Source organism: Hyperolius riggenbachi, chromosome 9 (assembly GCF_040937935.1).
Source record: "Hyperolius riggenbachi isolate aHypRig1 chromosome 9, aHypRig1.pri, whole genome shotgun sequence".
In the NCBI taxonomy this organism is placed as follows: domain Eukaryota; kingdom Metazoa; phylum Chordata; class Amphibia; order Anura; family Hyperoliidae; genus Hyperolius; species Hyperolius riggenbachi.
Genome location: NC_090654.1, coordinates 21,844,872 through 21,916,960, shown reverse-complemented (window position 1 = coordinate 21,916,960; position 72,089 = coordinate 21,844,872). Strand labels below are relative to the sequence as shown.

At 44.1% G+C, this 72,089-nt stretch overlaps 1 protein-coding gene across 1 annotated transcript; it reads left to right on the top strand.

The window, feature by feature from the left end:
* Positions 1–34,092: 34,092 nt before the first annotated feature.
* CBX7 (chromobox 7) lies at positions 34,093–59,306 on the top strand. The gene is made up of 6 exons (XM_068252110.1): positions 34,093–34,974; positions 36,539–36,582; positions 50,136–50,201; positions 51,275–51,341; positions 53,194–53,566; positions 55,804–59,306. The coding sequence occupies exons 1-6, from the start codon at positions 34,906–34,908 to the stop codon at positions 55,959–55,961; spliced, it is 777 nt and encodes a 258-aa protein (XP_068108211.1). The 5' UTR covers positions 34,093–34,905; the 3' UTR covers positions 55,962–59,306.
* The last annotated feature ends 12,783 nt before the right edge of the window (positions 59,307–72,089 follow it).

Genomic DNA, 72,089 nt, shown 5'->3' with positions numbered 1-72,089 from the left:
TCTGTCTTGTCCTGTGTTTGCGCCTGCTGCTGCCTGGTGTGAGGCAACTGATTAGCAAGCATCTTCGCAACCTGTTTGTCTGTGTTGATCGCTTGCTTTCACAAGCGTTCATTCTGTTTGTCTCAGTCTATTTGTGTTCATTTATATTACTTGTGGTTAGTTAGAGTGGCACGCTTATCACTGGGTGCTTAACGCGCGGTGATCGTGCCGAAAACACGTTCGCTGTTGCGAATGAGTGCAGTGTTCGCGTTTAGCTAGCGTTTGTTATTTTCCTTATCTTCTCATTTGTTGTTTGCTGTGCCTTTGCTACTCTCGTGCTCTGTCCTGCTCAGTCTTCTGTCACTTCTGGCAATCGCCTCTCTCGCGATTGCGTTTCTACTTTGTTTCTGCTGTTGTGTGTGCACGGTCGCAGGTTGGCGACTAGATTGGTGCACACACATACATTCTGTCCCTGTGCTCATTCTCATTGGCAATCGCATCTCTTGCGATTGCGTTCTCACTTGGTTTTCACTGTTGTGTGTTCACCGTCGCTGGTTGGCGACTAGATTGGTGGACATACATACAATCCTTCTCTGTGCTTATTCAGTCTTGTGTCGCTGGTAGCAATTGCCATCTCTTGCGATTGCTTTCCCACCTGGTCTTCACGGTTGTGTGTTCATCGTCGCTGGATGGCGACTAGATTGGTGAACACACATACACCCTGTCTCTGTGCTCTCTCTCTTTAAGGGCTATCTTGCCCTGCATTGCTTCCCCTCGTACAATTCCTATCTGGCATCTGTGGCTGTGCAGAGGATCTGTTCCTCTGCACTCCACGGCTCCATCTGCCGGCATGAATTCCCCTCTACAGGTGCATAGCACCTTTGCTGGGTTCCCTCAGATTACACGCTTGTGGAGGATTTACGCAGTGTCAGCGCGCGTCCTGTGCGCTGACCACGGAAGTAATTACACAATCGTTACAGGCCATCTCAGTTTCCAGACCTGAATATAATTGAAAATCTGTGGTGTGAGTGAAAGAGAGCTGTCCATGCTTGGAAGCCATCAGGCCTGAATGAACTAGAGATGTTTTGTAAAGAGGAATGGCCCAAAATATCTTCAACCAGAATCCAGACTCTCATTGGAACCTACAGGAAGTGTTTAGAGGCTGTAATTTCTGCAATAGCAGGATTTACTAAATATTTCATTTCTTTTTGTGGTGCCCAAATTTATGCACCTGCCTAATTTGTTTAAACAATTATTGCGCACTTTCTGTAAATCCAATAAACTTCATTTCACTTCTCAAATATCACTGTGTGTGTCTCCTATATGATACATTTAACTGTCAATTTTGTACTGTAACAACCAACGATTTATACAGGAAAATTATGAAAATTAACAAGGTTGCCCAAACTTTCCCATCCCACTGTAAATCAATAAATAACTAAGCAGGGAGCTACACACCAGTGTCTACCCTGAAAAGCAGAGAAAAAAACATGTTTGCGTAGTTTAACAAAAAGTCAACAAATTATAATACATTTCTTACAACAACGAGTCAAAAGACTACATATCTCATTAAGTCTTATCACACTATCTAAAAAGTATTTTTATAAGTCTTTTGATCTCATTGTTGTAAGAAATGTATTATAATACATTGACTTTTTGTTTAACTACACACACCTGTTTTTTCCTCTGTCTTTCAGGGTAGACACTGATGTGTAGTTCCCTGATTAGTTATGTATTGATGTATACAGCATATGTCACTTCCTGGGGGTGGGTATAAATAACCTGGACAGACTGAGGGTGGTACACCTGAGGAAGGGCTCCGTCCAAAACATGTGTGTGTAGCCTATACTCCAATACAGCTTGTTGCTGTTCGCAGCCCTCTGAGTAACGTGTCTTTGTTCAAATTGTGATCTTTAAGATCTTGTTGTTTCTCGTGCAGGATGCAGCGATAGTTTGAACTCTCGTTTGCTCCTGTCATGTGCTATCGCATGTTCCTGTGGTAGAAAGCTGGATCAGGGAACGCTCATTCACTCATGTCACCGTGGGGTCCCCGATCCATCTTCTGGTGAGAATGTAGGTTTATTTTTCTATTGTACAGCTTTACGGGACGTCCTTCCAGCCTTAAAGGACAACTGAAGTGAGAGGGATATGGAGGGCGGAGGCTGCCATATTTATTTCCTTTTAAGCAATACCAGTTGCCTGGTAGTCCTCCTGATCCTGTGTCTCTAATGCTTTTAGCCACAGACCCTGAACAAGCATGCAGCAGATCAGGTGTCTCTGACATTATTGACAAGATTAGCTGCGTGCTTGTTACTGATTACTGCTTGTTTCTGGTGTGATTCAGATACCGCTGCAGCCAACTACTATTGTTTAACCACTTCAGCTTTCAGTGTCGCTTTACCTTATGCATCTGAGCAACTTTCACCTGCCATTCATTCGCCAATAACTTTATCACTACTTATCAAAATGAAATGATCTATATCTTGTTTAGGCTTTCTTTGGGTGGTACATCTTGCTAAGAATTATTTTTATTATAAATCTATTTTAGCAGGAACATTAAGAAAAAAAAATGAAAAAAATCATTATTTCTCAGTTTTCAGCCATTATAGTTTTAAAATAATACACGCTACCATAATTAAAACCCATGTATTTTATTTTCCCATTTGTCCCGGTTATTACACCATTTAAATGATGTCCCTATTAGAGATGTAGCGAACGGTTCCCGAACCGTTCGCTGGCGAACATCTCTGAAAGCATGGGGCTTTTACTACTTCCGGGTCGCTCTGACCCGGAGTAGTACGCCTGCGCTGCCCGGCAAAGCGCGTCCTAGATCGCGCTCCTGTTGCCGGGCACTCTCTGCGCATGTGCGTGACGTCATGAACGACGTCACGCACATGCGCAGAGAGTGCCCGGCAGCAGGAGCGCGATCTAGGAGGCGCTTTGCCGGGCAGCGCAGGCGTACTACTCCGGGTCAGAGCGACCCGGAAGTAGTAAAAGCCCCAGAGATGTTCGCCGAGCGAACAGTTCGCAACATCTCTAGTCCCTATCACAATGTATGGCGCCAATATTTTATTTGGAAATAAAGGTGCATTTTACCAGTTTTGCGTCCATCACTTATTACAAGCCCATCATTTAAAAAATAACAGTAATATACTTTACTACATATATATTAAAAAAGTTCAGTCCCTAAGGTAACTATTTATGTAATTTTTTTATTGTATATTTTTGTTCATTTATTTAAAAAAAAATATATATATGTGTACCTATTGAGGAGTGTGGGAGGTAACAGGCTAATTTTAAAGTAAAATAAGTAATTATCTGGAAATTTTTATTTACAGATGTAATTTTACTATTTGGCCACAAGATGCCCTTGCAGCTCACTTCTGCATGCGGAAAGTTCCTCCGCAAAGCGTAAGTAATGTGTGGATGGGGCAGAAGGGGTTTTGTGAGAGACGGAGCCGTCTCATTGCTAGTGTCGGTCTTTCATACGGATACTTAGATATTCATTGATCTCTGGGATAACGGAAGGCGGCGGGAGCACGTGCGATCATGATCACCAGGCAGCGGCAGCACTGTAGCCTATCTGGACGGATATATCCGTCCAGATAGGATTAAGTAATTAAAAGGAAATAAATATGGCAGCCTCCATATTATTCTCACTTCAGGTATCCTTTAAATTTTACCATATATATCAGTGGGAACATTAGAGAAAACACCTACCCTGCTCTCTGTTTCATCCTCACTGCTAAAAGTGTCTGTTATAAGAATCCCGGACTGAGCATTCAGTCTGGCTTTGCCGGGAATGATTATAGCTGAGTCATTATAGCAGAGCCACAAGGGGGCAGGCTTGGGCTCGAAAAGACACCAGAGAACACAGACTCAGCTATAATCATTCCATAGCAAAGCCAGACTGAATGGCAGTCGGGGATTCTTATCAGAGGTGATAACAGTTCGATTAAACAGAGAACAATGAAACAAAGAGCAGATTAGGTGTTTACTGTCATATTCCCACTGATTTATAAGGTAAAATACATGAGGGTGCTTCGTCTCTGGTTCTCTTTAAGCCAGGAAGAAACATAAAATAAATATGCATTTATTAAATGTATATCTTACTTGGCAGTCTCTGTAAAATCCTAATACCAATGCAGGAAAATACAGCGCACAGAAGCGGTCTAGCCTTTTCTGCAGCTGACAAGACAATTTTGCCAAGAGTACCCATTAGCAAAAGGGCAGGGTTCACTCAAATGCTGCAGAAACTGAGACTGTTGTTGTTGCCTGCAATACTCCAATTTTGCCACTAGATGTCACCTGCAACGTCAGTGCTCCTGGGCAATCTTTTCATACTAGAGATAGTCAAGGGGAGGTTGCAAGTTCAGGCTTCCATGCAAATATAAAGCAAACTGTATGCAGTTTGGCATTGAGCCAAATATAAAATGACATGTGCATGTGATGGCTTCAGTTCCAAGCTGCATTAAATATGCATGCAAGACAGTATTATTACCGTTTCACTGACCATACACAATCGATGTTATGTTTATGTGAGAGGACTGCAAAGTCTACCATCATTCTGGTGAGTGCACATCCCTGTAGAAAATACAAAAATAGCAATACAATCAATGACCATACCTCCCACATTTTTCAGATAAGAAAGAAGGACACTAAGTCACGCCCCTGTCCCACCTCTAACCATGCCCCCACTACACCCCTCATCATGTATATCACAAAGAATTCAGAATCAAATGTTGTAGTTTTATCCTGCGAACCACACTGGTCGTATTGGTCCTCTCTATCGTTTGCTTCGTTTGAAAATAAGAAATGTATCAATTTAATTGATGGGAATAAAGTTTAGAGTCAATTAAACACATTTTTTCCAGGAGAAAAGTACATCTATTTACACAGATCTGGACATCTTTAAAGGAAACCAGAGATGAACAATAGTCAAAGTTTTATACATACTTGGGGCTTCCTCCAGCCACATCTGTGAAGATCACTTTCCCACGCGGCCATCCTCAGCTTTCTCCAGCTCCGGTACCAGGTCCCGTAACTTCAGCCAGTCTGAGCATGTGCAGTGCGCTCTCTCCGGCGGAGAATAGTACTGCAGGCGGAGAATAGTACTGCAGGCAGAGAATAGTACTATTCTCCGCCGGAGACAGAGGGAGCGCACTGAGCAGGCTGAGACTGGCCGAAGTTATGGGACCCGATACCGGAGCTGCAGGCAGCGGAGGACAGCAGCATGAGAACGATCCGCATGGATGGGGCTGGGGAAGCCCCAGGTATGTATAAATCTTTGACTATAGTTTGTCTCTGGTACACTTTAACTACTCTACGAATGCTCCACGCCACGCGTCAGGTCCTGGAGCCGGCTACTGAAGGATATCGCGCGCAGGGTGCACGCACATCTCCTTCTCGGGGGGCGGAGCTCCGCCCCCTCTTCAGTCTCCGAGCGGCTATTGTGGCTCGGGAGACTTTTAGACGGCGTGATCGCCGTCTATTTACATAGTACAGCGCTGCGATCAGCAGCAGCACTGTACTGGGGACAGCCATGTGACACGGCTGTCCCCCTGGGGGACAAGAGAGCGATTGGCTCTCATAGGCAGAAGCCTATGACAGCTTATCGCGTGATTGGTCGGCTGGGGGGGAGGGAGGGGATTTTAAAAAAAAACCAGAAATAGTAAAAAAAATAACAAAAACACGAACATAAATATTTATTTAAAAAAATAAATAAATACAAGGGGGACGATCAGACCCCACCAACAGAGAGCTCTGTTGGTGGGGAGAAAAGGGGGTAGGGAATCACTTGTGTGCTGTGTTGTGCGGCCCTGCAGCTTGTCCTTAAAGCTGCAGTGGCCAATTATGACAAAAACAGCCTGGTCTTTAGGGGGGTTTGCCACTGTGGTCTTCAAGTAGTAGTGGGGGATATAGATGGGGGATATAAAAAGTTATATTTACCTGGGGCTTTCTCCACCTCCTTGATTGATCCCTCACAGTCCTCCTGCACCATCAGGATCCTCCGCAATTCGCCCCAGAAAGTCCTTCAGTCGGGGCCAATCCAACGCTTCCCTGTTGTGCTCCCATGGCTTGGTATGCTTCTGGCGATGAGAGCACAGTGGGATGTGCGATGCGGCCAGGCCACGCAGTACGCCTCAGACCGGAGGACTGTCCACGGCAAATTGCGGAGGATCCAGACAGCGCAGGAGGACACGAGGGAGCGATTAGCCTGAAGGGGGCTGAAGGAAGCCCCAGGTATGTATAATTTTTTTCTATCCAGCCCATCTCAGGATTCCTTTAACACCCTCCCAACCGACTAACGCTGAAAGGCGTCAAGTTCTGAGGGCGGGGCTTTGCGAGATCACATGCGCCGATGCGGGGATTGCTTAAATGACGGAGCTCCGCTTCGCCATCAGTCTCTCAGTGGCGATCACCGCTAGGAGACTGTTAGACGGCGAAATCGCCATCTATTTACATTGTACAGCGCTGCGATCTATGTGTCACTCGGCTGTCCCCTGGGGAGGCAAAACAGCGATTGGCTCTTATAGGCTGATGCCTATGATAGCCGATCGCTGTCATTAGCTGGCGGGTAAAGAAATTAAAGAAAAAATACACCATTTTATAAAAAAACTAAAGTTTGCTTTCTTAAAACAGAAAGAATTTGCGATAATTCAGGTTGGAGTGAGCTTGAGATGTCTCCCAGAGCAACACTGCTGAATATATGCAAATTAACCATTGTACCCTTAGAAGGTAAACACACCTCCAGAACCGCTGGAATGCAATGATGTGTCAGCTTGTTAATTTGTACAGAGCCATAATAATCCAACATGCATACAGACTGTTTTATAAAAAAATAAAAATACACTATTAAATTAATTTAAAAAAAAAAACACTGCCTGCAGCAGCAATCAGAACCCACCAACAGAAATCTCTCAGATCAGTGGGCAGAAAAGGGGGGGGGGGGGGGGGGGTTCATTTGGCTAATTTGTATGGCCCTGAATTGCAAAAAAATAACCTAGGGGGTGTAAGCCTACGATTCTCAAGTGGTTAAAGAGAACCCGAGGTGTGTTTACAGAATGTTATCTGCATACAGAGGCTGGATCTGCCTATACAGCCCAGCCTCTGTTGCTAACCCAAACCCCCCTAAGGTCCCCCTGCACTCTGCAATCCCTCATAAATCACAGCCATGCTGTGAGGCTGTGTTTACATCTGTAGTGTCAGTCTCAGCTGCTCCCCCGCCTCCTGCATAGCTCAGGTCCCTGCCCCCGTCCCTTCCCTCCAATCAGCAGGGAGGGAAGGGATGCAGGCGGGGACTGGAGTTCTGCAGGAGGCGGGGAGAGCAGCAGACTGACACTATAGAGATAAACACAGCCAGCTCTGACAAGCTGTTTGTCAGCAGCGTGGCTGTGATTTATGAGGGATTGCAGAGTGCAGGGGGACCTTAGGGGGGTTTGGGATAGCAACAGAGGCTGGGCTGTATAGGCAGATCCAGCCTCTGTATGCAGATAATATTCTTCAAACCCACCTCGGGTTCTCTTTAAAGAGGGACAGATGGAGTAGAAAGAGGGACAGGGGGATTTGGCTCCCAAAGAAGGACAGTTGGGTATGTCAATGCCTATAAAGAAACTCCTCATTAAATACAGGTTGAATAAAAGTAGAATAACATCAAAAACACACATAAATCACCATGCATATAAATCATTGCAGCAGGAACGGCCGAGCCCAAGGACGTTAGCAGGCAAGAGGATGTGACTTGTTCATCAGAGAATGCGTAAAGATTGACAGAAGTTCATTATAGAAATAGCTATAACAATGATTATTAAAAAAAGATTGAATGTAATAAATGCGCCTGGATTTCACTTCATTGAAATCTGACAGATTTAAAGCTTTAAGTCTGAACATCAAATCGAGAAGTACTGAGATTTCCCCAAGGCCATCCAGATGAATTCTATTAAAAAACGAAAAACTGAGGGACACGAGTCGTTGTTATTATTGATTTAGGCGATGTCTGCTAGGGCGGCTCCAGCGATCGCAAAAACATCATGCTAATGAAAGTGTATGCAGGTGAACCCACTGGAGCGATTGCGATTGGGCCAAATCGTAATCGCGGGTCCTGCAGCTTTTTTATTTTCCAGTAGCACTAAAATAAAATTGCTTTTAAAAGGCCAGAAATCGATCTGGAAATCACTGTAAAAAACATTAGCAAAAACGATACGCGATTGCGAAAGCGATTAGTGATCTGTAGTGGGCCCCTTATAGAGTGCCGTGATATTCCTTGATCCGGTACAATATCATATGCGCATTTCTTAAAGAGGAACTCCAGTGAAAATAATGTAGTAAAAAAAGTGCTTCATTTTTTACCATAATTATGTATAAGTGATTTAGTCAGTGTTTGCTCATTGTAAAATCTTTCCTCTCCTCGATTTACATTTTGACATTTATTACATGGTGACATTGTTACTGTGGGCAGGTTATGTAGCTGCTCCTAGCTGTTTTGGCTGTTAGAGACAGCTGTAAACAGCTAATTCCTGTCTGTGAATCATTGTTACATTGTGGCAGTTTGCCCATAGTACCGCGGTACTCAGAGCTTCTTGTGGGAGGGGTTTCAGCACAAAATCAGTCATACAGCGCCCCCTGATGGTCTGTTTGTGAAAAGCATTATATTTCTCATGTAAAGGGGGGTATCAGCTACTGATTGGGATAAAGTTCAATTCTAGGTTGGAGTTTCTCTTTAAAGCACGAAGGTCGGCCATACTATCCCAGGAAAAACATACACATATAAGTAGATAAATACTTATTCTACTTACATAACATATGCGTTGTACTGTTCACGTTTTGATTTCAGGGAATTTTATACAGCAAATAAAGAGAAAACTGTTCCAGGCATTTTCCATCTTTACTGCCACTGACTGAAGCCAATCCTGACGTCATTTCCTCCCTTACTCTTTCTTTCTCCTCTGCCTGAAATGGTGTATGCAGAACTGCACTGTCATAAGGATTTCAGCAGTTTCTGCAGAAGGGTGATGTGATTATCTTCTATTTTCCTTCTCAGCCTCCTGTCACACTGAACTGCCCTCAGCCAATCAGTGAGAAGCAGGAATGTGGAGGAGAGATAACAAGCTTCCCTCTCCCCAGCAATGTACGAGAAAAGGGTCAGGCTGACTGAGATAAAGACTCATTACAGCAGGCACATTTCTGATTATATTGGAATGCTTGCAATGCAGGTTCATGATGTAGACTACATAACAAACACAGAGCAGTGGGTAATAAGAATTTGATTTTGTGGCTCTCAATCCCTCTTTAAAGTATAACTGACCTGAGGCAAAGCAACCTAAGGTAAGCACAAAGGTGTGTTCATGCTGGATACACCTACCTCTCTGCATTGTCCGTTCCTCTCCTTCTTACCCCCGATTCGAATAATCACTGCTTTTGGCAAAAGTCCTTTTTACATACAGGAAGAGGCAGGCTTGCTGCAATGTTCCCTCCTATCACTTTCTCGGTCCCTTCTCTTAAGGGGCGGGGAAGGGGAGGGTTGACTTTAGGCCAAAGTCATATTTTTCAAGGAGAGATTACGGAGAGAGGAGGGATGAGGAGAGGAATGAACAATGCACAGAGGTATGTGGATCCAGCATGAACATACCTCTATGCTTATCCTAGGTAGCTTTGCTTTAGGTCAGGTGTCCTTTAAGTTGTTTGTGAGGTACTTTTACTGGTAAGGAGAGACGCGTAGCAGCACACGAGTTGACTGCATATACAGTACACTTCGCAAATGCTTGTTGTAGGTCAGACACTTTAGGAAGGATGCCATTGGCACTCTTTCACACACTATTTTTATCCAAGTATCTTTCCTGTCTTTTTTTCCGTGGAGGAGGCCAATAGATTTATTGTATGCCAGAGATGATTTTTGTCAGGGCCTGGGCACACTGTCCGGTTGCTGAGCTGATTTCAGTTACACCAGGGCACGTTCCAGACTTTTTACTGCCTGATGCAAACATTGTAAGGATATGCACCCCCGCCCCCCCCCCCTCCCCCCCTCAGTATGGGTAGCCTTAAGAGTTATCCCGGTAGCCTGAGGTGCCTCCCCCAGTATAGGTGGTATGGTGTTATCTTTTAAGTATAGGCAGCTGGTGGTGTCCCCCCAGTATAGGCAGCCTCAGGTGTCCCCCCTGTATAGGCAGCTGGAGGTGTCCCCCCAGTATAGGCAGCCTCAGGTGTCCCCCCTGTATAGGCAGCCTGAGGTGTCCCCCCAGTATAGGTAGCCTCGGGTTTCCCCCCAGAATAGGTAGCCTGAGATACCCCCCCCCCCAGTACAGGTAGCCTCAGATGTCCCCCCAGTATAGGTAGCTTCAGGTGTTCCCCAGTATAGGTAGCCTCAGGTGTCCCCCAGTATAGGTAGCCTCAGGTGTCACCCCAGTATAGGTAGCCTCAGGTGTCACCCCATAATAGGTAGTCTCAGGTGTCCCCCCAGTATAGGTAGCCTGAGGTATCCCCCCAGTATAGGTAGCCTCAGGTGTCCCCCAATATAGGTAGCCTGAGGTATCCCCCCAGTATAGGCAGCCTCAGGTGTCCCCCCAGTATAGGTAGCCTCAGGTGTCCCCCCAGTATAGGTAGCCTGAGGTATCCCCCCAGTATAGGTAGCCTCAGGTGTCCCCCCAGTATAGGTACCCTCAGGCATCTCCCCAGTATAGGTAGCCTCAGGTGTCCCCCCAGTATAGGCAGACTCAGGTGTTATCCAGTACAGGTAGCCTGAGGTGCCTCTTGGCAGTACAGGTAGCGTCAGGTGTTACCCTTCCAATTTAGGTAGCCTCAGCTTCCCCGCCCCACTATAGGTAGCAAAAAGTGTTTCTCCAGTATCCTCATGTGCTGCGCCCCACAGTATCAGTAGGCTTATGTGTCTGCCCTAGTTAAGGCAGCCTCAGGTGTCCCCAGTATAGTTAGTCTGAGGGGCCCCCAGTATAGGTAGCCTCAGGTGTCCCCCAGTATAGGTAGCCTCAGGTGTCCCCCTAGAATAGGTAGCCTGAGGTGTTCTACCAGTATAGGTAGCCTGAGGTGTCCTACCAGTATAGGTAGCCTCAGGCATCCCCCCAGTATAGGTAGCCTGAGGTGTCCTACCAGTATAGGTAGCCTCAGGTGTTACCACCCCAGTAAGGTGGCTCCCTCCCCCTGTGTAGGGTGCTTCAGTTGTCCCCACCCCCCCCTTATAGGTAGCCTGTAGAGCTCCCCCCCCCCCATCCCTGTATAGGTGCTTCCATCTATACCCCCACTGGCGCCTCTTCCCTGCATTTAGGTACTTACCATACGTAACATGCCAGCTGGTCCCAGGGACAGAGACACCGCAGGGACAGAGATGGTAGGACCCTAAAGGAAGCTGCGTGAGCGCTGCAACAAATCGGGACCCAGGCACCACCATTATCTACAGTGACCCCCTTTCCCTATGGAAGCCCCGGCCCTAGTTATGACTGTGTACTGGTTCCCAACCATTTTTCAGTATATGGGAAGGATCACAAGTAGGCTCAGCAACAGGGTTGCCATGTAGGTGTACAATGTCGGGAGAAGTTTTATTTGTGTCCGGCACGTAATTGTAACCCTCAACCTACTGCAGTTTAGCAGTGTAAGAAGATTGGTTCCAAGTTGGAGAGGATGAAATACGGTAAACTCAGGGCAGTACTGCAGTTAGAAACATGATTGATTAAGAGGCATAAAGTTCAGGTACCAAGGAGACCGAATGATGAAGTCAACACAAAATTCTTCATAGCAGATGATTAGGTATTAATGGTCGATATGGTTACCTGTTCTGTACCCATCTGCGTGTGAACACGTAATATTATTCCATGCTGATATTTGCCATTTTATTATGCTATTTATAAATGTATTCAACTGAAGAGAACATTAGCATTTTAATTTAAAGTGCACCTGTAGCGGAAAAAAGTGCGCCAAATAGGTACTTAACTCAATAGAGGGAACCCTCTGGATAATCGACCTGGCGGAGGAGCGCAGGGGAAGCCTCTGAGGGAGTTAATTATCTCCCCTCAATACTTACAGATTTTCTTTAAAAAGGATCTGTACTCTAAAATTTTTAAAGCAAAAAGCATACCATTCTATTCATTATGTTCTCCTGGGCCCCTCTGTGCTGTTTCTGACACTCCCTGCTGCAATCCTGGCTTGTCATTAACAGTTTTAGGCAGTGTTTACAAACAAACTAACCAGCTCCTGATAGGCTCACATAAGCAGAGTGTGTGAGTCATACAGAGCCTGCTGGGGGCCTGCAGAGGGTGTGCATCGCTTCTATCCAATCACAAGCAGCCCTGCACATTCCACACATTCCAGCCTTTGCCTGACAGAGGCGACAGAAGAAAACAGACTAGATCATATAACAGACATAACACAGCCACTGTGCAACTAGGAAAGGCTGCAGTAAGCCAGAGCACATTAGAACAGGCAAAGGAAATTATAGGATAGAAGAACTAAGGCTGAAAATTTTGTTACAGAGTCTCTTTAAAGGTGTGGATATGAGTTTTTTTTTTATTACAAGTGGTTGGGGCATTATTAAAGTGAACTTAGCAGACTTTTTAGTCCCCAGGGCATCTCAATAGCACATGTGGCTCATTACAAGAAAAAGTCTATTCTACCTCTTCTTTTTACATTAAAATTTTTGTTAGAGGCTTTTATTACCCTAGTTCAGCAGCCTGCAGTTAGCAGGATGATCAGTCACATAAGGACTGCTGTAAATAGCAGTAGCAATGAGCAAGCAAAAGCTTTCATCAGCAGGGGGGGTTGGGAGATAGTACACTGTGCTTCAAACAGTTTAGAGAGTCACACTTGATTACTTTCCCTGGATAAAGAAGGGCAGAGAGAAGGGGATGGGGGGAAATGGTAGCTCCTACAGCAATTAGAATCCAGGACAAACTGGAGAAAAAGAAAGCTGCTTGGATTGTAAAGAATGGCTAGTGTGAGCAGGCTGTGTGACAAGTCGAGCCAGTACAGAAGGGTTAACACATAATAATAATATTACATCACATATGCCTGTGCATGACTGATGAGGAAGAAATGCGTAGGCTGGATCTGGGGTGGGGGGCAACGTCTGATTTCATCATGGAATGTGTACAGAAGAGCTTAAAGAGAATCTGTACTGTCCGATTTGTACAATATTTGGTGTCGTTGAAGTGCCCATGGGCTCAGGCAGACAAACTCCCTCTGGTATTGTTGGGTGAAGGGGACTCTTGCGTATGCTCTCCAGAGTCACCTCTGAACCAGGAAGCGGTTGGCTGGTCCTGAGTCAATCACTAGAGGCAGGCTCGGCGTTCATTGGATGGCCACTGTGGGGAGATCTCCTGATTGGTGCAGTGCAGTATAAAAGTCTAGTTGGTGCACTTGTTAGTTGCTTGTTGTCACGGACGGTTGCGGGGACGCAGGCGCGTCCTGGCACCGCCCGTGAAGTAAAGAACGATCGCACTCGATTCCTGCATCGATTGCGCTTCAGATCAATAGAACCAAGATTTGATAAGAAGTATCCCTCAGCTAAGACAGATTCCCCAGCTGTTCCTAAGCTACAGTGACAGCCTGGGGGGAAGCTGTTAATTAGCTGGGACATATTCCCTGTGGAAGGCACAATTTCCCTTTTGGCTCTGGGAACAAGGTGACACTTAGCTGATCTCATGGAGATGTTAATTAACAAACCAGGAGTCTTTTCAGAGCCAAGGAAGCTAATCCCAGCAGGGGGCAGACTTAGCGGAACCATTCAGCCAGGATAGGGAAACATAGAGTTATGATCTTTATGCATGTTTTAGAAGTACCATACATCGGAGAAATGTGAAAGTAATATCATTCTGCTGGTCCGGAGCTTGTGAGTGTTTTGATATTAAATTTGGGCCCCTAGCCTAACCAGAACGCTGGGAATTCCACCGTTTTGTAACCGGGCATGCAAACATGCCCAAGTTTGATATCATATTAATCGGTAGGTTCTGGGGATCGAGAATATGTAATTATTATCTGTGTGCCGGCCGCGCAGGTCGGCCTAGGGAACCTGTCAGGATTATGAGTTTGCTAAAGCCCCTGCCCAGATGTGATTACCATAGTCCGGCCTAGGGGCCGACTCTGGAAGCCCGCCTCTGAGCTCATCTCCATTAAAAGTGAATGAGCTGCCTGAGAAGATCTTCCTCCCTTTACCATCTTCATGACAATCTGCTGCCAGCCAGAGGACATAGGGCTGGTGGCCATTTTGCTGACCCATCTGAACAAAGAACTCTAAGAACTTGAAACCGTTTTGCTTGAACTTGATTGGAAACCAGAACTCTGATTTTTCCCACAAACAGGACATCTTTCCAGGAACTAAGTATTTTTCTCCCTTCTTTTATTTTTCATACTGGCTATTACTGTTTAATAATTGTCTGTATATATTAATTATTTATATTGCGTGAATAAACGACTTTCTCCAAGTCATTCACTTTCCGCTACCCTGCTTATCAGCACACACACAGAAATGATCCCGGGTCTCTGAAGATACGCTACTGTTTGTTTGTTGTTGGCTAGACAGAATATCGTGTGTTAACCGTTTTATTCGCAGGACTAGTCAGTTAGTGAGTTCCTCTGTCTCAGGAAACAGAGGTGGTGGCAGATCCCATGAACTAGTGTGTGAGTTGTAATCACCCGTGTCTCACAGGCTCCCTTCTGAGTTGTCTGCGGCTAATTCTTAACGGTTCCTGCGCATTGACTGCGACCAGAGTTCGCACGATCTGTGCGCTGGCACCGTTTAGAAGGCTAAGTGCGGTCAGCCACAAGGGCTCCTGTGACAGTGGTGGCAGCGGTGGGATCTGTGTTGTGCTGAAAGTATCTGCGATAGCGCTAGCGCTATCGAGAAACGAACTAATTCGTTGGTGTAGCTGGAAGGCAATATATTTTTTATATATACAGAGAGACTGTGTAGCCAGTACCCCTCCCCAAAAGTTTTATTTTATTTGGCATGGAAATGTCTGGGAACTACCAGAACATGTGCCTAGCAGACCTGGAAAATCTTTGCGAAGAGAGGGGCATTGGCATCCTCCGCAAGACAAAACGGGACCTGATAGCCGACTTGTCCAGATGGGATACCCAGCAACTGCGGGAGCCGGGAGTGTCCGCTGAGGTGGATACCAGCCCATCTGACAATTGAGGGGAACCAGAGACTGAGACTCCTGACCGTACAGAGGTTGTGCATCCTGAGGGCCCTGCATCAACAGTTACGCCGGAGAATGTCAGTGTGAACCCCAATCCCAGAGTTTCTGACAGTACTCGCCTGGAACTGGCCAGTACTGGACTGTCCATGGGTGCTGACCCGGTAATGCAGCAGGCATTACAAAAGCTGATGGAGACTGACCTGGACAAGTACATGCAGTACATGGAAGCACGAGAGGAACGGGAACGCCAATCTGCAGAACGCAAAGCTGCTGCTGCTGAACGCCACGCGGAGAGGGATGCCGCAGAGGCGCGGGAGAGACGACAGCATGAGCTCAACATGGCAAAGGTTCAACAGGCCAGCCGGAGTTCACCGCCCAGCCTCCCTGCTGAAGGAGCTGCAGCACCCGTAAGTGCAAAATTTAAATTTGCTAATATTGAAAAAGACACTGACATTGACTTGTTTTTGCGGTCTTTTAAAAAAGCATGCCGTCAGTATCGTCTGTCCCAAGACCAGTGGGCCAGACATCTGACACCTTTGCTGCGCTACAAAGCGCTTGATGCTTTCGCAGAATTGCCTGCGGAAAAGGATAATGATTATGATGCTATAAAAGACGCTATCATTACTAAGTACCAGCTGACGCCAGAAGCCTATCGCAAAAAGTTCAGGGCTTGGCAGAAAAAGTCTTCTGATTCGTACCGAGATGTGGTCAGCAGCTTGCTCACCACACTCCGCCAGTGGACACTAGGCCTCACCAGAGGGTCTTATGGCGTCCTGGAGGACATGATAGTCCTGGAACAATTTCTGAACATTTGCCCTGCTGATGTACGACAGTTTGTGTTAGAACGCAGGCCGGCTTCAGCCACTGTCGCTGCAGACCTTGCTGAGACTTTTGCAACTACCCAGGTGGCTGATACCCGCAGAACTGTCCCATCCAGCTGGAGAGGAGGTCAGCCCAATACTCTGGCAGACTCTCCTGCCCCTGTGAGCCGTCCGCCACAGAGGCCACCCAGCGCAGCTGCTGCACCCAGGCCTGCAGCGCCTGGAGAGGTCATCTGTCACTACTGCCGCCAGCCCGGACACATGAAGTTCGACTGCCCGGAGCGGAGACAGACACCACCAGCACCTGGATCATCTGCATCACCTGCACCTCACCCACAGCAGAGGCAACCCGCCAGCGAACCACAGCCTGGATCATCAGATTTTGTCCTGTTTGCCCGCGGAAAGGAAATCCGCGACCGAACCGACCAGCAGCAACTTGTTAGAGTGAACGGCAAAGTTGTCACCGGATTCCGAGACACCGGAGCTGACATCACGTTAGTTCACTCACACCTTGTGCCAAAGGAGAGCATCAGCTCCAGCCGATCCCTTGCCCTTACTGGAGTAGAAGGCACCCTTTTTCACATAGCCCACGCCAGAGTGAAGCTGGATTGGGGAGTGGGAGGAGTCCAAGAAAGGGTTGTTGGGGTTATGAAGGATCTCCCAGTCCCTGTGTTGCTAGGGACTGATTTGGGCAAGCTTGTGTCCTACTATGAACCTGCCACGACCGCCTTGTCGCTCACGGAAGGAGACGGACTCTCCACCCACCACCAGGTACTTTATACACTTGGGGGAGCACCAGGGGGAGGTGGGTTGAATGTGCCCAGTTCAAGGGTACCAGGTTCAATAGTGCCTGCTTCAAAGGCACCTGAGTTTGAGGTACAGACTGTCTGTTGTGATGATGCTGTAACTGTACCTGAGTCTCCTGTACAACCTGTCTGTAATGAAAAAATGTCTATACCTGTCAATGTCATTACTGCATGCAATGATGATCTGAGTAATGTCCGTCTGTGCCATTCTGACAGTGTACCTGTGCTAGCAATACCGCGCAGCTGCACTGCTCAGAACCCGAGCTCAGAACAGGTGGAGGGGGTTCCGGCCTCCTCCCCCTCCTCTGACCGCAGGGATGAGACCTTTCAGCCGCTGGCCTCGTGTGACATGAGCCAGTTGGCTGAAACTGACAGCGCCGTATTCTCAGCCGCACTACAAAGTGACCCAAGCCTGGAGGTGCTCATGCAGCAAGCCGCTGAGCCCCTCGCAGACGGGGCCGCTTTCAAGGTGTACTGGGAAGGTGGGAGACTGTACAGTGAGTCTGCACAGCCCCCTACAGGTAGATCCCACGCGAATACCAAATGGCTTGTGGTCCCGAGTGCGTTCAGGGGACATGTGCTGAAATCCGCACATGGTAATCCTCTGACAGGGCACTCAGGGGTCCGCAAGACACTCGCCGGTATTCGGAACCAGTTTTATTGGCCCCGGATGAACAGGGATGTAGCAAACTACTGCAGGGCATGTGCCGTCTGTCAGGAGCTGGGAAGGTCCAGGGATTCCCGCGGGGTTCCCTTAGGTCCACAGCCACTTAGCAGGGGAACCCTGCGTGGGCTGGCTGTTGACCTAACCAACCCACTGCCCGTTGTCAGCAGTCCCGGCAGACACCACGTCCGACTGCAGTGGCGCAAACGCCCTGTCCAGAACGGTCCATGTTGGGTCAACCCTGAGGGTAGCAGACCGCGACCGGTCCAGGGGAACCGAGCCACAGGCTCCAATAGGTTTTCCCGCCGTACCGGCAACTCGAGGCCCGTCAGCCAGGTTAGCGGCGCCGCCACACATCTTGCGGATGAGTGGCTGAGCCGCGGACAAGGGGGAGGGCTGTCACGGACGGTTGCGGGGACGCAGGCGCGTCCTGGCACCGCCCGTGAAGTAAAGAACGATCGCACTCGATTCCTGCATCGATTGCGCTTCAGATCAATAGAACCAAGATTTGATAAGAAGTATCCCTCAGCTAAGACAGATTCCCCAGCTGTTCCTAAGCTACAGTGACAGCCTGGGGGGAAGCTGTTAATTAGCTGGGACATATTCCCTGTGGAAGGCACAATTTCCCTTTTGGCTCTGGGAACAAGGTGACACTTAGCTGATCTCATGGAGATGTTAATTAACAAACCAGGAGTCTTTTCAGAGCCAAGGAAGCTAATCCCAGCAGGGGGCAGACTTAGCGGAACCATTCAGCCAGGATAGGGAAACATAGAGTTATGATCTTTATGCATGTTTTAGAAGTACCATACATCAGAGAAATCTGAAAGTTATATCATTCTGCTGGTCCGGAGCTTGTGAGTGTTTTGATATTAAATTTGGGCCCCTAGCCTAACCAGAACGCTGGGAATTCCACCGCTTTGTAACCGGGCATGCAAACATGCCCAAGTTTGATATCATATTAATCGGTAGGTTCTGGGGATCGAGAATATGTAATTATTATCTGTGTGCCGGCCGCGCAGGTCGGCCTAGGGAACCTGTCAGGATTATGAGTTTGCTAAAGCCCCTGCCCAGATGTGATTACCATAGTCCGGCCTAGGGGCCGACTCTGGAAGCCCGCCTCTGAGCTCATCTCCATTAAAAGTGAATGAGCTGCCTGAGAAGATCTTCCTCCCTTTACCATCTTCATGACAATCTGCTGCCAGCCAGAGGACATAGGGCTGGTGGCCATTTTGCTGACCCATCTGAACAAAGAACTCTAAGAACTTGAAACCGTTTTGCTTGAACTTGATTGGAAACCAGAACTCTGATTTTTCCCACAAACAGGACATCTTTCCAGGAACTAAGTATTTTTCTCCCTTCTTTTATTTTTCATACTGGCTATTACTGTTTAATAATTGTCTGTATATATTAATTATTTATATTGCGTGAATAAACGACTTTCTCCAAGTCATTCACTTTCCGCTACCCTGCTTATCAGCACACACACAGAAATGATCCCGGGTCTCTGAAGATACGCTACTGTTTGTTTGTTGTTGGCTAGACAGAATATCGTGTGTTAACCGTTTTATTCGCAGGACTAGTCAGTTAGTGAGTTCCTCTGTCTCAGGAAACAGAGGTGGTGGCAGATCCCATGAACTAGTGTGTGAGTTGTAATCACCCGTGTCTCACAGGCTCCCTTCTGAGTTGTCTGCGGCTAATTCTTAACGGTTCCTGCGCATTGACTGCGACCAGAGTTCGCACGATCTGTGCGCTGGCACCGTTTAGAAGGCTAAGTGCGGTCAGCCACAAGGGCTCCTGTGACACTTGTGATAGAGTTAAGTTGCTAGAGCTAGCTTCTGGACATTCCTTGCTATTGCTTACTCATTGTATGAATCCTTGCCTGAACATTTGCCTGTTTACTGACCATTCTATTGCTTGCTAACTGGATCAACACTTGCCTGCTTGACCACTCTTCTGTCTCATCCCTGTTCTGTCTGATCGTATGTGTACGACCTTTGGCTTGCTGACTACGAGATTGTTTGCGATTAGGACTGACTGACATCTGATACATGTGTATGACCTGTGGCTTGCTGACAATGGGACTGCATGGTTAGGCAACCACAGTTTAGAGCATGTGGAGAAAACCATCTCCACTCGGATGGAAAGTCCTCTTCCGGACATGGGTCATACTCTAATCAAAAAGGTCCACCGGAACCACTGGATATCGGTTGCAGGGATAACCCCTAAAAGGGGGACTAGACTATACAGGGTGGGAGAAGGCACCCCAGTGTGAGTGTAGACTACCAACTTGGGAGTTAATAAGGTACAGTCTTACCTCAATATTTAGCGCTAACGGCCCTCCTCACTTCCTGGTATTGACCTCCTGTTTGTTTGACTACTCTTAGCCTAATGTATACTTATATCTGATCTCCTGGATTTGACTATTAGCAGGGGTGTAACTAGAAATCACCGGGCCCCCCTGCAAAAATGTAGATGCCCCCCGGCCTGCTCAGGGACGTTTCGGGGGGCAGGAGGGGTTGCAGCATAAGGGGAGAGCTTGGCCACACATCGGCAGGGAGTGGAGACAGTCCCCCCCCCCCCCCCCCCTTACCTTGGGCTCTCCCCTCAGCGCTCCCCTCCAGCTTTAATCAGTGTCTGCAGAGCGGGTAGGTGCACCGTTAATCTTAGGTGTGCAACCGGCCTTATCTTCTGGTCTTCTTCGGCCACAACAGCAATCTGCATGACCAGATCGTTACAAGGTAATATAAAGAGGGAAATATAGTATAGGGCACAATAATACGGATAATAAAAAAGGGTAAATAAAACAATAACAAACAGCGCTGTCATAATACAACAATGACAAGCCACCACATGCCCGACCACTTCGGTATTACCATAACAAATGAAGGCTTACCAGCTGTTGCCAACCCAACTGATAAGATTGCAACAATCACTCAAGTCGCGGCACCCTTTCTCAATTTCAGGTAGCCAATGCCAGGACAGAGGTCACAATCGCTTCTTTATTGTTGCCAAGACTGTCATCAGACCAGGTGTGTTACTCTTGCTCAGCAAATCAACGCCCAGAAGCGGAAGGCTCAGGCCTTCAAAGGTATCAGAGATACTAGCAGCCAGCATTGTTCAAATAAACTCAGTAAAAGATAGAAAGGCGTGGCCCCACAATATAATCTAATGAAGGGCTTTATAATAGGGAACAATTTTCTGGGTGTACTATGATAGGGGTTTTACGCCTGTGTACATATAGTTTCGCTGGTGGTTATTTGGGCACAGGGAGAAGCCGAGAGACGGCTCTGCCTGCGCTAGGCAATGTAGAGGAATATACTGCCCTCCTGATTACCTAATTTGTCCCTTTGGTGTTGTAGTATGAGGTCTGGCTATTGCCGCCACTCGAATTACAGTGATTTGATCACGAAAAAAGAGATATCAGCAGCACCGCTACAGTGAAAAAGTTAGCTCTTTTATAAGTGCAGTAAAATCATGTGGCAAAGATAGAGCTGGAGGCAACTACAGCCCGCTGTTTCGAAGCGACATGCTTCTTCTTCAAGTTGCAAGCTCATAATGACAAACAATGTTCTCATACCTTCTTAAATATGGCCACACATTCAAATGTCAGCCAATCCACAAATGAGACTTGAGAAGTGACCAATCAGAGCAGACCAAGGGAATGGAGGACCTGATGGGGAACTTCAGTACACAGGAAGTACAACCCACAAGTGACCTCACTGCAAGAAAACACTCCCATAAGAAAAACGGCTGCTAAGCCACACCCAAAACGGACCTGATGGGGAACTGCCATGTACGCGTAAAAATCACCTGATGCGTAAAAATGTACGCATAAACCCCGAACGCGAAAACGCATGAAAACAGTATGCTAAGGGCATCCGCAATGAATGCCAACAAGAGAAGACGCGTAAAAAGCGTAAAAATATACGCAAAAGTCTAGGGACGCGTGGAAGAATAACGCGTAAAAACCTCTGAATAAATGCTAACAAAGCGTACGCGTAAAAAGATGGGAGTGGCGTATAAACATACGCAAGTAGTTAAAGTAAACTGTGCATAACACTATATGTAAAAAAATGCAAAAACCAGTAAAATATACATATGCAAAAATGTACAAATATTGATATGCTCTGATTGGTCACTGCTCATGCATAAATATAAAGAACCTTAATCACATAAGATATAGAAAAGTACAGGAACAACCTTAAGAAAAATGTTATCTCAGAATATAAATACTAGATACATCCCATAAATTATTCCAAAAGTTGCCGAAAAAACCCAAACCTATGTTACTGGTCCTGATTGCCACCCAGATCCGAATCTTCTTATATACAAAACGATAAATCGTACTCCCTATTTAAACCTCCTCGACCTACAGTTCCTAAACGTCTAATCCATCCTGCTTAACATTTCAGTAATGCTTTCAATCTATCCCCACCACGTAATGTCCTAGGTACACTATCTATGACCTGTATCCTAAGTTGTGACACTGAATGTCGAGACTCGACAAAATGGGACGACACTGCCTGTTCTCGATTCTGACCACGTATCGCACACTTGTGTGATGAAAGACGTACACGTAAAGATTGTGTCGTCATGCCAACATAAGCTAAGCCACAAGGGCATTTAATAAGATACACTTAGTGTATTTGATCACAAATTCCCCCTGGGCCGCTATAGCCATAATTAGCATTACGGTCTAGGGCGGAGCCCAAATCAGTTGCTACTTAGTGACCACGCCCCCCACTCACCAGGATGTCCGTGCATTTCATTGTGTCAGTAAATAGCTGTATAGTTTGAAAATGAGAGGATGAAAGGGAGGGAACGATCCAGAGAGTTTAGGTCCGTACACACGCCGGACTTTAGGCAACGACGGGTCCGTCGTTGCCTCCCGCTGGGTGGGCGTGCCAGCGACAGTCCGGCGTGTGTACGCTCTGTCGTCAGACTGATACGGCTGTTTCTGAGCGATCCGCCGGGCGGATCGCTCAGAAACAGCCGTATCAGTCTGACGACAGAGCGTACACACGCCGGACTGTCGCTGGCACGCCCACCCAGCGGGAGGCAACGACGGACCCGTCGTTGCCTAAAGTCCGGCGTGTGTACGGACCTTTTGTGTAACTTTTCCCAAAACTTAAAGGGGCACTATTAAAATTTAAAACATGTGCAAACATAAACAAATAAGAAGTACGTTTTTTTCCAAAGTAAAATGAGCCATAAATTACTTTTTTCCTATGTTGCTGTCACTTACAGTAGGTAGTAGAAATCTGACAGAAGTGACAGGTTTGGACTAGTCCATCTCTTCATAGGGGATTCTCAGCATGGCTTTTATTCTTTATAAAGACATTCCCTAAAAAGGATTTAAACAATGATGCTGGTGAGCTTCCCTGCTCGCTTCACAGTTTTTTTTTGACAGTTGGACTAAGCAACTGCCATTCACTAAATGCTTTTGAAAATAAATATATCCCTGAGAATCCCCCTATGAAGAGATGGACTAGTCCAAAACCTGTCACTTCTGTCAGATTTCTACTACCTACTGTAAGTGACAGCAACATAGGAGAAAAGTAATTTATGGCTCATTTTACTCTGGAAAAAATGTACTTCTTATTTATATATGTTTGCACATATTTAAAATTTTACAATTTTTCGCCGTAGTTTTACTTGAAATTAACTTTTGTGGCAGTGGCATGTTTTTTTTTATGTTCCATGGGCGAGGGGAGTATATATAGGGAAAGGAGTCCTAACCCCTTCCCCATTCCTCCCTGTTCTAGGACACCCTCCTGTGCTCCCTCAATAGCTTCTGAATCCTCATCCCTTTTCCAGCACCAGGTCCTCTCAACCCTACTCTGCTGTAGCCATCCACTCCCTGTCTTTTTTATTTCCCCGTCTTTGTACATGTCATGTGACCTCGCCAGATGTACAGAAGATCAAGATGGAGAGTGGGCAGCTACAGTTGTGAAGGACAGGAAACGGGGACAGGGCTGGAAGAGATAAACTTCTAGCATGAGAGGCAGCTACCAGGGCAGCACAGGAGGGGCCCGTAAGTAAAGTTAGTATATCTTCCAGTCATATTTCAATATGAGCCCTATCCCCACCCCCCTTACACATTTTGTTATGTATGCTGCCCTATATTTGACTATGTCCACCTTCTTCTCCCTAGCCATTTTATTAAGAAATTCATTCAGTGGCGGACAAAGCCAATAGCGGGCCCCGTGCGGAATAAATGTAGGGGGCCCTATGTGTCATACATGACTGGGCCACAAGCAATTATCACTTCTCCTCATGCAGCAGTGTCACCCATGTCCCTAAGAAAAAGAACATATCTACCATACTATTATTATTAGTGTGTCTATATAACACTACTACTGTATCTTCCAGTGCTTTTTATTGAGTAGTCATGTCACTGACTGTCCTCAGAGGAGCTCACAATCTAATCCTACCGTAGTCATAGTCTAATGTTCTCCCATATTATTATTATGTATTTATATAGCACTGACATCTTCTGCAGCACTTTACAGAGTACATAGTCATGTCACTGACTGTCCTCAGAGGAGCTCACAATCTAATCCTACCATAGTCATAGTCTAATGTCCTACCATATTATTATTATGTATTTATATAACACTGGCATCTGCTGCAGCACATTACAGAGTACATAGTCATGTCACTGACTGTCCTCAGAGGAGCTCACAGTCTAATCCTACCATAGTCATAGTCTTATGTCCTACCATATTATTATGTACTAGCCGACCCACGTCGTAGCATACGCTGCATCTTCTATATATCTATCTAACAGAGTACGTGCCTCAACCTTGAAGCAAGAAGAATAAAGGTGGGTACACACATCAGATAAAAGTCTTTGGAAAATCAAAGATCACAGACCAATGTTACCCCCTTCCATGTAGTATGAGAGCCATACCTACACAGTCTATTCTATTGAGCTGAACTCCCCATCAGACAGAAATCTTTCCAAGATGCTGCACACACAGATGCTGCACACATGCAACAGATCAGTATCTGCAAAAGATCTGTTCCTGCAAAATACATTCATAGTCTATATCTGCAGATCTCATACACACCTTGTTTAACGGACAATCATCTGCAGATCAGATCAACCAGGATGGATTTTTGGATCTGCAGATGATTGTCTGATCTGCAGATGAATGTCCGTCAAACAAGGTGTGTATTATGCTGGGCATACATGGTAGGTTTTCTACTGTGTAATCAAGCCGCTGGCTCAAATCCCGCTCGTCCCCGCGGGCGCCCGGATCGATTCCCGCTCGTCCCCACGAGTGCTTTCTTATTTTCCACTCGTTCCTTCTTTTGTCCTGCCCGCCGGTATTGAGCGCAGAATCGATCTGGCGGGTATCACGCACGTCGGAAATTATCAATCGAGCCATCAGAGGCTCGATTACATGGTAGAAAACATACCGTGTATGCCCAGCATGAGATCTGCAGATATCATAGACTATGAATGCATTTTGCAGAAACTGATTTTTTGCAGGAACAGATCTTTTGCAGATACTGATCTGTTGCGTGTGTGCAGCATCTTTGTGTGCAGCATCTTGCAAAAAATTTTATCTGATGGGGAGTTCAGCTCAATAGAATAGACTGTGTAGGTATGGCTCTCATACTACATGGAAGGGGGTAACATTGGTCTGTGATTTTTCATTTTCCAAAGACTTTTATCTGATGTGTGTACCCACCTTTAAGGCTCATACACACATCAGACTATAGTCTTTGGAAAATGAAAGATCACAGACCAATCTTACCACCCTTCATGTAGTATGAGAGCCATACCTTCACAGTCTTTTCTATGGAGCTGAACTCCACATCAGAAAAAAATCTTTGCAAGATGCTGCACACACAGATGCTATACAGACACAAAAGATCAGTATCTGCAAAAGATCTGTTCCTGCCAAAAATCCATTCCTGCAAATTGCAATGATAGTCTATGAGATCTGCAGATCATCATACACACATGATTTAACTGACATTCATCTGCAGATCAAGCAATCATCTGCAGATCTGAAAATCCATCCTGGTGGATCTGATCTGCAGATGAATGTCAGTTAAATCATGTGTGTATGATGATCTGCAGATCTCATAGACTATCATTGCAATTTGCAGGAATGGATTTTTGGCAGGAACAGATCTTTTGCAGATACTGATCTTTTGTGTCTGTATAGCATCTGTGTGTGCAGCATCTTGCAAAGATTTTTTTCTGATGTGGAGTTCAGCTCCATAGAAAAGACTGTGAAGGTATGGCTCTCATACTACATGAAGGGTGGTAAGATTGGTCTGTGATCTTTCATTTTCAAAAGACTATGGTCTGATGTGTGTATGGGGCGTTAGGCTTTCCATTAGAAAATGTATGCGTGCTCAAACACCAAGTTTAACTCTAGCAAGTTGGAAAGCACTCTGGCTTTCCAAATCTGGCCTAATTGGCTATTCATGAGGCAATGCTCATGCAAATATGCATTTGCTTTCGCATGCCAAACTATGCAGGGTCAAAAAAACCAATACTGAAAAGCGGTCGCCCTGCGGGAATAATTTCATGCTACATTAGCACTATCCAGGAGCGCCACGGGGAGGATTCCCAATGCCCCCCTTTTTATACAACCGGGGGGACCGCAGGGTCCCAGGCTCTCTCACTGCCTGGGAACCACAGCGGCACCCCGGAGGGGGAGCCTGGGTGGCGCAGCCGCCCCCCCCCCCCCCAAGTGTGGCCAGCGCCAGGGAAAGCCGTCCGCACCCACCGCCCAATATTAAAAACAGGCACTTATCTTAACGTCCATTGCGTTCTGCTACATGCGCATTAATTTTCTCATGGAAAGCATTTTTTGCAGTTTGTATCCTTTGGAGGCAGGTGGTGGATGGCTTGCTCCGGCGGTGTGAGCCCTGGAGTGAGTTGTCTGTGCTTGTCCTTCCCCCCCCGGAGTGTTGTATGCAGGCCCGCCATCAGGGGGGGACATCCGTGACTCCCGTCACGGGCCCGGGCCTGCAGGGGGGCCCCATCCCCGCCGCGGCCCTAGCGGGTGCTGCCGACCGCCGCTCAACCTCCCCTGGCCGCTGCTCCCTCCATCCCTCTAGCCGCCGCCTCCGCCGCCGCGTCAGACCCCGATCAGGCGGCGACAATAGTGCGGGCGCTAGGACCCAGCGCCCGCACTGATATGCGGAAGTGACGTCACTTCCGCATATAGAGCGGGTGCGTCCAGCGCCCGCTCTTACTGGTCGGGTCGCCGCTGATCTTGAGGTCTGATGCTGCTGGCAGCCTGGCAAGGTAGGGGAAGCAGCGGTGGCGGCTGGGGGGGGGGGGGGGGCTCCCTGTCACTCACTCACTAGCTAAAGGGCCTCCCTGTCACTCACTCCCTAGCTAAAGGGCCTCCCTGTCACTCACTCACTGCCTAATGGGGCTCCCTGTCACTCACTCACTAGCTAAAGGGCCTCCCTGTCACTCACTCCCTAGCTAAAGGGCCTCCCTGTCACTCACTCACTGCCTAATGGGGCTCCCTGTCACTCACTCACTAGCTAAAGGGCCTCCCTGTCACTCACTCACTCACTAGCTAAAGGGGCTCCCTGTCACTCACTCACTGCCTAATGGGGCTCCCTGTCACTCACTCACTAGCTAAAGGGCCTCCCTGTCACTCACTCCCTAGCTAAAGGGCCTCCCTGTCACTCACTCACTGCCTAATGGAGCTCCCTGTCACTCACTCACTAGCTAAAGGGCCTCCCTGTCACTCACTCACTAGCTAAAGGGGCTCCCTGTCACTCACTCACTAGCTAAAGGGGCTCCCTGTCACTCACTCACTAGCTAAAGGGGCTCCCTGTCACTCACTCACTAGCTAAAGGGGCTCCCTGTCACTCACTCACTAGCTAAAGGGCACTCCCTGTCACTCACTCACTAGCTAACGGGGCTCCCTGTCACTCACTCACTAGCTAAAAGGGCTCCCTGTCACTCACTCACTAGCTAAAGGGGCTCCCTGTCACTTACTCACTAGCTAAAGGGGCTCCCTGTCACTCACTCACTAGCTAAAGGGCCTCCCTGTCACTCACTCACTAGCTAAAGGGGCTCCCTGTCACTCACTCACTAGCTAAAGGGGCTCCCTGTCACTCACTCACTAGCTAAAAGGGCTCCCTGTCACTCACTCACTAGCTAAAGGGGCTCCATGTCACTCACTACCTAACCTGGGGGTCCCTGTCAGAATCCAGGTGAGAGGTGTCTACCATAATAAGGGGGCATTATGTGCCTCATGTCTGCTGAATTTGTCTTGTTGGGGGCCTAATGATTGAATTTTTACTTGTTGGGGGCCTCATGATTTGTTGGGAGCCTCATTGCCTCAAGATTGCTGAATTTGTCTTGTTGGGGGTCTCACGATTGCTGAATTTATCTTGTGGGGGGCCTCATGATTGCTGAATTTGTCTTGTTGGGGGCCTTATGATTGCTGAATTTGTCTTGTTGGGGGTCACATGATTGCTAACTGCGAGACTATGGGAAAAGCTGAATCATTACCATATGAGACAATAGCATTAAACCTACTTTTTTAGTTTTTTTAAACAGAAAATAAAACTGGGAGGTTCTAAAAAAATGATGGAGCACTTCCTCCTTCCGGCTTGAAGGAGGAAGTGCTCGATATCGAGGCTTGCAACGCGTCCATTCGGAAACTTGCACCTCGTTGAAACGCTGGGCGGAGAGCGGCGGTCTGGGTAATTAACCCCGCCGCATCTAGCCGCTCAGCTGTGGCAATTAGAGCTAACTTGAATCACGAGTATCCACCGTGGTTATTCGTGATTAATTTGTGGACAGCAAGCCTCCAACTAGCTCTGCCAACATGTAATGGCTACGCACATTTCTCAGTTTGGGGGGGGGGGGGGGGCCGGACTGATGATTTGTGAGGGGCCCCAAAAATTCTGATGGCGGCCCTGGTTGTATGTGAGCCAGCCCTGAGATCTAAAGCTCTGGGTGACCCATGCTTCTCTCCTTTCTCATGTGGTGCCCCCAAGTTAATGCGCATGTAGCAGAACGCAATGGACGTTAAGGTAAGTGCCTGTTTCTAATATTGGGAGGTGGGTGCAGACGGCTCTCCCGGCGCTGGCCACGCTTGGGGGGGGGGGGGGTCGCCTGCACTACATAGCCTCCCCCTCCGGGATGCCGCTGTGGTTCCCAGGTAGTGAGAGAGCCTGGGACCCGCGGTCCCCCCCGGTTGTATAAAAAGGGGGCATTGGGAATCCTCCCTGTGGCGCTCCTGGATAGTGCTAATGTAGCATGTAGCAGTTTCGCATCGAAAATCCCATTTTCATTTTTGGCGAATTTTCACGAAAATCTTCAGAAATATTTGCGTTTTCGACCAGCATCGAAAATTCATTGTATGCGGATGCTTATGCCCTTATGCGGAAAAATGTCCACAATAATCCGCATGGAAATTCAGTCTATGTGGACGTTTATACGGAAAAATGTCCGCAATAATGCGCAAGAAACTTCTCTGAATGCGGACGCTAATGCCCTTATGCAGAAAATGTCAGCAATAATACGCAAGTAACGTGAAAATGACTGGCATTAGGCGAAAATTAACGCGAAAAAATTAGATGGAAAATTTGCCTGTCAAAACGAAATTGACGAAAATTCGGTAAAAATTTGTTGGAACAAATGTTTGCATTTTCGCTCATCACTGGCATGTAGCAGGGCGACCGCTTTGCGGTATTGGTTTTTTGACCCCGCATAGTTTGGCATGCAAAAGCAAATTTGCATGAGCATTGCCTCATGAATAGCCAATTAAGCCAGATTTGCAAAGCCAGATTTGCTAGGGTAGGCCTCTTTACCACAGACAGTTGATAGGCAGTAAAATTCCTCTCAAACTCTTACAACTGCTCACTACTGCCCGGTAACAGCTTGCTGCTGCCTGGTAACTGCTTGCTGCTGCCTGGTAACTGCTTGCTGCTGCCTGGTAACTGCTTGCTGCTGCCTGGTAACTGCTTGCTGAGCACACAGCTCAACAGTCCGTGGAAAAGAGGCCTTAAACTTGGTGTTTGAGCACGCATAAATTTTCTCATGCAAAGTACTTCTTCTTCTTGCTCGAAGGTTGAGGCACTTAGTCTATTATATATATAGATTTATATACCACTGACATCTTCTGCAGCACATTACAGAGTACATAGTCATGTCACTGACTGTCCTCAGAGGAGCTCACAATCTAATCCTACCATAGTCATAGTGTAATGGCCTACCATATTATTATTATGTATTTATATAGCACTGACATCTCCTGCAGCACTTTACAGAGTACATAGTCATGTCACTGACTGTCCTCAGAGTTCACAATCTAATCCTACCATAGCCTTAGTCTAATGTCCTACCATATTATTATTATGTATTTATATAGCACTGGCATCTTGTGCAGCACTTTACAGAGTACATAGTCATGTCACTGACTGTTCTCAGAGGAGCTCACAATCTAATCCTACCATAGTCATAGTGTAATGTCCTACCATATTATTATGTATGTATTTATATAGCACTGACATCTCCTGCAGGACATTACAGAGTACATAGTCATGTCACTGACTGTCCTCAGAGGAGCTCACAATCTAATCCTACCATAGTCATAGTCTAATGTCCTACCATATTCTTATTATGTATTTATATAGCACTGACATCTCCTGCAGCACTGTACAGAGTACATAGTCATGTCACTGACTGTCCCCAGAGGAGCTCACAATCTAATCCTACCGTAGTCATAGTCTAATGTCCTACCATATTATTATTATGTATTTATATAGCACTGACATCTTCTGCAGCACATTACAGAGTACATAGTCATGTCACTGACTGTCCTCAGAGGAGCTCACAATCTAATCCTAGCATAGTCATAGTGTAATGTCCTACCATATTATTATTATGTATTTATATAGCACTGACATCTCCTGCAGCACATTACAGAGTACATAGCTTGTCACTGACTGTCCTCAGAGGCGCTCACATGCTAATCCTACCATAGTCATAGTGTAATGTCCTACCATATTATTATTATGTATTTATATAGCACTGACATCTCCTGCAGGACATTACAGAGTACATAGCTTGTCACTGACTGTCCTCAGAGGCGCTCACATGCTAATCCTACCATAGTCATAGTGTAATGTCCTACCATATTATTATTATGTATTTATATAGCACTGACATCTCCTGCAGCACATTACAGAATACATAGTCATGTCACTGACTGTCCTCAGAGGAGCTTACAATCTAATCATACCAGAGTCATAGTCTAATGTCCTACCATATTATTATTATGTATTTATATAGCACTGACATCTTCTGCAGCACTTCACAAAGTAATAATTCTTATAATTAGAAACAGCCACATGGGGAAAATGACAAGGAGGGAAAGATAACTACATGGATGGGGGTGACACAGAGAGGGAGAGACAGCTTCTGAACAGGCTGAGTGTTGATGAAGATAATGTAATCCTGATGTGGTGCAGCTGCATGGGCTCCAGAGGAAATGGGCCCCAATGTGGCTGCATGGGCCTATACCAGGCATGGGCAAACTTGGCCCTCCAGCTGTTAAGGAACTACAAGTCCCACAATGCATTTGCCTTTGTGAGTCATGACGTTGGCTGTAAGACTCCTGCAATGCATTGTGGGACTTGCAGTTCCTTAACAGCTGGAAGGCCAACTTTGTCCATGACTGGCCTATACCCACAATTGCTTTCAATAGTTGTCAACTGAAGATGTCAGGAGTTGAGTTGACTTGAGTTCAGGAGCACTGCACAGATACCTAAGTGTACCACAGGCAGCAGAGCATTGTGTCACTATGGAAAAGGGACAAGGCGGGGTTCATGAGGTGACAGCTTCCGTGGGAGGGGTACAGAGGAGAGGAGCGCGCTCAGGGCTCACTATCGTTAAAAGATCTATCATTCCTGATCTGTAGATAAGCTTTGAGGTTACCTGCACACAAGGCAGCAGTCCATCTAGCAAGTGTATGTAGTGCATGTACCTACATGGCCGGGCCAAGGGAGAGACTCAAGAGGCACCAGCCTCTGGGCGCAAAGCTATGAGGGCACCCAGAGATGCGACACCCCTCGCCAGGCTGTGGTAATTGCAAGCGAAGCAGAGAACTCACCTCTCCAGGTTCCTTTGCAGGCTCAGATTCTCCAAAGCCGCTTCCAGCCAGACTCCATGACTGTGGAGTATCTCATTATGCGACTCACTTGTACGTGCTTGCAAGTCACATGATGAGACGGCAGGAGCATGGAGAGGTGAGAAACGGGAGAAATCTGGCCAACTATACATTGTTGCGAACTGTGGCTACCCATACTTAGGGGTACTCTGGCTACCTATACTGGGTGGTGGTGGGATAACTGGCTACCTATACTGGGGTGAAATTCACTTGGGGGAACATAAGGCTACCTATACCAGTGGGAATCTGGCTACCAATATGGTGGGGGGCACTATACTGGGGGAAATTATTATCTGGCTACCTGTACTGGGCATACATTAGTGTTGGGCGAACATCTAGATGTTCGGGTTCGGGCCGAACAGTCTGAACATGGCCGCGATGTTCGGGTGTTCGAGCCGAACTCCGAACATAATGGAAGTCAATGGGGACCCGAACTTTTGTGCTTTGTAAAGCCTCCTTACATGCTACATACCCCAAATTTACAGGGTATGTGCACCTTGGGAGTGGGTACAAGAGGAAATTTTTTTTAGCAAAAAGAGCTTATAGTTTTTGAGAAAATCGATTTTAAAGTTTCAAAGGGAAAACTGTCTTTTAAATGCGGGAAATGTCTGTTTTCTTTGCACAGGTTAACATGCTTTTTGTCGGCATGCAGTCATAAATGTAATACAGATGAGAGGTTCCAGGAAAAGGGACCGGTAACGCTAACCCAGCAGCAGCACACGTGATGGAACAGGAGGAGGGCGGCGCAGGAGGAGAAGGCCACGCTTTGAGACACAACAACCCAGGCCTTGCATGAGGACAAGAAGCGTGCGGATAGCAATTTGCTTTTTGTCGGCATGCAGTCATAAATGTAATACAGATGAGAGGTTCCAGGAAAAGGGACCGGTAACGCTAACCCAGCAGCAGCACACGTGATGGAACAGGAGGAGGGCGGCGCAGGAGGAGAAGGCCACGCTTTGAGACACAACAACCCAGGCTTATCCTTAAAGTACACGCTGACTGGCAGCAGTACAGTGGCAGTACAGAAATGCTATACAGTGGCGGGTGAGCGGTGTACTACTGTTCCCAGCAGAGACAGAGAGTGGCAGTAAACACAATGCTATATAGTGTGGGTGAGCAGTGTACTACTGTTCCCAGCAGCGACACAGAGCACAATGCTATACAGTGGTGGGTGAGCGGTGTACTACTGTTCCCAGCAGCGACACCGAGCACAATGCTATACAGTGGTGGGTGAGCGGTGTACTACTGTTCCCAGCAGCGACACAGAGCACAATGCTATACAGTGGTGGGTGAGCGGTGTACTACTATTCCCAGCAGCGACACAGAGCACAATACTATACAGTGGTGGGTGGGTGAGCAGTGTACTACTGTTCCCAGCAGCGACACAGAGCAAAATGCTATACAGTGGTGGGTGAGCGGTGTACTACTGTTCCCAGCAGAGACACAGAGTGGCAGTAAACACAATGCTATACAGTGGTGGGTGAGCGGTGTACTACTATTCCCAGCAGCGACACAGAGCACAATGCTATACAGGGTGAGCGGTGTACTACTGTTCCCAGCAGAGACACAGAGTGGCAGTAAACACAATGCTATATAGTGTGGGTGAGCGGTGTACTACTGTTCCCAGCAGCGACACAATGACTGGGGGGACCCTGGCTAGAGAGAGAACTACCCTGCCTGCCTACCCAAAGCTAAACCCACAGACAAATGGCGAAGAAATGACGTGGATCGGGTATTTATTTACCCGAACCACGTGACCCGTTCAGCCAATCAGAGTGCGTTCGGGTCCGAACCACGTGACCCGTTCGGCCAATCACAGCGCTAGCCGAACGTTCGCGGAACGTTCGGCCATGCGCTCTTAGTTCGGCCATATGGCCGAACACCATCAGGTGTTCGGCCGAACTCGAACATCACCCGAACAGGGTGATGTTCTGCAGAACCCGAACAGTGGCGAACACTGTTCGCCCAACACTAGCATACATAAGGGGACGGGGCATAAGGCTACCGATACTGGGAGGACCTGCTTGATACTGGGAGCACATCTGCTACCTGTACTGGGATAGGCACAATTCCCCCTCCCAAGGTAAGTATCTAAATATGTGCATCGCAACACTCCCTTTAAGCGCACGTTAGCGATCGACCATCCTCATCGCGATCATCTATGTTGCGATCACCCCCTCTGCGTAGCCCTGTCCTATGTCACATCACATCTATCAGGGGCCATTTTGTTATACCAGTCCAGAGAGGAGAGACTGTGGCCTTGCTAGAAAACATCCTTCTCCAAAATATTAGGCAGTGCTGCTTTTTTTTTTTTTTTTGCAGAATTGATTTCTGGCGCATCCCCCCTCCCTCTCCTGTACCCGACAGTTCTAGAACTTACATCTTCCCTCTATCTGCATCTCAACACATTTTTTTTTCCTACTAAGCCCCTCCCGCTGAGGGTGTGGTCATGTGACCTGAGGGGTGACGTCATCAAGACTCCTTCTCTCCCATTAGAATCTACTAGTAAGTGTCGCTCCCGAGTCCGATGCTGCTGCTGCTGCGCGCTCCCTGAAAATGTTGCGCAGGTTAGAATGCTAGAGAGAAGAGAGGAGAGCAGAGCTGCTGATGGGAGGACGTCATTCTCCATAGATCTCCTAGCTGAAGAGGATCACTAGTCTGAATAAGCTGATCACCATTGCGCTCAGCACCTGCTGCAGCATTTTTTGGCAAATAATATATTGGGAAAAGAAAGAGAAGAGGGGGAGGAGTCCATAGCTAGAAGAATTTGGGATTTTTTTTTGGAGGGGTAGGGCAGCTGCAGAAGAAGAGGGGATCTGGGTTGCAGAACCGTGCAGGTGTTTATTTATCAACAAAGCGAGAGTTGATAAACAAACAAACATCGGTGTCATTGGCAGAAGGCGCGCGGTCATCTGGAGGAAAAAAGGCAACTTTGTAGCAGTGAGAAGGGGGCGTGCGCCTTGCAGGTGTCTTCCAGACGTTCTAGAACCCCGCTGAAGATACATTGTAGCCAGTCGTGCCCATTAGAGAGCGGCTGGCAGCTGTGAAAGCAGTGCCCCTTACAGCCAGTTCATTGGCACTACGCTGCAATCAATGGTGGCTGGGCAGCAGAGATAAGAGTAATCCTAGCAGCACTCTTAGCATCTTCACATTGCAGAGGGGGGTGTGTCACCTAGCATCTTAGTCTTCCTAGAGAATAACACACTATAATACAGAATACCTCTAGCTGCTGAATAGTAAACCATCAAGACGAAAAAAGGGGTTTTGCCAACGAGCGTGCTGGAGAAGGCTTGGCATAAGAAGACTGGTATAGTAGCTGGCATGGAGCTGTCTGCCATTGGTGAGCAAGTGTTCGCAGTAGAGAACATTCGCAAGAAGAGAATGAGGAAGGTAAGATCCATCTTTATTCTATGCTGGGGATGATTGTCTTACTGCTTGTCCAGTTGGAAATTGCACTTATGTCGTTTAGCCAGTCTAACTACATCAAAATGAGCTCTGTGACGCATTTTACAGACAACCACAAAATTGGCAGTAGACTTCAGTGGCAAAGTGTACTCTGGAGTTTTTCTCGGTTTAGGAATACCGTGTTTTAGATGCACCTAAAAAAAAGAGCAAGCAAGCTGAAGGCATGTGTCTTTCATGTTTGCCATATAAAGAGCTGAATTAAAACATGATACCTTCTTATCAAATGTGCAATTTCCTCACTCACTTTTTTTTGGAGGGGGGGAGGGGGGCGAGGGAGGCTATTTTGGATTTAGTTGTTAAGTTGGAAATGTTTTATGTCAAGCAGGAAAAATGTCTCCACATCCGCTGCATACGCCATACATACGGCTGGTAGCAGAAACAAGGCTGGCCATATGTTATTTACTGACAGCCTCGCAAAATATTAGTGTTGCTCCCTGGAATCTGAATACTGCTGCGCATAGTTGCGCCTCATTGTCACCATAGTCGTGTTTGTATTGGAAATGGAGCAGCACCTCCTAAATGCTGCTCTGATTCTCTGCTGCTCTGTGCTGGAAAATTCTACAGGTACTCCCATCATTTAGCAGAACCGCAAAAGCCAACCCGACTCAAGAAATGACCTTGCTCTTATCACAGCCCACCGTCTCCTCCTTGGCAATGCCAGGCACCACAGGTGCCAGCTATATGCTTTACACTTACATGATTTCATTCAATATTCAATATTTGTTGTCTTGTATTGATGCAATCCATCTGTCAGAACCCCACGCTGTGCTAAGAAGGAGTTGAAGCCCACGCTGAACGCATAGCCTATTTATCACTATTGCCTGCATTCCTGACTTTTCACAGTATCGTACAATGAGGCTTGTTCAGTGCCCAGTTGTAAGAACGAGTCCTGCTCTCAATTATTCCCCCCTTTTCAACGCCATACAAATGAGAATTGATGGACTCCGCGTTTACGCGACAGGTGACTCACTTGATGAGCCATAGGTGACTAAGCTGAGATGTGAGTCATCCATGACTCATTCCACAAACCTTGGATTCATTACACAGTCGATGATTGGGTCTGGTCAAGATTTGTTTTTAAAAGCCCAGTATTGTATTACCGAAGGCAAGAGCACGAACTCCGACTTAATTGACTCGTCAAAAAGAGATGAAATGAGTCACGTACAAGACTGAATTTGTGTAGATATTTTTCTGCTTGACCAAGCTCGTAATATTTTGCATGTTTCGATTCTCATTTTTGTTCTGGTGTCTTTCTTCGAGTCCTGCTTGACAGCGTGGTTAATGATGGTTGTAATACACAAGAGTCGTTACTCAAGCTGTCCCCATCACTGTCAAAGATTTGTTTTATAGACCTGTCTAATTGTATTGATTGCCGGTGGTAAATAATTGCTACGGTTGTGGAAAGGGTACGAGTCGGGAGGGCTTGTTAGAAGAACGTATGATCTTTTTCTGTAGGATGACGACTACGTTGTCTCTTATTTCTTTCTAGGGTAGAAAGGAATATCTGGTCAAGTGGAAGGGGTGGCCCCCAAAGTAAGCACAAACCACTTTTTTTCTTTCTAATAAATAGATGATTTATAATGAACATTGAGTATTATTTATGTTATGTTTCCTTTTTGGTGTCATCTAAGACAACGTCAAAGTTTCCTAACCTCCACTAAGCCACGACGTATTTGAAAGTAAACATTAAACTGTAACCTATGCTTTTAATCTTTAACTTTTGTTCCTAACGAGTTAGTAAGAGATAAACTTTTCCATAAAGCCTGTTGCGTCACGCCTTCCCTATAGAGCACATGCTTAGGACTATGAGCGTCTTTGAATTTTCCCGCCTGTGTGTCATGTGACTGTTAGGAGGGTAGTGAGTAGCTTTGCCTGAAAATGTGTCTTGTTTCCCATTGGTGTTCACATTTCAGACCAGATAACCTTGTACATCTGAGTAATATCTTACTGCAATTTAGGTTAATGGTGTGTGTTGGCTAATTTAAAATTACAAAATTTAAAATTACACCTTTGAGTTGGATCAGTAGTAGAAAGGCTGATCTTTGATTTCAGCTTTAGCAATAATGTAGGAGGCATCACCAATCAATATAGTAGTACGCAGATTACATCTGACTATGTGATTGAGGCAGATACTTTTGGTGCAAGGATGTAGCGTCCTAAGCTATTGCTATCACCAATGGATGTGTGTGTGTGTGTGGGGGGGGGGGGGTTGCTGACTTTGTCTGTGAACGGTTGTTACGTTGCCGAAATGCAGCAGTGTTGTCGCGGGTAAGATACTTAACTTTGGGGCCTTTTTTTGGGCTGTGCAGTGCTTAATTTTGATGTTGGGCATACAACGTTGACACACTAAGAATACCCAGAAGTTACTATAGCAGTTGTGTCTCCTTTACGGTTTGGCATAGATTAGAAATGCTAGTGTAAGGCTATAGGTTGGGAGGTGGTGATCATAAGGTGTTAGGGTTATGGACTTAAGATTAGGCATCGGGAGGGGTTAATGTTGGAGGAGGTTAACGTTAGGAATCGAGTATCAAGAACGGGTTAACGTTAGGAGGGAGGAAGGGAGTAGATGTCAGGAAGAAGTTAACATTAAGGAGGAAGATCAAGGTTCGGTGTCAGGAAGCATGGTGAGGGGGCAATAAGGGGTTTTATCGACAAGGTTGGGAAGTCAATCAATTGGGGTCAATCATCAGGTCGTGGTTAAAAGTTTTTTCGGGGGAGGTTTAAAATCGAGGATTGTTGTCAGGGAACAGTTGACTTTAAGGAAGGGGGGTGGGGGGGATCATAGACAAGCATAAGTAATCTGGTTGTAGGGGTTGGTTTTGTTTCAGAAAGGGGTCAACTTGGGGGGGGGGGTTAGGTGTATGAAGGGTGTTATCAAAGGGGGAGGGCGGATGAATCCCAGGTATCATAGGCAGAAGCTGGTTGGGGGGGGGGGATTCGGAGGCATTACTCCTGGGGGGAGAGCTTAGGGATAGGTGTGGTGATGGATATATCTTTAGAGGGTAAGCTAGGTTGAGTTTTCAGGTGGGGCTTCAAATCAGGAGGTTCCACTGAGGTTAGGTGATCGATGGTGGAGATGCTCTGAAATTGCCAATGAAAACATTGTCACGATGATGAAATCACCATTGCCGATGTTCCGATTCTCGAGTTCTGGCGCCAAATGCCAGAATCGGTGGTATCCAGCCATCTAAATGTGTGCATATGATGTCAGCGCTATATAAATTCATAATATTGTAATAATAATAATATTTTGTACCTCTCCTTCAGGTATGAAACCCATTATTGACCCATAATTGATGCCTTGTAGCTCCTATTTCATTGCAAGCGGGGGACAATACCACGAGCATGATCCTACACGATTTACATCATGCGTTTATTAACCCTCGCATTGCCACCCAGTATAGAACGTTCATAGTTCTCACTCACTCAGGATCTGTCCGCGTAGGACGTATTCGGAGGGGAAAAGCTTGTTTGTTTATCGCTCTTTCACTCCTGTGCTTACGCGTTTTGAAGTTTGCCCCGTGGACTCTATGAGCGGCTGTTATCTGAAATTGCACCTGACAACGCGATGCGTATAATTCTGTTTAGCCGACGGTGATAATGGCGAGGATAGAGGAAGTGACAGGAATGTATTGGCTAACACGTTAGGAAGTCCTGCAGATCGATCAGTGTATTTTATAGGACAGGGGAAGATAGAGAGAGAGGATGGAGAGGTGCCCACGGAAAATCACTGTCGGACAAGTGTAACTACAGTGGCCACTCGTCTTCCAAAGATACCCGCTACCCCCCCCCTCCCCCCTCCATGCCAGTAAACTGCACCTATGGGTACCAGAGGTCTCACACTCACAGAAGCCAGCTTGCCCTTTTTGTACTCCACCCAGTGGCATAGCAATAGAGGATGCAGACATTGCAATCGCAGCGGGGCCCCTGGACTAGGGGCCCTCCTGCATCCATCCTAGTAGCTTTTTATTGGTGCTATGTCAACAATGAACACCTCTCTATGTGCAATGAATGGTGGTAATGCTTAACAAACTGTTTCCTTACTCTTATTACACTTCTCACACTGCGGCTGTCCTTGGTAGGTTTTGAGGCTCCATATCAATACAGTGCTTGGGGCCCCATGTAAAACTCGCACCGGGCCCCCAAGCTTCTTAGCTACGCTACTGACTCCTCCTACTGCTCAGGCTGCCCTATTTAATGTGAATGCCATAGTAGTCAACTTATATAGTTCGAGAAGACAGCTTGGGTGGCACTATATGTTTTGATTGGCCAGTAGCTGAGGGGATCCATGTGTATGGCTGTACCAAATACTTCGCACAGATAGCAGAGTCACAGATCTGGGCACCAGACCAAATCCACTTCAAATTCACCTTTTCTTTCATCCTCGGCAAATGACAGATACAGACTAACAGAGTGCAGGCGGCCTGACAGCCGTTATGCCAGTCCCCCTGCTTTGTCAGAGGACAAGGTAAGATCTTATCTGTAGCATCTGACAAAGCGGGAGGGGGGGGGGGGGGTCGCGACAGATTGACAAACCCATGAAGAGTCTGTCAGGTGAACTTTGAAGTGGATTCGGTCTGGTGCCTGGATCTGTGGTGCTGCTATCTTTGCATAGTAAACAATGTGTCTTCTGCACAGCGCCACCTAGCAGGCAGAGGGGGCAGTAGCTCAATAAACAAAGCAGCTGTGCACACTCACCTGTGTGTTGGGGACATGTAGGAGCAGGTGCCTGGGGTCTCTGGTTTCAGGGAGGCAAGTCGAGGTGAGGAATTTGGAATACGAGTACTTAAGACTTTAGTCTCAGGCAAAACTTTTTTGCTCATCCAGTTTTGGGATTGGAAAGGGTTAGATTGTCAGTTAATGGCCTCGATTCACAAAGCGGTGATAACCCAGTTAAAGACTTTAGGCGTGATAACCATTTTATCATGCCTAAACTCAGTTTAGGCATGATAAGTTTAGGCATGATAAGTTTAGATACGTTTAGATTGCGCGCAAAGTCCCGCACGCAAAGCAGCGCCATTAAACTCTATACAAAGTGCACCAGGCTTTGCTAGCGCAAAACTTTTGATCAGCTGTGCACTGCGGTGCTAACCCAGTTGGTGCTTAAATTTATCACGCCTAAACTTATCACACCTAAACTTATCATGCCTAAACTTATCACACCTAAACTTATCACACCTAAACTTATCACGCCTAAACTGAGTTTAGGTGTGATAAAGGGCTTTTCACCAGCATGCTAACTGTTAGCACCGCTTTGTGAATCAGGCCCATTATGGCATTGAGGTCACTATGATGCTGGTCTGAGTCAAGGCTTAGCCGGACTTCCCTCCGACAGGGGTGGTCTCTGGTAGAGCCAGTATATAACAACCTAAAGTTGAGTACACACGTCAGATAAAAGTCTTTGGAAATTGAAAGATCAAAGACTGATCTGCAGATAATCTTTGTTAAAAAGTTTGCTTAAAGCCTGGTACACACTTTCAATTATGATTGGCAAATCACTTGACCAATTTTATCACCTCCATATAGCAATGAGAGTTTGCCTAGACAATCTGCTCATAGTATTCAAAATCTCTTAGCCCTCATACTGCATGAAGGTGGTACAATTGGCCAGAGATTGGCCAACCATCATTTAAAGCGTGTACCAGACTTAGAAGCTGCAGATGATTGTTCATTTAACAATAAGACCCGCAGATCTCATACAGATATTAACTGTTTTGGTTACAGCACATGCGTGAAAGAGAAGGCAGTAAATGGACTATGAAAGCATTTCTCGGTTGTTTTGCATGAACTGATCTTGCGTATGTGTGCAGCATAGTGAGAGCAATTCATCCCTCAAACCTCCATGACAAACCTATGCGGCAGTTTGGATCCTCGTCAGCCAAAGATTTTTATCTGACGTGTGTGCCCAGCTTAACACAAACACATTGCTATCTCAGCCTCCAGTGGGGAGATATATCTTCGTCCTGCTACATTTGCTACACTCCCTGTCGGATAGCACAGGGGAGGAAGTTTCTTCCCTGCCAGGAAACAGACAGCAATAAAATAAACTCTAAAACCGTTTAAAATCTTTCCCACTTTATCTAATCAAAAACGAAGTCTTGGCTGGAGTGAATGTAAGCTCTGAATGAAAGTAAACTAAAACTGTGTTTGTGTGTACAGCGAGAGAGAGTGTCTATGTATAGTGTGTGTGTTTTTGTGTTTTACTGTGTGTATATACATTGTGAGTGTGTGCAATGCAGGTGCACAGTCTGAGCAGTGTGTGTATGCAGTTTATGTACAGTGTTTGTGCAATAGGAGTGTGTGTTGTGCATTGTGCAGTGTATATGTGTGTTGTGCAGTGTGTGGTGTTCATGTGTGTTGTGCAGTGTGTGCGCAGTGTGCATGTGCAGTGTATGTTTGTGTGTTGTGCAGTGTATGTTTGTGTGTTGTGAAGTATTTGTGTGTGTGTGTTTGTGTGTGTGTGCAGCATGTGTACAGTGTCTAAGTGTTGTGCAGTGTGTGTGTATGTGTGTTGTGCAGTGTGTCTGTGTTGTGCAGAGTGTCTGTGTTGTGCAGTGTGTGTCATGCAGTGCGTCTGGGTTGTGGAGTATTTTTTGTGCATTGTGTGTGTGTATGTTGTGTGTGTTGTGCAGTGCATCTGTGTTGTGCAGTATGTTTGTGTGTGCGTTGTATTAGTATGTGTGTTGTGCAGTGTGTGTTGTGAAGTGTGTGTTGTGCAGTGTGTCTGTGTGTTGTGCAGTGTGTATTGTGCAGCTAGTGTGTTGTGCAGTGTGTGTTGAGCAGTTTTTATGCAGTGTCTGTGTTGTGCAGTGTGTGTGTTGTGCAGTATGTCTGTGTTGTGCAGAGTGTGCTGTGCAGTATGTGTGTGCAGAGTGTGTTGTGTTGTGCAGCACATCTGTGTTGTGCAGTGGCTGTGTTGTGCAGTGTGTCTGTGTTGTGCAGTGGCTGTGTTGTGCAGTGTGTCTGTTTTGTGCAGTGTGTGTTGTGCAGTGTGTGTTGAGCAGTGTGTGTTGTGCAGTGGCTGTGTTGTGCAGAGTGTGTTGTGCAGTGTGTGTTGTGCAGCGTGTCTGTGTTGTTTAATGTGTGTTGTGCAGCGTGTGTTGTGCAGTATGTGTGTGCAGAGTCTGTTGCGCAGTGGCTGTGTTGTGCAGTGTGTGTGTTGTGCAGTGTGTGTTGAGCAATTTTATTGCAGTGTGTGTGTTGTGCAGTATGTGTTGTGCAGTGTGTGTTGTGCAGTGTGTGTTGTGCAGCGTGTCTGTGTTGTGCAGTGTGTGTTGTGCAGCGTGACTGTGTTGTGCAGTGTCTGTGTTGTTCAATGTGTGGTGTGCAGCGTGTGTTGTGCAGTGTGTTGTGCAGTGTCTGTGTTGTGCAGTGTGTGTTGTGCAGCGCATGCAGTGTGTATGTGGTCTGCAGAGCTGAGGAGCTGTGTGCTGTGGTCTCCTGTCATTGGCTGCTGCCTATTGAGCACATCTTGTTTATCACCTCTTATCTGGTGGAGGGAGTGAGGAGAGGAGGAGGAGCTTGGAGTGACGTTTCAGTCATATGTTCACTTGTTTACTTCAGCCAGTACTGCAGTGAGCTCAGGAAGGTGAGCGCAGCGGCGGCGCTGTAACCCTTCGTGTTCCTCCAGCGGACGCTGACTGGCTGCAGTCTATGCTTCGCTCTCATAGGAAGATGCTCAGCCTGAGAGATCGTATGTCGGATCTCAGCCACTGATGCCTTTTACAGTCTGTCAATGTAAAATAATTAACTGACGGATGAGGTGAAATTCACAGCGTTTCCACTGAGTTTAAAATGTAATGTAATCTGCTCTCATAGGCAGCCGCGGTGAGAAGGAATGCAATATACAGGACACCTGAAGTGAGAAGAATATGGAGGCTGCCATATGTATTTCCTTTTCAACAATACCAGTTGCCTGGCTATTTAACTTGACCTCATGGTCTATATAGTCTGATCTGTTTAGATCATGCATTAGCTCTTCTTACAGTTAAGTGGACATGAACTCTTGAGCAGGGCGGAAGGAAAACAGAGAAATGCTCCCCTGTATGTATTTAGAGAGTTTAGCCTGTCTAATTCATATATGACTAATCGCAAGTGTAATTTGATCTCTCACCTGTGCCAGCTGGCTGCCATGGCAGAGCAGCTAATTTGTAAACGCAGGATGTTAACCCTAGGCCTGCTTCTATGAAAGCAGGAAGTAGACACACTGCAGATTTATTGCAGGATTTGTATCAGCTGTAACAAATATTTTTTCTTTAAAGGTTACTATGCTGTGTGTTTATCTTTTAGAGCAGAGAGGAAGTTCTGAGTAAAGCACCGTGTGACGGGTTATAATGATGACACATTTTTCGACACGCTATGTAGTTGTGGAAATAGCAGTTTCTTTGGATCGCAAGTTAACCATTTTCCTGGGTTCCTCAAAGTGTCAAGCCAATATTTAAGTGGTCTGAAAGTCAGCATTTCTACTTTGCTCTAAAAGATTCCTTACAGCTGTAAAGCTACTATCCCAGAAAAAAAATGTAGCAGAACATAATTGAAACGGTTAAACACAGCACTTTGTGCTGCGAAGGAAAGGCTATTTAGCTTCAAATCCGCATCCAGACCGGAGATAACAGTGTCTTTGTTGTTACAGTTATGTGTAATGCTAGGTACACACATTGCGTTTTTGCAGTCGAAAGATGAGTTCAATTGATAATTTTCGTCATGTCCGATATTACTTTCAATCGTTTTACCCCTCGATTTCTCATAGAAGTGAATGGAAATTGATAAGAAAAGGTGAGAGAATCGAGTGGAAAAACAAATCGAAAATTGATCGAACGGGAATTTAACCGAAAAAATCTTGTGTACCCAGCATAACAACTGAAAACCAGCTCTGAGAAGCTCTCTTTGCTTCAGGCATACACACAGTTCAGAACAGCTCACTAGAAGATTTTAATCTATAATAAAAAGCAGCTGGAATAAAATGCAGTGGCAGCTTTCAGGGTAAGATAAACTACACTTTGGAAACTTGTAATTTGTAGACAGACAATATTACTTGTGCACAAAAGCTAATATGGAAACTGTATGAGTGATACAAAGTAGGAAAACACATTTTTATTGAATGTTATGTCAGCGTTTCAGACCACTTTAAAGAGAAACTCCAGTGAAAATAATGTAATAAAAAAAGTGCTTCATTTTTACAATAATTATGTATAAATGATTTAGTCAATGTTTGCTCATTGTAAAATCTTTCCTCTCCCTGATTTACATTCTGACATTTATTACATGGTGACATTGTTACTGTGGGCAGGTTATTTAGCTGTTTCTAGGTGGTCTGGCTGTTACAGACAGCTGTAAACGGCCATTTCCTGTCTGTGAACATTGTTACATTGTGGCAGTTTGCCAGGAGTACCGCGGTATTCAGAGCCTCTTGTGGGAGGGGTTTCAGCACAAAATCAGTAACACAGCGCCCCCTGATGGTCTGTTTGTGAAAATCATTCTATTTCTCATGTAAAAGGGGATATCAGCTACTGATTGGGATAAAGTTCAATTCTTGGTTGGAGTTTCTCTTTAAGGCAGTTTTTTAGATAGCAATTTCTTTTGTTTCCTAAATCAACCCTTTCCCTTGTTCATAGAGTTTAGTCTACACCTAGGCAGCTGCAGAGATAGCGATTTCTCTGGTGCCCAAGTCAACCCCAACCTGCATTGCTTGAAGCATCAAGCCTACAGCTAGGCTAAATGCAGTTTACCAACCCACCTTGCATTACTCGGGAAGTCCGAATTTATGGTGTTAAGAAATCCTCTAGGCTCCCCATCCCCTTCCAGAATTAGTTTTAGTTAAAGGATACCACAACTGACAAAAAGGAAGGTGCGGTGGCTAGGGAAGGAAAATTAGATACTTACCGCCTCTCTTGTTCCCCGCAGTCAGCCTCCTCCTTCAGTGGAGCCCAAGACGCTATGAAGGAGGAGCCAGGGGAGTGAACTTGCTTCTGCCGAAATTATGCACTGGTGGAAGCGGTGAAGAACGGACATACTGTGCAATGCGCTGGGCAGTATGTTAGAGGTCAGGAGAGTCGTCCGGGCACCGGCATCTATTGGAGAAAACCGGCAGCTGACGGCGGGGAACAAGAGAGGCGGTAAGTATCTAATTTTCCTTCCCTAGCCACTGCACCTTCCTTTTTGTCAGTTGTGGTATCCTTCAACAGTAATAATAATAATAATAATTTTATAGTGCTTTTCTCCCTGGGGACTCAAAGTGCTCTGACCCTGCGTTCTGCAGTCTCAAAGGCTTAGGAGAAGAGGTGGGTTTTTAGCCTTTTCTTAAAGCTAATTGGACCACACAAGGTATTTTGTCTAAAGGAGATACACTTTTCGGTTTGAGGTCCAGTCCGTAGTCCCATCTGAATTCCCATTGGACCCCATGCAATGAAGGATCTCAAGCTTAGGTGATAACAACAAAAGTTGTTTAGGTGATACCTTTAATGACTAAGTGTACAAGATTTCTTTGCAAGCTTTAGAAACTTTAAGTTTCTGCTTCGGTCATTTTTCAGAACTGGATCAGAACCATGATTAAAGTCATTAAAGAGAACCCGAGGTGGGTTTGAAGAATGTTATCTGCATACAGAGGCTGAATTTGCCTATACAGCCCAGCCTCTGTTGCTATCCCAAACCCCCCTAAGGTCCCCCTGCACTCTGCAATCCTCCATAAATCACAGCCATGCTGCTGACAAACAGCTTGTCAGAGCTGGCTGTGTTTATCTCTATAGTGTCAGTCTGCTGCTCTCCCCGCCTCCTGCAGAACTCCAGTCCCCGCCTGCATCCCTTCCCTCCCTGCTGATTGGAGGGAAGGGACAGGGGCAGGGACCGGAGCTATGCAGGAGGCGGGGGAGCAGCTGAGACTGACACTACAGATGTAAACACAGCCTCACAGCACGGCTGTGATTTATGAGGGGTTGCAGAGTGCAGGGGGACCTTAGGGGGGTTTGGGATAGCAACAGAGGCTGGGCTGTATAGACAGATCCAGCCTCTGTATGCAGATAACATTCTTTAAACACACCTCGGGTTCTCTTTAAAGAGAGTCTGAAGCGAGAATAAATCTCGCTTCAGACCCCATAGATAGCAGGGGCATGTGTGGCCCTGCTAAACCGCCGCTATCGCTCCGCTAAACGGGGGTCCCTCACCTCACAAATCCCCTCCGAGCAGCCGGGGATCTCTTCCTGGTTGGGGCAGGGCTAACCGCTGCAGCCCTGCCCCACGCGCGTCTGTCAGCGCGTATCTCCGCCTCTCCCCCGCCCCTCTCAGTCTTCCTTCACTGAGAGGGGCGGGGGAGAGGCGGCGATGGGCGTCTGATAGACGCGACTAGAGGCAGGGCTGCAGCCGTTAGCCCTGCCTCCAGGAAGAGGAAATATACGACCAATTTTACGACCAACTTTTGCGGGGGTGGGTTTGGGGGTGAAGGGACAGCGGCGGTTTAGCAGGCGCACACATGCCCCTGCTAACTATGAGCTCTGAAGCGAGAATTATTCTCGCTTCAGAGTCTCTTTAAAGGTATCACCTAAACAACTTTTGCTGTTATGTCTTCTTATTCTCTCCATGACTAATACCGGACCACAGGCAACACGCATAGGTCACCAACTCAGGCAAGTGAGAATATATATCAAATGGAAAAATAGATATATACTGTTCAGGAATGAGCTATGAATATTTTTGTGCAATTACTGCTGCATGTATCAATCTTGGAGAGATTTCTAACATCCCAGTAGGACAGGGGTGATGAAAAGAAGTCCCCTGTGCTGAATCAAAATCACAAGTAGTTTAACAGCTACTGAGAAGAAACAAAAATGCTAGAAAACTATAAAAATTATAAAAACTATAAAAATTACATGTAAATGCACAATGGTTGTATTCTATTAGTGCTTAAATTATTGTAAATATTATTTTTATTATGCATTTATATAGCGCTGACCTCCTCCTACAGGACTTAAATCCCTTTGACTTACTTGGGTTAGTTTACAATTTTAGACTTAGGTACTTCATGTACGTCGTGTATCGCGATGACGTCATTTCCGCATAGGGGAAGTTTGAAGAAGCAGCTTCATACTTCCCCCAAGTCCTGGCGAGCGCGGCCTAATGTGGTGGAACTTGAGATTCGCACGATGGACGTGCAGTCGACAAATCTGCAGCAACCATGTGATGTTATGCCAATATGGACCAAAATATCATGAATGTTTCCAACACCATACTAAATTTATGAAATAAAAATTAAGACAAAAGGGAATCCATCCTGGTTCTAGCAAGATGTTCCTAATAAAATAGCCAGTGCGTGTATACTATGTGTGTGTATATCTTTTCCTGGGACAGCACTGAAGATATGATGCTTTGATACAATGCCCAATATTTAGTGTACAGCTTTTATGACAGTGTAAGTTTGCTGCCCAATCATAATAACTCTGCTCACAGCCATTAATGTCTAAACCGCCCGCAACATAAGTGAGTACAATACAATAATACAATAACATTTCTATAGCACTTTTCTCCCATAGGACTCAAAGCGCTTAGGCTCTCTCAGATTCAGTAATTGGTAGTAGGATGAAGTATTCACACAACAAAAGTTATATTTCTGCAAATGCCAAACAGAACAGGTGGGTTTTCAGTCTGGATTCAAACACGGCCAGGGATGGAACTGTCCTGATCTGTTGAGGTAGGGAGTTCCAAAACGTAGGGGCAGCATGACAGAAGGCTCTGGGACCAAAAGTTTGCAGGTGGACTCTGGGTATGACTAGATTATTAGAACCTGTGGATCTGAGAATGCGGGGATTGCTACGCAGCTGTAACATATCTTTCATGTATCCAGGGCCCAGATTATTCAGGGATTTAATTGTCAGTAGGCCGATCTTGAATAGGACCCTCCATTCTATAGGTAGCCAGTGAAGGAAGTGCAGGACTGGCGTTGTGTGGCAGTGACGGGGTTGGTTGGTTAGCAGTCTGGCAGCAGTATTCTGTATCAGCTGTAGGCGGTACAAGACCTTTTTTGGAAGGCCAGTGTAGAGAGCATTGCAGTAGTCCAGTCGGGATGTAATGAAGGCGTGGACTAAGGTTGGCAGATCTTCTGGGGGTATGAGGTGCTTGATTTTTGCAATGTTCTTCAGGTGAAAATAGGATGGTTTCACCACACCCCTAAGTAAAGGATGTCAAAAGCCCCAGGTTTCATTATTGTATCAAAGTGTCATTTCGCCAGTGTTGTCCCATAAGAAGATATAATAACATATTAAACTATTTTCAGTGTATATATACACAGTTTCTATTCAGGCAGGATACATCAGATTTTAGATTTTGTTGGGCTACTGTAATCGTTTCTTATCTGTTTTTAATTCCTCAATGTAAAAAAGATTTAACTTCAAATTTAAATAATTGTATGTGTAGTAGCAATAGTATATAGAACTGTCCTGTTGTCTCACATTAATATTTTCATTGTCAGGGGTTGTATTTTGACTGAAATGTGCACATCTGCCAAATCGGTGTGACCCGAAACCTGGTTCATTCGGCTCCCAACTAATTAGATTAAAGCCTGAGAGCACTTTCAGGGATTGTTTGCCAAGTCAGATAAAAGTGTTTTGTTTCTGCTTACTTTTCAGGAAAGCCCAGGCTGGGGCTGAATTCAACTTGCTGTTCCACTGCCTCTTTTGCATATAAAACAGCACCAGTTTTTTTTTACACTTGCAGTGCAAAAAAAAAAAAAAAAAAAAAAGATGATAGTAGGGCTAGTACACTTTATACCTATATGTATTTCATCATGCCACATCTCAGTTCAGGCACACTTAAAAAATACCCCCTTTGTGAAATCTGGGGTTTCTTAACACCTGTATAGCCAGTGCACAGGGGACTTTTAATAACTTTTCTACCATTTCAGTGCACTTCTATGGTGTTTTTAGTTACTACTTCAGGGAAAGCACAGCACAGACCTAGTTTGGGTAATTTTTTCAGTAAAGTCTGTTGATGGAAAATATCCTTCCGGACTCTTAAGTTAGACATACATTACACAGTACTTTTTTAACAGATTACCGATAGAGACAATACAAACATTGAATGTAAAAAAATAAATCTATTAAAACTATGGCTATTACGATTAAAATATTGATCGATTATTGAAGGGACATGTCCGTGCTATGCCTGATCGATGCTGGTGGGAGCGCAGGCTGGCTGCGGGAGCGTTATGAGTGGTCGATATTTCCGCTGAAATATTTGCTAATATCTACCAGTGTACGGTGGTAAAACAGGTAACAGTTGTATAGTGTATACCTAGCATATGATAGTCCATCTGCGGACAACATTTTTTAATTTTAAGGCCGACCATGTATGTCCGACCACAGAGAACCCCTCACATGTCTACGTCACTGCCTGTGGTATCTAGACATGGAAATCTACTTTATTAAGCAACCTTTAACCGTCAGTAAAAAATAAAGTAAAAATTTTATTGGGGGGGGGGCTTAGGTTTATTCCTGGGTCGCTTTAAAAAAAAGAATTGGGGGATGGGAGTTGTTATTCCTGGGTCATTCAAAAAAAAAATGGGGGGGGGGGGGGAGGTTGGTTAGGGTTGTTGATTAGTTTTTTTTAAAGAAATATTGGGTTAGTTTTAATTTTTTCTTCTTATCACTATCAACTAGATTTTAGGGTGGCGTAATGCAATTTTTTTTTTTAAATAACTGGTTAAACAATGCAGTTAAAAATATTAATAGGTTAATCGGTATCGATTGTACATGTGTCTACAAAAAAAAAGATCGTAAAATAATCGTAATTTTCCACTTGTTTTACCTGATTTTCTCAAGAGAAGCCATAGATTAAATGATCATTTGTTGTCGAGAAAACGTGTTTTTGATTGAATGATTGATTTGATCACAGAATCAGATTGATTGTTTTATCAAACGTTCAGGTTGTACTTTGTATGGTCACCTAAACCGGTATACAAGGTTTCGGACTCTACAAAAGCACAATAAAAGTTTAGTAGTAGTTTTTGTTAATTACTACCATTAAACTATAAACTACCACTATGCTCTGCTCATTAATATTTGATCTATAGTGCAAAAATTAAAATGATTGTTTTATTTTAGATACAGTACCTGGGAACCAGAAGAGCATATCTTGGATCCAAGACTTGTGGTGGCTTATGAGGAAAAGTAAGTTTAATAGCATGTGTAGAATTGTTGGGAAAAATAAAAAAAAAATATATATAATAGCTTTTCAGAATGTGTGTATGCTAAGTGACCACAAGGTGGCTCTATACTTGACTCTATACTTTTTGTTAAAGAGAACCCGAGGTGTGTTTGAAGAATGTTATCTGCATACAGAGGCTGGATCTGTCTATACAGCCTAGCCTCTGTTGCTATCCCAAACCCCACGAAGGTCCCCCTGCACTCTGCAATCCCTCATAAATCACAGGCGTGCTGTGCGGCTGTGTTTACATCTGTAGTGTCAGTCTCAGCTGCTCCCCCGCCTCCTGCATAGCTCCGGTCCCTGCCCCCGTCCCTTCCCTCCAATCAGCAGGGAGGGAAGGGATGCAGGCGGGGACTGGAGTTCTGCAGGAGGCGGGGAGAGCAGCAGACTGACACTATAGAGATAAACACAGCCAGCTCTGACAAGCTGTTTGTCAGCAGCATGGCTGTGATTTATGAGGGATTGCAGAGTGTAGGGGGACCTTAGGGGGGTTTGGGATAGCAACAGAGGCTGGGCTGTATAGGCAGATCCAGCCTCTGTATGCAGATAATATTCTTCAAACCCACCTCGGGTTCTCTTTAATGTGCATGTTCCGTGTTATGTACTGTTGTACTCCTCTACTCTGTTGTAGTGCCTTCCAACATTTGAGATGATCTTGCTGTAGTGCTGTTATCCCATGATGGTACACAAGTCATTCATTTTTTATTAGTTGCCGTTGACCGGAATGTTTTCTGTATGACCCCATACATAAAATATATTGACTACAGGATTACATATCTTACATTTTAGATCAATTAAAAAAATTTATATTTTCATTTTAAGCTTTCAAAATTGATATATTGAAACATCATGATATGTAGATTTATAGTTCACAGATTCCTATTAAAACATGAAACACAACTGATAAGTCTGCTTAATGGGCTTGATCAGTCCAAAGATCCCAACTTCCCACAGCACACTCTAGTGGCAGGAGGAATAGGAGCGTGTAACGGTGTTGTTGATGTCTCACATGTGCGCTTTTTATTTGTTATTACAGGGAAGAAAAAGATAGAGCTGCGGGATGCAGAAAACGCGGCCCTAAGCCTAAACGCCTTCTGTTTCAGGTATGAACTAGCAACTCCATTATAATTACAGGCCTCCTACAAAGTAAACAATTGTCCCTAATATGCTTCCATCGTACATGAAATTGACTAAACCCCTAAGCACAGAGTGTATAGAAAGATTTTTGGTTCAACCAATAACTGCCATCTACTCAGTACTAGTGCTTCTAAAAATCCTAATTTTTGGTTACTGGACTACCTACTTAATGTCCACTCATCCTCTGTAGATCTTACACTTTAACTACCACTCATACTTTTGAAGACCTCATCTGAAAATCTTCCTCCTAGCATGTAACCCCAAGATCTACCTAGGCCACACCAAAGTCAGTAAATGGGGTTTGGTCAGATGAGGTCTGCAAGGAGCAATGGGCAAAATAATTCCTCCATAGGCTATCATTCATAAGACCGTTTATGCGGGAAAACACCGCTGGCGGTATTTTAGACTTCTGGCTGCTCATTCATAACAATGTATCCAGTTGCGATAGCAGTGCGGAGATTCCCAGAACTAGGCTGGCGGTAGGCAGGCGGTAGGCTTGCGGAAGCACAGGAAGTAGCCGAGTTGATACATTTCTCCGTGTTCCGCTCTACTGCAGCTGCCTGGGAGGTCTGTGTCTCCATTCACTTAACATTGTTATCGCCACATCAGAGGGAGCGGTATTTCCCGTCCTCATACCGCTTGTGGTAATCTTTATGAATTATCATTTTGTTACATTTTTTACGATAATCACCGCACAAGGCGGTGATTTATCGCTCTGCTCCGTAGTGTCAGCTTTTCATGCGGAAACAGCCTTTATGAATGCTGAACTTGCTAAGTGTTCGGTAAAGTCAGCTGTTTTAAGCATTTCCGCATGCGGAAATGCTTTATGAATGATAGCCATAGTGACCTAAATACTACTCCTCCACTACAAGTACTGGGATTATCCATTTCTGGAAAAGTTTTATAAAACAAGATTAACGCATTAGCAGCTTCAGTAGAGTTATCCTGTTTGAGATAAGTGAACTGCTTTTGACCTCAGCCAGCAGAACCTGTGCTGTAAATTCTTGGAATGCTTTGATCTCTCTCTCTACTAGCAACAAATATAGAAACTGAAAGAAGAAGCCTTCTGTTATTGTCTCACACTGACCCTTGGTGACAAGTGGCCATAAATACTCATTACAGCACTACTAATTAGAAGTAAGGAAATGTAACAAAAAAGAAATAAAAAAAATGCCTGGTCACTTCTAATCCTCTAAATAAATTGGATGCTAAAGGGATGAACTTTGATAGAGCACTAAAAAGAGTAAACCTTATTACGGGAATGAACAGATACATTTTTGGGGGGTTGGAGGAGGAAAACTACAAAAAGCAGGGCTGTGAAGTCGAAGAGTTGGAGCAATTTTGGGTACCTGGAGTCGGTGGTTTCAATAAACTAAGGAGTTGGTTTAGAATGATTTTTGTACTGACTCCACAGCCCTGTTAAGAATTAGATTAAGGAGTTGGAGTCTGAGCAGTTTTGGGTACTTGGAGTTGAAGTCTGAGGTTTCATAAATGAAGGAATCGGAGTTGGAGTCAGATGATCTTTGTACCGACTCCACAACCTTGAAAAAAAGGGTGAATGAAAAATGGGAGCCAGCATAGCATAGTAGAAGGTGGCATCACACATAGGAAAATATAACCATAGCAAAAGCTATCCTAGCCAAAAACCTTATCAAGCACTTGACAACGCGTTTCATTGACCATGCCACTTCCTCAGATCCATGCCAAAAAAATATAACTTCTAAACCTCTAATTTTGTTGCATTTTAACTTGGGTAATCTTTTCTTTGAAATAGGAGAAAATATTAGCCTTACGCTTGTTACTATGTTTTCCCTACAGAGGCTTTATAGCATGGACCTGCGTAGCGCACACAAATCAAAGGAAAGGAAACTCTGCTTTTCTCTGTCTCGAAGATTCAGCAGTGGGTTGGCCACAAAACCAACGGCACCTTCCTCAGTGCCGGAGAAAGCCAAATCCCTCCAGTTCCCACTCAGCAAACAGCGTAAGGGACGAAAGTTCATGTGCCTGTCCCGTAAGAAGTTCTTACGGGTATCTCCTTATGAACCTTTAACCCGAAGGCCAGCGCCAGAATTCTTTGCCAAGGAGGATGAGAAGGAAGCTGTACAGACCATCCCTGAATGGCAAGAAGAGAAACCTCCTGAGGAAGAGAAGCTTCAAGAAGATAAAGAAGAGCTTCCAGTTGAAAATAAAGGTGATATGATTCAGCTTATTCTATCTATAAATCTCTGAAGCAACATGAAATTTACATGAATGTACTGGTTACTCCGGACAAACATGAATTAAAGAACAACCATCTCGAAAAATTTTAAATTGAACCTTTTCCAGACCGCCTGCATAAGATTCTACGCTGCACTTGTGGCTGTTCTAGCCTGATGCGGCGTAGAATCTATGCTGTCCCGCTGTTTCCGCTCCCGATGCGATCGTGCGCACCCGGAGGGGGAGATTAGGCTGTCATATGACAGCTGACATCTCCCCTCAGTGATCAGCAACCATCGCGTATGGCTGCTGATCACGTGATCACTACGATCGCCGGCGGATCGTAGTGATCACTTTGACAGCAGTGGCGGCAGAGGGGTAAAGAAGAGGATCCACTCACCTCCCTGCCCTTCAAGCAACGATCGGCGCCCCCCTCCGCTCTGGCCGGCATCTCCGTTCCTAATGCCGCTCAGTTCCGGGGCCCGGCTTGATGACGTCATCAAGCCGCGACCCGGAACTAAGCTGCATTAGGAGCAGAGATGCCGGCCGGAGAAGGGGGGCTACTGTGGCTCATCGCTGGAGCCTGGAAGGTGAGTGATGGCTGCTGGTGAAAGGGGGGGACACCTGCCACCATAGGGGGACACTGCCCAGCCAGCATCAGAGGGGATCTGGCCGCCTGACCCCCCCAAATGCGTGCACCCCCCCACCGCAAAATTTCTGGTCCTTAAGGGGGATTAGGCGGCCGGTCCCGAAATGGTTAAATAGCAAGGTCATATCTTCCAGATTAAAATGCAGTATACATTATTTTTCTCCTATGTTGCTGTACCATACAGTAAGCAGTAAAATAAAATCTGACAGATTTTGGACTAGTTCATCTCCTTATAGGGGATTCTCAGTATCTCCTTTATTTTTTACAAAAACAATTCCTGGAAAGAATCTATACAAAGATGCTGGCTAGCCTCCCTGCTTACTTGCACACTATTTTGGCAACTGGACTAAGCAACCTGCATACGTTTTGGAAATAAAGAAAAAACACAGAGAATCCCCCATGAGGAGATGGACTAGTCCAAAGCCTGTAATATCTATCAGAATTTTATTGCCTACTGAAAGTAACAGGAACACAGTAAAAAAGTAATTTATTATGCATTTTAATCTGGGAGATATGCAGTGTATGTGTACACAAGCATTTTTAATTTTACCGTTTTTCACAATAGTGGTCCTTTAACTAGTAGCCGCAATCATGGCAGTATATCTGTGCCCCATAGGAGTACTGTTCTCGCCCCAGGAGAACAGAGGCGCCAAAAGGATAAAAGGCAGCTAAATGAGCTTAAAAACCAAATTCTTGGTAAATAGAGGAGGTAGTGGTGGACTTACCTCCTCCAAGTAGACACACAGCGACTGTAGTAAAGACAGTCAATATATTTTATTTATGAACTCCAAATATGCAACGCGTTTTGCAGGTTTGATCCCGCTTCATCAGGCAATAACAACGGAGCAATACCATATGTGGTCAGTAGAAGAGCCAGGCACCTCATTTTTTGTTCTCGCCCCAGGGTCGTAGATAATAGTCTGTGGCTGTTGATGTGTGGTGTGTGTGCACAACTGTGCTCGTCCCTGTGACCGGCACTTACAAGACAGATTAGTGAATGGGAACACATTTCCATTCACCAATCTAAGAGCCCGATTTATGAATAATCTCTGCTGCAACGAACAGCAGAGATTGTTCATTAAAAACTGTAAAAAAAGAGATTTAGCTTTTTAAATATGTATTCCATGAGGGTATATTATTGTTTTTTGGGGGTTTTTTTTGCAAATAAGGGATTGTAATTAAAAAAATACAAAATAGAAAAAATAAACCTTTATTTCCAAACATAATTTTGCCACCATACATTGTACTAGGGACATAATTTAAATGTTGTAATAACCGGGACAAATAGGCAAATAAAATATGTTGGTTTTATTTGCATATTTTATTTTCAAATGTTTGAAACCAGAAATAATGGATTTTTTTTCAGTTTCTTTCCTATTATTTCTGTTAAAATGCATAAAAAGTAAAATAATTCTTAGCAAAAAGTACCACACAAAAAAAAGCTCAATTTGTGGCAAAAAAAAAAGTGTATAGATTGGTGTGATAAGACCATACGGGAAAAAACCCTTGGTGGGGAAATGGTTAAAGCCTATTGTGTCCTATGTGATGTTTCTCACCTCCCAATAATTCTTTTTATTTTGCAGACGACACAAAAACTGCCACGTCACCGCCATGGCTTCCACCTGTGCCCACGCCTATCGAGATCATTGTTACCGACATCACCTCAAATGCCATCACAGTGACATTCCGAGAAGCGCGGTCGGCAGAAGGTTTTTTCCGAGACCGCGTTGACGAATGCTAGCTGCTTTCCTTCCTAACTTTTTTTTTTTACTCAACAGTTTTCCTGTTCTGAAGTTTTGAAACGGCAAAAATTAACTCCAGGCTAGGCGGCAGCGCTTGATACATGAAGCGCAAGGCGAACAGAACGCCATTTCTGTGCTGGCAAAGGGGTGTACATAATTTTGTTTTTAAATTAATGTATTTAATGCCAGGTCCACACAGAGGTGTACTACTGACTGACTTTTAACAAATCCGTCTCCCAGTTCATGATCAATGAAACTGCTTTAACTCAACCCTTGTCTGCCAGACTCGCGTACCCAAATATTTATTTTGCATGGGAGGAGTTACAGTGTAAAAAACGCTGCGTGGCTGATTACAAACAGTCCAAAAACTTCGTACAGTAAGGCATTGAACAGTTCCACCGCACTTGGTGGGAGGTGTTTCTGCTAAAATAACTCAAAATATCAAAGTATTGTAAGTTTAGAGGCATGCTACTGCAGAGAAAACCATGCAGTTGGAGCGGGTCCCCCAGAAATATGAGGGCACTAACTTCTTATCCTTCTTATACAGCGTCCAACCCCCTTTACAGCATGTGAGTCATGGGCCCATATGCAATTCACTTTTTCACTTGAGTTATCTCCTGGGAAATAATTTTCATCTTCTCTTTAAACTAAATTTTCAGCATTTTGCTATAGAAAAAGTACCCAAAAGTTGGTGAAAAAGAACTATCAAATTTATTTTGAGTATTTTCTTGCTTGCTGTTGGCTTAAAAAGGCATTTTATGACAAGTTGGAAAAATATAATCTAGGAGAAATCTCATGAGAAAAAGTGAATTGCATATGGGCCATGGTGTCCGCACTGTTATGGGGGGTAGGACACAATGGGGGCTGCTTCACAAAGCTTTTCTGTTGAATTATATCACTTTAGTTAAAAACTCACAATTTATCTCTACTTAAATGCATTAACTCATGACTTATCTCCCCTTATCTAACGTAACTCATGATTTATCTCCCCTTAACTGACTTGATTGTTTATCTGTCTTTATTTGACTTAACTCATGATTTATCTCCCCTTATCTGTTTTATCTCATAAATTATCTCTCCTTATTTCTTTATGTCATGCATTAGCTCTCCTTACAGTTAAAGAGTACCTGAGATTAATTTTTTTTTAATAAATTATACATACCTTGGACTTCTTCCAACCCTCTTCAGGCTCATCGGTCTGTCACCGTCCTCCTAGGCCACCTGGATCATCCACAAAAGGGGCACGGTAACTCATGAGATAAAAAAAAAAGAATTCATACCTGGGTTCTTCTTCACACCCCCTTCAGGCTCATCGGTCTCTTGCTGTCCTCCTAGGCCGCCTGGATCCTCCACTAGGGGGCATGGTAATTCAGCCAGTTGGCGCAGCCCTGTCGTGCGCGCTCCCCCATCCCTGGGAGCATAATACGAGAGGACAGCAAGGGTCTGATAAGCCTAAAGGGGGCTGGAGGAAGCCCCAGGTAAGTATATATATTTTTTTCTAGATCTCAGGTTTCCCTTAAAGAGAATCTGTACTCTAAAATTCTTACAATAAAAAGCATACCATTATGTTTTTTCTGGGCCCCTCTGTGCTGTTTATGCCACTCCCTGCTGCAATCCTGTCTTGGAATTAACAGTTTTAGGCAGTGTTTACAAACAGCTTACTGTGTGACTCATGCAGAGCTTGGAGAGGGTGTGTAAAGCTTCTGCCAATAACAAGCAGTGCTGCACATTCCAGCCTCAGCCCGACAGAGCCGACAGAGGAAAGGAGCTAAGATTTATTACAGAGACAGTGCAACTAGGAAATTCTGCAGTAAGACACACCACATTAGAACAGGCATAGAAACTTATAGGATAGAAGAAATAAGGCTCAAAATTTTGTTACAGAGTCTCTTTAAGGCGAAAAATAATTAAGCTTTGTGAATCAACCCCAATGACTTTAATTGTCATCTGGTTGTAAAGGCCAACTCTAGGAAATAGGGGTTGTGAAAGTAAGAGGGGCTCTGACAAATTTTTGCTGGGGCACCTCATGGTTTGTATCTCCACCCCTTTGTATATTAAACCATCGCCTTGTATAGTTGTAGATGGGTAACAATCATTTTAACTGCATTCACACAGTAATCTAACGTCTCTGCACTCTCAGCATTCTGTAACGTACAGATGTGTAACCAGTACGATGTCTACTTTACTCACACTTTCCGAAATATGTATATTTATATATTAGCGCTGCTGTGTGTGCTACTACCCGCTTCTGTGCTAGTCAGCTTTACTAAGATCTTATCGATGAACAATTCGCACAGTGTGTGGTGTGTACATGGCGTGGGCTAGCCTATTCACAGGTTCAAACTCTAAAACTCGCTCAATAATCTGTTAGTTATTACTAGTGATAGATCGGTCAGTTCCTCTGCTGGCCAATACTTTGTCTTTGTCTCTGAAGGTACAAAACTTACACGTGTGTATATAACTTGGCGGGATTCAACTCGTAAGCAATGTTTATGGAAATGGAACGCTTAAAGAGACACTGAAGCGGAAAAAAAAAATATGATATAGTGAATTGGTTGTGTACTATGAATAATTACTAGAAGATTAGCAGCAAAGAAAATATTCTCATACTTTTATTTTCAGGTATATAGTGTTTTTTCTAACATTGCATCATTCTATAATATGTGCAGATTACACAACACTCAGCATTCAAAATGATTCTTTCAGAGCAGTCTGTGAAGTAATGACCTCTCCTCTGGCAGAGGAAAAGTAAATAGTCCAGGAACAGTTGAGATAATAAAAGTCAGATAACAGCCCTCTCCATGACTAACTAGTCGGAGAGCTTAATGGCTTGTTTGCATAGAGATAACAACTGGAGTTTCTCAACTCTTCCTGTACTGGAAACAATTACACTGATGTATCTGATCTTAATGTTTTATTTCTTAGCTGTGCTACACATACAAATCATAATATCATCATTTTTTTTTCGCTTCAGTGTCTCTTTAAGTATGTGGGTTGATTTGTTGTTGTTTGTAGTATGTATGTATGTATGCCGATGTATACAGTTAATATGTTGTATGGCTTCCCTAGCTGGGGTATCCCTCATGCACATATCACGCCTTTCCAGATATCAAACTTTGATAATGGATTTCAGGCCAGAGAGAGAAAAGCAAGAAAATGTATTTTGTTTGGATAAAGAAGAAGCTGATATGTTATATATGGTGATCCCAATGTTACAACTAGAGAGGGATTAAAGCCCAGCTCAACCCATAAATTGGGCAAATTCTGATGGCAGCCACGTTGATCAGTGACAATTATACTGCATGTATTAACTTAAAGAGAACCCGAGGTGGGTTTGAAGAATATTATCTGCATACAGAGGCTGGATCTGCCTATACAGCCCAGCCTCTGTTGCTATCCCAACCCCCCCTAAGGTCCCCCTGCACTCTGCAATCCCTCATAAATCACAGCCACGCTGCTCACAAACAGCTTGTCAGAGCTGGCTGTGTTTATCTCTATAGTGTCAGTCTCCTGCTCTCCCCGCCTCCTGCAGAACTCCAGTCCCCGCCTGCATCCCTTCCCTCCCTGCTGATTGGAGGAAGGGACGGGGGCAGGGACCGGAGCTATGCAGGAGGCGGCGGAGCAGCTGAGACTGACACTACAGATGTAAACACAGCCTCACAGCACGGCTGTGATTTATAAGGGATTGCAGAGTGCAGGGGGACCTTAGTGGGGTTTGGGATGGCTACAGAGGCTGGGCTGTATAGGCAGATCCAGCCTCTGTATGCAGATAACATTCTTTAAACACACCTCGGGTTCTCTTTAAAATAAAATTTCAAATTGAAAAAAACCCTTGTGAAGCAGTGCCTGCTGGAGCTGTACCACTGTCCATACAGGGTTGAGACCTCTAAAGCCTTGTACTTCCTGTTAGGAGTGGTGAGGTCTTAAAACTACTTCCTGTGAAATACCTCTTCATATATCAGTTGATATACCTGATTTATAAATTATCTTTCCTGTTTTTACCTACTTAGACTTTAACAATCAAAAACGTAGGTGAGAAAAGTATAAGTGAAGTTAAACTTCGGACACCTCTGAAAAGTTATCTTAAAGATTAAAATAAGGAAGGAAAGATAATTTGTGAGAATTTGCCTCAGCTCTGGGTTTAGCTGGACTTTTAAGCTGCAGAAGAAAACTATGCAGCTATGTTATGGATTTAGGCTTGTGTCTTAAAGTAACGCCAAAATAGGCAAAAAGACATTATAGCCGATAGGATGTATTTGGGAAGAGGGGCGGGTAGGTTGGGGGTTGGTTTAGAAAAGCACTGCAGTTTGCACTAGGGTTTGGGGATAAATTAAACTTAAACAATGTATTTTAAGCACTTAAAATAATGTTGCATAGGAATCGAAAGACCGATCCTAAAGGCTTTTTTGCACTATATGTATACAAGGCCTAGGGGTTCAGCTAAAACCCTGGTCCCCCCCCCCCCCCCCCCCCCCCGAGATTTTTTACTGTTGGTTAAAGTCGAATAGGGGAATATGCTTTTTACTTGTGTAATTTTCATATTTGATGCAGCTGTTCCAGAGGTTTTCCCCTTATGGAGACGTCTCCTCTGCGCTGAGTCATCACCTGGCCCCTTCCCACCTCCTTCTTTTTATATTCCTCGGGGGCGGGGTCAGCTCTATATTTCCATGGGAAAAGACTGACTGGTCCTATCCCAGCACCTCCCTGACTACTTCCTGTCGGTGATGATGGGAGAGGGGGAGGAGTTTGGATGGAACATAAGACTGCTGTTCAGTCCACCTAAGCAGTATCTGACATTAGCTCAGGAAGTCCGCATTGCAAATCAAAAGAAAATTAATAATGGAAACCTAGTTTATGTGCAATGATTTAAAATGATGATATATTTGTATTCACAATATTCAAAAAAAAAGAAAAAAAAAAAAGAAAACAGTTGAGTGTTAGAAGTAATTCTTTACTAATTAATCTATTAAAAATTGAGCTATTAAAAGTGCCCAGATTTAATGTCTACAATATTTACATATTGTAAATATTGAAAAATAGGCAAGCCAGATCTTTACACTATTTTTTCTTATGTAATATTTTTATATTTGCAAATTTCAAAAAAACAAAAATGTATATATATGTAAATATTCTATTCCCAGTAGTTGTGTCATGAGAAAAGTAAGACTTCATGCACAATAGCTGTACATTAGTTGCTTCTGTCTGGGAGTGTCTTTTTCGTTATGACTATTGTCATATGTGTAGACCAAAGTGCCAGTTCACCATAACCGCTCCTCTTGGACTCCCGAGAGAGGCTTATTTTTCATAGATGTTGTTTGCGCAAGTGTACCGACAGTAGTTACATAATGGTAGACGCCAGGCCGGAGAAAAGTGGCAGGAGCCAATAGGCACAGAAACTCCTGACACCTAAGGCTCCACCTCTCAAAACTTGCCACACCTTAAGCCCTGCCCCTTACATGTGATCCCACCCTCCCATCACCACGTGTATCCGAGGCAACGTGACACGATGAGATAAACACTTGTATGTACAGTACAAAACATATTAGTAACCAGGCTGTTTTTCTTGTTTTATCTTGCTGCCTGAAAGAGTTATTATCTAGGCATGCAAGTGGCAGCTTCTGTCTTGTCATTACCTTGTCAGCAATATAGTAAACATCAATGGTAACCAAATTACAGCCATAAACGTTTTCCTGGCAGAATACAACTTCTGAGGGCAGGGGGAGAAAAAATACATAAACTATTGACCTTTTTCTAACTGGGAAACTTATTAGGCTGCCACTGATTAGAGACCGCAACACATTCAACCTACTTTGTAAATGTTTAAATATATATACAAAAAAAAAAACATGAGATATCTAAACAAAAGTCATTTTTAGGAGTAGGAGGATACATATAATTGTTTATCTCATCATTTTATTTTCCACTCGGGTTCACTTTAAAGTCAAATGTATTGGCAGAGCTGTGGCAAGATGCTGGGGAGAGTGTGGGCGTGATGGGAACCAGACGTCTCTAGGCATGTGCCTAAGCTTTCTGGTGATAAATCCGGTCCTGGTTAACTGAATAGTTTCTACGTGGCAATACAGAGTTCTTATTTTTGACAATCAGATGATGAAGGCCTTGAAGTGTCTGAACACATTATTTTGTGAAACTGGCACTTTAAATACCACAAAGAAAATATTTTTATTTTTTCCAGTTCAAAAGAATAACTCCATTCAACAGATATTTATAGAGCCGGGTGTGCTAAAGATTAATGCTGGTGACTTCAGCTAGAAGCTGAAAATATTTTATGACAAAGCGCAAATAATAAGTGACTTCAGGCGTTATTAAATAACTTGATACTTCTATTTTATGGCAACGATGAAGAATGCATGGATCAGTTTAAACAGAACATTGATTTGTTGTCACTTCCTGATTGGCTAGCCTGTGTGGGCTAAAACAGGAAGGGGAAGTGAGATGTGATGACATGATCACATCCAGCCAATCAGAGACCTACAAAGGAAACACCATGTTTGTCAATCATTTCTGTAGAATAAACTGACACTCTCAGCGAGGTCCATAGTATCGTGTATGCATGAAGAAGGGAAACTTAGAAATATTTTTCAAAAATACTTATTTTAATACTGATTACTATTAACGAAGCCATTATTTTCTTGCTTTTCTGCTTGTACGGAGGTTTCTACTAGAGATAACCAATGAGATGGTAACAATGCCAAGTTGATGCAAATGCTATAGTAACTGTAGGCATATTTCCAAACTGCATAAATTTGCATTAAAACTTGCATTAACTTTGAAATATTAGCATCTCAATGACTACCCCTAGTGGTCAAATCTCGTCTCCATCTCACCCTATCCTTGGCTGCACAAACTCATATGACATCCTACCTCCCCCATTTACCATACTTGAAGGTCGTGTTTTGTGGTAAATGGAACTAAACAATGTTACACAAAGCAACGCAGAAGAGACACACACCTAATTGTGAACGGTCTGGATATCTCGTATCCATACTCTGGTATGCTTGATGTGTATACTAGGATCTGATACAGAGATGACCGTCTGTTACAGATTATCTGTGTGTCCGTTTACCAGTACAGTTCATTTTCCAATCTCCACAAGGCTTCCAAACTGAGATGTATTCGTGCTAAAGCCAAATATTTTAATTTGTTCCTACTGGACTGTCCTATCTCTTTTTATATATGGTCTGCTGCTTTCTTGTGAGGTTCAGAGGCAGCGTGGTTGTACTATTATGTACATATGGATATGAATACATATGTTATGTGACCTCTATGTTTTACTTAGGACCAAAATAAAAACACAAGAAAAATGCTTAAATAAGAATGAATGATGTTTTGCCTATACTAGGTATCTACTGTATCTACGTGTTTGCACTGTATCTGATTTAAACTATATTTTGCATACTTTAGTACTGGGGGATAAAAAAAAGCGTTAAAATAATTATAAGTGTTAAGTTTTTGCAATCAGTGCTGTATGGCGTACAATTGTTTAAAGCTTTTCTAGAATAGGGTGTGCCATTTTTTCGGGCACTCAAACTAACCATTTTTGTATTTTTGTTTTCATACGCCAAGTGCATCTTATTGCAATGTATCCACTTTTGTTGTTATTCTGTTCTTAGCTGACATCATTATATTTGTTTCTAAGTAAGAATTCGGTAGAAACCTGCTGAAATCCAAAAGGAATGTAGATTGGTTGGTGAGGTTCAGGTGTTGAATATGGATAAGTTCTTAGGTGTTTAGTTCACTGATGTATTGAATTCCCGTAGAGCTGAAGAAATATATTGTATTCATTATACTAAAACTTTTGTGATACATAAGCCTTCGTGCACACGATCCAATATTCTCTCCACATCGACAAACGGTATTGTCAAAATAATTAGACCGCCCATCGATCAGAAACTGAATTCTTCAGCAAGCCAATCAGAAATGACCATTAAATGTTTGGGGCCTCGGTCATTGAGTGATCGGATGTGTTGGTAAATACCAAAACGGTCCTCCACAAGTTGCACCATGTACATGTGCAACTAGCGGACTGATGTATGCAGTAAAGAAGGTCAATGAGATGTATATTTAGTTTACAGTTTAAAATCAGGCAAAAATGAACTTCCTGACGATTTTGGATTAGTCTAATTCCAACTTGCGGATGCTTAGAACAAAGAACCGGCCAAAGAGCTGTTGTACAAGCGTGTTCTTTGTTTTGGCGCCACTGGCCAATCTCTCACTGATTGGAAAAACAATCAGAATGACCACTTTTGCTGCACACGGTTCAGTTTATGTGGACAGGCTATAAAATGAAATGTTATTTCTATTTTCCATTTAACTCCTTCAGAACCTCATGTTCTTTTTCCATTAGGTCTCCTAAAACAGGTTTTCTGTTTAATCATCAAAACTATCTTCAAAATGTCCCCTCTGCTCTAAAAGATTAGCTTCATCATGATAACCTTCAGTGACAAATCATTTTTTTCATGACAAGCTACTGAAAGGGTTAAAAGACTTTTGTCTTGAAGCTTATCAGTTACATGCTGCAGTGGTTTGAACACTAATTGCAGTTGATAGGACTGAACAAATGCAATACTCTTTGACTCTGGTGAGGGAGAATCTGTATCATATGCTTAAATAGAGCGTCACTCAAGAATTTCTGAATGAATTTGAAGACATGCTAAAGTTGCAATGGCAGCTTTCAGCAAGTGCTGTTCTGTGAACTGGTGGGACTTGGGATTTTCACAAAGATGACATTACTTGTGTATAGAATAATACAAAACAAATATGATAAGCATGTGGCAATTGAGAACAGGGAAACAATGTTTTCTTGTGTTTTATGCCGGCTTGTATTTCCGCTTTAAGATACCAGCTGTCACTTAAATTAATCCTCTCCTTTTCTTATTCGAGAGCTGCAGTCCAGTCACAAGTTTACACGAGGAAAGTGGTTGATTATTTTTATTCTGTTATGTACAGCGTATATATTTACCACAGCATATGCCTCAGTAATTGACTCTAATTTCACCCGTTATCTTGCAGTTCATAGTATTGCCATGGCTATATTATAGTTGGGGCTGTACGTGTGCGTTCTTCAGTTTCACAAAAAGGTTTTCATCCTGTCTTCCAACCTGTAAAAGTGAAATGTTGTTTTTTGCTTGAAACCAGTGTAACAAAAACACCAGATGAGTGTTGTCTACGAACGTCTAAGGAAAACTTTGGCTGACATAAAAAGAATCCCATGTGCTTCTGTTTTTTCTTATTACCGTCAACAGCAGAAGTGTTTGGCAACGGTTGTCCTATTAGCGGCAGATTTTGTTGCTATTAGGTTTATTTTTGATGCAAGATCATTCTTGCAGTGTAATTAAAAGTTATTCCAGGGACATTTCACTATTACTATGATTTTATAAATCACTCATGCTGTAGCACTTGCCGGTAAATATTTTGAACAGTAAATCTTCTATGTGTAATCTATCTATAGCGCTTAGGTATTACATCAGCCTTCAAACAAACAACTGTTAATTATAACGTGGTGGTTAAACAGTCAGCTTTTCTAGTGGAGCATGTCTGTACATTTTTCTTTTTCACTTTTGGAAACAATAAGGAAATATTCCCCTCCCCCCCCCCCCACGTGTGAAGTCGTGCTACTTGAGCTATTAATGATAACCTGAAGTGGCAACGACATTATTAGGCTTGATAGTTTGTCCACAGTAATTGCAAAAAGTCTTATTTTGAGATACCTTCATCTTTGCAGATTGCTGCTCACATTGATGTGGCTCAGTTGCAGCCTGTGCAAGCATAAGGCTTGGTCCATGTTACATCGGATACCTGCCATGGTGATAGCGAATGGAGAAGCTCACAATCTAATCCCTACCATAGTCATAGTATAATATCCTACCAGATTATTATTATTTCTATAGTACTGACATCTTCTGCAGCACTTTACAGAGTGCATAGTCATGTCACTGACTGTCCTCAGAGGAGCTCACAATCCAATCCTACCATAGACATAGTCTAATGTCCTACCATATTATTATTATGTATTTATATAGCACTGACATCTTCTGCAGCACTTTACAGAGTACAAAGCCATGTCACTAACTGTCCTCTGAGGAGTTAACTGTCTAATCCTACCATAGTAATGGTCTAAACTACTATCATATTATTATTATGTATTTATAAAGCGCTGATATCTGGATTGTATTGAAAGTCTGGATTAGAAGACCTCACCTACTTATGAGGCTGTGATACTCCTGGTTTTAGACCCTTCCATGCAGCCGTAAATCTTCTACTGTGTAACAAACAGTAAGACGTGTGCCCTGATACTAGTAAAAACAAGATTGGTTTGATTTACTAAAGATAAAGTCCAGTGCGGTGACCAATGCTCACATCAATCATCCAGTCATGTATGGAGGAGGTTTCCAACATAGAAGTCTGACTTTCCATCGGAAATGGACACCAATAGTTTAATCCTAATTAAATAAAGTGCTAGAGCTATACCTTCAGAACTCTGCAAACTCCAGTTGGCTCATTTTGCACATTCTGCATTGAGTCCAGCATTCACTGCAGATCTTCTGCTGAGGACAGACCTCCTTATTGTGGTAGTCAAGTAGCCATTAGTTCATAGTCTTCCAGGGTGAGGCATGACAGATACGCCATAGGGCAAGTATTTGTGCAGTGTCCTGTGGCTCAAAAGTCACCCTTGATTTCTGAAGGCAACTTAGCCACGAATGTTACTGTACTAAGATCACTTCTGATACAGGTTGACTAAGCCGAATTAGTTCTTATGTTCAGGCTAATTTACGAGACAAATCCAAGTTCTATTTGAGTGTTGGTTTATTGGTATCAGTTTTCCGTTGACTTCAGTTAGTTTCCATTGGTCTTCCCAATAGTTTTCCATCCATTTTCTGTCTTCCATTAAAAACAGCCAGGAACCCAGATGTCAAAAAAACAGGCAACAGCCTACTGTAGAGTCTCAAATGTCAAACATAATGGTCACCTAAATTTGAACACAAACACTACCGATGGGCAATTTGTCCTGGCCAGTGAAAAAAAGCAGGGTGACTCCCTGGTGAACTCTTACTCAGTGACTGCACTTTATCTTTAGTAAATTACTTTGGTATCTCGGATTCTTCCACTGGTTTCAGAAAACCTACAGCACAAATAAAACCCATTATCTCAACATCTGTCATATAGATTGGAGGGGACCCTAATACAAATAGTGTGTTTCAAACCCTTATCCATACGGCAGTTTACAACCTTTTCCTAGCCAGATGGCAATTTGTGATCTGTTAATCACAGAGTGAACAAGGTGGGGGTTAGAAGGCGATAGCTTACTCTCTAAATCTTTTGAGTTGGTTGGCCGATACATCAGATTTGATCATGAAATGACGTACGGTGAAATTACGTACGTAAAGTGACATGGACATACCTTTGTGGTTTCAATTTAGTAAAATAGTAGATAACTGGAACAGAATGGTAAAGCTCCCAAGTTTACATTTCTGCTGTCGTCTCACAAGGTAGGTAGACCCTGGTAAGTGAGCATTAAGGATATTTGCTTTTAAGGTAATTTTTGCAATAGAATACAGATACCCAACACCAGTCCCCAAGGCTGAAATCCTCACATATTTTTTTGTATAGCTTTAAATAACAGTGAATGAGGTAAAGCATGGTTCTCCATGTTACATTGTTCATCACTAGATTACTGGCCTGGATATGGCCCTTGAAGTCCGGCGTTGGACAACCTTGCAATTGATTCGTGTTTGCAATTGATTCGGTTTTGGCAAACTGAAAATATTTTTGAAAATAAATACATGGATTTTCCAGTGGATGTTACCAGAGGTGGTAAATGAGATGCTATTCATTTTGTGCTGATGCAAATATTATGCACCTTGGAAATGGACTGCATTTGATGCATTTTCAGGCTGCATACCCTTTGCATTATTTCAGAATAATTAGCATCATATTGGCCGTCCCCAATTGTAACCTATAGGTACATAGTGCACCCTGTAACTAATTCACAAAATATTCCATTAAAGAAAAAGCCGTAATTATCTGTATTTCAGCTTGTCGGTGGTATTTTAGCTGCTCTGATATTTTTATTTATTTTTTGGTTTTATTTGTCACAATAATGTATTTTATTGTCATACAATTTTTTTGACTAAGTAGCAAGATAAATATTTTATTTAATTTCTTTTTGTCATTTGTATTATTAACATGCATCGTAATTGATAGCATTTGTGCATTGACATTGGAAAATAAGACTACTTACTTTGAAACTTAGATGCTCAAAGATCATTTTTAGGAACATTGTTTGTCCTCTGGTATTGAAAAAATAACTTATCTGAGGTCCGTGGTGATATTATAACTGGGGGAAAAAATCCCTACACGCCTTCACTGCACTGATAGAAATGATCAGTAGCTGTTACATAGACACATTGAATGTATTTTTGGAGGATTTGAGGAAGGATTAAAATGATTCAGATTTAAACTTGATGCATAAATAGAAGAGATAGAATGTTAACAGTACTTGATTATATCCCAGCCTGTAAATTATAAGTCTTCTAGGTCCTAAAGCAACCCTAATGTACCAAAGTCTCAATAATACAACTACTTTCTTAGAAACCCATTTAGAGTTTCAGGGTCCTTCATTTCCTGTGACAAACATATATTTCAAGAATGATACATTATTTCCTGTAACAACGATATATTTCAAGAATGATAAATACAATATGTACACTGGCAGAACAGCTTTGCATTATTGTCTTAGTAACTTCCACCCAAATATAAAGTTAAATGGCTATTACAATTTGTAGATTTAAAGAGAACCTGGAGCTAGACTACTTTAGGGGACCCACCGCAAATCCCCATAGACACTTTCAGCTGGGTTGCAAAACGGAACAAATGTCTTCCGTTTGCTTGTTTAAACCTCCACAAGCCTTATATCCTCTGGTAGCTAAGCATGTCCTCTAACGAATTTGGCGGGTTTCGGTCCAAAAAAAGTGGTAACTGACTGTACAGGAGCCGCCGAACGGCCGCAGTTTCGGGTCCGTCAGTCATCTTGGTTCTGCTCTGCAGGTCGTTTCTTCCTCCTCATTGGAGGGATTGTTCGGTGGGGGCGTGCCAGCTTCTGTCACCAGCTAACAAACCCTCCAATGAGGAGGAAGAAAGGACCTGCATAGCAGAACGAAGATGGCCGACGGAACCGAGATTAAGGCCGTTCGGCGGCTCCTACACAGCCAATTTCAAATCTTTTTTGGACTGAAAACCGCACAATTCATTAGAGGATATGCTTACCTATCCATGGGTATAAGGCTTGTGGGGGTTTAAACAAGGTGAAAGTGTCTATGGGGATTTGCGGTGGGTCCCCTAAAGTAGACTAGCTCCGAGAACCTGAGGTGGGTTTTACAAATCCTAATTGCATACAGAGGCTGGGTCTGCATATAATACCCAGCCTCTGTTGCTATATTATTTCCCCCCAGGTTAATGTAGGTAGAAAGAAACAAAGTCTTGTAAAAGTAATACCTTTTAATGGCTAACGGATAAAGTTAAATGATGCAAGCTTTCAGGGATCTAGTCCCCTTCTTCAGGCATATTTCCAGATGTTAGCTGAAGTAAAACACTGATGCAGGTAAATAGTAAACACGAAGATGACAGTTGTGCTGGTTACTGTTTAGCAGTTAGATGTCAGGTGATCAGCAGGCTGGAGCCAGTGTGTTAGTGCAACCATACATGAAATCCAGCAGGTTTCTGAAGATCATGAAGCCAAGTCAATCATGTCACATAAGGAGTCATGAAGGAAAGTTTAAGAAATATTTTGTTTCAAAAATGTTAATTCTAAGAAAGTTCAAGGGTCAGTTTAGGAGATTTAAATGGTTCAATTATGAAATAGGAAATATTCTCCCTCACTCGTTTTGCTCAAGTTTAAGAATGAGTCAATATCGGAACAGTAGGTCATCTTCACATAGTTGACGTAGGGCTTAAGACGTTATTCACGGCGTAGTTTCGTGGACAAACGTAGCTTTTTCGGGAGTAAATCTTAAATGAGCAAGGAACTAAAGCACTTATTAAAGACCAAAGGACAATGCCAGAAAATTCTATTTTTCCTAATTTTTACATACCTGATAGTCTGTTGAAGGTGAACAACCGTTAAGAATAATTACTTTGTCGGGATTCGGTCCCTATTTCCAGTACAATTGATAGCAACAGACTATTTTCACTCCGTGTGGAGTAAATGTTAATGTACTTTTGTCTTAAAAATGAGTAAGGAGCCTTCAAGTGAAAATGAAATAAGACAAATTTGTGCAGGATGGAAAGTGAGTCCGTCCTCTGGAACCTGAAAACCATTAAAGTGATATTGAAGCGAAAAAATAATGATTTGTATGTGTAGTACAGATCATTTATAGAACGTTAGTAGCAAAGAGAAGAGTCTCATATTTTTTATTTTCAGTTACACTCTGTATTACACTCTGTATTTTAAACGTTGAAACAGAGCAGAGCTAACAACGCTTTGGATTTCCCTGCAGTAAAACCGATATGAAGCTGTTTTTCACTGTTTCTTTGATGTATAAGTGCTTCCGAAAATAGCACTGTCTCCGACCCAAGTTGGGTCAGAGAGCTCAGAGAAACTCTTTTGCATAGGTAACAACTGAAGGTTTTTTTTTTAATCTGCCTGTATTAGAAACACTATGGCCTAGTGCACACCGGAGCGTTTCCGCTGCGGTTTGCGATCTGCTTGCGGGTGCGGATCCGCTAGGGTAATGTATTTCAATGGGCTGGTGCACACCAGAGCGGGAGGCGTTTTGCAGAAACGCATACTCCCGGGCTGCTGCAGATTTTGGATTGCGGATGCGTTTCTGCCTCAATGTTAAGTATAGGAAAAACGCAAACCGCTCTGAAAAACGGCACTTCAGAGCGGTTTGCCAGGCGTTTTTTGTTACAGTAGCTGTTCAGTAACAGCTTTACTGTAACAATACATGAAATCTACTATACCAAAACCGCTACACAAAACCGCAAAACGCTAGCTGAAACGCTGCAGAAAAATAAGAAAAAGCGTTTCAAAATCTGCTAGCATTTTGCGGATCTGCTAGCGTTTTTTGGTGTGCACCAGGCCTATGAGACTCTCTTTGCTACTATTGTTCTATCTCTTAGCTGTACCACACATACATCTCATAAGCTTATTTTCACTTCAGATTCCCTTTAAACTCATTCTGTATTACTGTTAAAATAGGTTTTTAATACTCTTTTTTTGTGCAATTCCATGTTACAATGTATGGTACACATTTTAACAGGAATCAGAAGTTCAACCTTCCACTGTTTCTGAGATGAGACCTTTTTGTATGCAGCAAAATGTTTTTTCCTCTCAACTAACAGTAGATTGTTGGAACTCCACGGATTTTTTTTTGGGGGGGGGGGGGGTTGTAAACCTATATTCTCTTTGAGAGGTGAATACATGTGCAATATCTGACCAATGAGGTTGGGAACTGAGGTATGACCAGAAATAAGTGAGAGATGAAGGGTGTGTGAAGTGTGTTGAACAGATGTCTGCTTTTATTTTTGTATATTTGTTGAACATTTATTTCTGTAGAATTTGTTGCAAAATAAAATGCTATATTAAATAATCAAAGCATTTGTTGTTTCTTTACTTCTCGGTAATATTTGTCTGATGCATTCTGTGTTTTTTATAAACTGACCCACTGGATAAGTGGCAATGGTCAATGAGATACTAATTAGACAGAATGCAAATTTAATTGACTGGCCCAATTTTCAAGATGCATTTGAGGTACTTTTATATGCTCATATCCTATTAACTTTTGTCCTGATTTTTCTCCAAGGAGATATATTCACATCTTAACAATAAAATACTTTTACAGCCACCAGCAAGGAAGAAAATACTCTGAGTACGTTTATATTACAATTTTGTTGGAGGGAACTTTTTTCAATTAAAAAGTGCTTAAAAGTTATTTTGTAGAAAAGATGAAAAATTATCTTGTTGGAGAAAAGTTAATTGCATATGGGCCTCATGGTTGGAACACACATTGCTATTTCCCCAACCGCCAGATCGACAGGTGGCCTGATCGCTCCAACACCGACCTCGTCTGCCTGTACGTTCGCCCACAAGTGGCCACGGAAATTCCATG

Coding starts and splice junctions, on each gene's coding strand:
- CBX7 (XM_068252110.1), top strand. CDS start 34,906: ATGGAGCTGTCTGCCATTGGTGAGCAAGTGTTCGCAGTAGAGAACATT. Junction 50,202..51,274: donor GTGGTGGCTTATGAGGAAAA/GTAAGTTTAATA, acceptor TTGTTATTACAG/GGAAGAAAAAGATAGAGCTG. Junction 53,567..55,803: donor GCTTCCAGTTGAAAATAAAG/GTGATATGATTC, acceptor TTTATTTTGCAG/ACGACACAAAAACTGCCACG.